The sequence below is a fragment of the Notamacropus eugenii genome, chromosome 5, assembly GCF_028372415.1.
Source record: "Notamacropus eugenii isolate mMacEug1 chromosome 5, mMacEug1.pri_v2, whole genome shotgun sequence".
NCBI lineage: Eukaryota > Metazoa > Chordata > Mammalia > Diprotodontia > Macropodidae > Notamacropus > Notamacropus eugenii.
The window spans coordinates 14,454,212-14,526,300 of record NC_092876.1 but is presented as its reverse complement, the minus strand read 5'-3'; the positions used below and the strand labels follow the sequence as shown (position 1 = coordinate 14,526,300).

The window sequence follows — 72,089 nt, the reverse complement described above, 5'->3', positions numbered from 1 at the left end:
CTTGAATGGACATGTTCACTTTCTGAGTCTGTTGGGGCACCTTGACCATGACAAGCTTCTTGTCCAATAGCTGTGACTCAGTGGGCCAAAGTTTCCCTAGGCAGAACCAGAGTGTGCTGGGGTGAGTGACCTTCCAGAAAGAAGATCAGGTCATTCACAAACTCTGGAATGTAACAGACTAGCTGGCCATCCCTTTCCTTGGTGACTTCCCTCCCTGTGGTCCCATGGGACCCCTGTTTTCCAGGGGCCAGTGGGCCCTGCAGTGGTCCGGGCACTGTGACCTCAATTTATTCTGGGGAGTCCACAGGGCCAGCCCAGCTCCCCAGCTGCTAATATAATGTGCTGCCTGTTGGTCAGTGAGCCTACTGTGGGGCTCAGGCAGGGCCATTTAATATTGCCTCAAGCTCCCTTCAGGCCTTAGCTTCAGGTCCTGGCCCTATCAACCTGAGTCTTTGAGGCAGAAGGACTATGTAGTCCCAGTAGAAGGCTGTCATCTCATACTTGAAGTGGAGGCCACTGGCAAAATGTGGCATTAAGGGGTTATAGGAGAAGTCTGTTTCTGGTGTCTCAGTGAACTAGGATAGAGGTAGGCTGAAGACTCCTTGGAACTGCTTATGCTGTTGCTGCTTCAACAGGGTTAGGGCCCCTAGGATCTCCTGGATGGTTTCTTCCTGCAGAGGAGAAGCACAGAGGTGGTACAGATGAGGGCTGGAAGGGGGATGTGAGACCCCCACAAAGACCAGGGTACCCAGGGCCTGGTCATCTGGAGTGAATTCAAGGACTCAAGCATTCTTGACATTTACTACTCACTGACCAATGACATCTATCCCAGATTTAGAGATGTGTCTACTCCTTTACATTTATCTTGTCTAACAAGATAATTATGGGGGCAGCCTGGTACTCCTTGGTCAGCCTTCAGCATTAATTGACTTAGTAACATTTCAGGCCTAAAACCAAAAGTCCATGCAGCCCTGCCACAAACTCCTCCCCCAACTATTTCCCGATGAACTAAGGGTAAAATACCTGTGCATTGTTCAGTGGGTGGTAAATGTCGTTATGACCCAGTAGACAGTCAGTTCAGCCAGTACACAGCTGGTTCAAACTTATATAATCTAAAGGTGCAGCTGGCTACTGTATCAGGAAGGAAGTAAAGGTTGTTGCTAGGGCACCCTGTGTCCTTGGGTTGGGGAGAAACTGCATGACACAGCATTTTGAGGCTAAGGAGAAATGTGATTTTTAAAGAGAAATGTGGTTTTAGAATTGGGGTCTAAGTGCATGTACCAAAGAACCTCATCACTGCCATGGGGAGTGTCTGAGTCCAGGTCCTCCACCACCAGCACTACTGGCTAATGAGAGCCCTCACCTGGTCCTCCAGCTCAGCAGTCAGGCCAGCTCGCAGGCCTCCCTTTTCCCCTGGTAAAAACTCATACATCTTGTGCAGATTTTGCTTCTCTAACCTATGGTTGCTGACCATGCATAGGTTCTACGTGTGGTTCAGAGCTACCTGAAAAGTCTGTTTCCTCATGATCAGGTCTGGCACATTGATACCAGGCCAATAGCTGCCTCTTTCCATTCCTGCCAAACCCAAGAGGGCATGGGACAAGTGGCAAAGTCTGGCTTCTCAACTTCCAACCCCCACCCCAGGGAAGGTAGGGTCATGCCCCTTCCCTCCCACTCCAAGAGAGGATCAACCCCTCCACCATGGGAGCCTGGACAAGCTTCTCCCACCCCAGGAATTCAGAGTCACACCCCCACACCAAAGGTGTCAGAGTCACCAGCCCCACCTGGGGGGAGATCGGGGTACTTCATACTCCCTTGGGCCTTTTTACCAATTAGGTTAGTGGTTTATTTTTTTGTTTTTTTTTTTTTTAAGGTGTTATTTTCTTCAGTATTTTTTGGTTCTCCTTTAGCAAGTTGTTGACTCACTTTTCATGATTTTCTTGCATCTTTCTCATTTCTCCTTCCAATTTTTCCTCCACCTCTCCTACTTGATTTTCAAAATCCTTTTTGATCTCTTCCATAACCTGAAACCATTGCATATTTATTTTGGAGGCTTTGTATGCAGAAGCCTTGACTTTTATGTCTTCCTCTGATGGTATGCATTCTTTTTCTTCACCTGAAAGGATGGAAGAAAATTCCTGTTCACCAAGAAAGTAGCCTTCTATCACCTCATCCCCTCCCCCCTTTTTATTGGCATTTTCCTAGCCAGTTAATTGATTTTTGAGTCCTTTGTTAAGAGAAGGGTATACTCTGGGGACTTGTAAGTTTTTAGTTCGTCCAAGATGTCACAATCAAGAATAGGAGTTTGCTCCTCTCCTGGCCTTTGCTCTGGTCTGGGAGCAACCACAGGCTTTTGTGCCCAGGATCTATAAGTAGAATTCCTTCTCCATAGCCTCTACCAATTCCACTGTGCCAGTCAGAGTTCCTCTTCACTCCAGGGCTGCCACTCAGGGCTGAGATCCCAATCAACTGCTCAATTCCCCAAGGGTCTTTAGGCTGAAATGGACACTGTGCTACAGCAACTGATGCTCCTGGGATCAGAACAAGTTCCTTTCTCATCCAGGTGAAAGCACTTTCTCACTGACTTTTCAAGTTGTCTTTGGCGTTTTGGGCTTGCGTAATCTGGGAACTGCAGCTGCTGCCAGGGATTTTTTGCCATAAGATCTGCTCCAGTCCTGTGTCTGTCTCACTTTGTGGCAATGTTGGCCTGCGCTCTGCTCCAAGCCTGATGCAATAGACCTTTCCTGCCATGCCAGCCTTCCAGCCTGCCTTGGGCTGGAAATCTCTTTCACTCTGTCATTTTGTGGCTTCTGCTGCTTTAGCATTTGTTTAGGGTCATATTTTGTAGTTATTTTATGGGCTATGGGGGGAGAGCTAGAGTAGGTACATCTTTCTACTCTGCTATCTTGGCTCTGCCCCCAATATCAATACTTATATTTACATCAGATGGCATAGCATCAGAAGGTAAATGAATTATGGGAGGAAATAAATAGTGAAACAGTATTATTGGGGACAACTTTCACCTCTCATCACTAGATACATCCAACAACAAAAAAATAAGTGCAGGAGATGAATAGAATTATTTTTTAAAAGTTAGATATGATAGTTCTCAGAAAAAAATGAATGGGGATTGAAAATAAAACATGGTTCTTAGGGAAAATTTCATATCTTTATATCTCTGAATACTTCATGAATAAAATAGAAAAAGGAGATCAATTACTTGGACATGCAACTGAAAAATCTAGAAAAAAGAACATATTAAAAACCCACAATTAAATGCCAAATTAGAAATATTGAAAACTAAAGGAAAGTTTAATGAAATTAAAAAAAAAAAACTGGAGGTGGAGCGAAGATGGCGGAGTGAGAGCAACAACTCATCTAAGCTCTTGGCCAAACTCCTTCGGATACCTCTGAAAGGAGAATCTGACCAAATTTTGGAGGTGCAGAATCCAGTGGGAGATAGACCGTGATGGATTCAGAGCCCACGTTAGACTGGAAGGTCCAGGGGAAGGATGTGTTCTGTGGGGATGAGCCCTCAGCACACAGGGCAGCACGGCCATGGCAGCACAGCAGAAAGGAACCAAGAAAACTGAGAGCAGCAGGCAGAACTGGCAGAGTGGCACCGAGGGAGGCAGACAAGCCAAACTGAGCCAGTGAGAGCCGCTGAGGGCCAGATATCAGAAGAGCAGCTCCTGACACTTTCAGCCCAAAGACTAAACATCAGTAAGTCACCTACTTGAACTTCGAGGAGCAGGGATGGTGGAGTGATCAGTAAATGCTCTCTCCTACCCCCTTGATGACAGTGAAGGAACCATAAAATATTTATCCAGAAAAATCCTGGATCAGCAGGAACAGCAGAAGGGGCCAATAGTCTCATAACACCTGAGGCTAGGAAAATAGCTAAGAGGGATTCCTTCCACTGTGTTGGAGGCAAACAAGAAAGACAGAGGACTCAGGGCAGAGGAAACTCTCATTAGGACCCAGGCAAGCCTCAGCATCAGGAGAGGAGCCCCAGGAGGGGTGGGAACATGCATTACCATCTAGGCGTGCCTCAGCACTGCAGGGGAAACGGGAAGACAATAGGGAAGCTGGGATCACCATCCCCTGAGCTTGCCTTTGCCACAGTTCAGCTGAGAAGATCTACTGTGACCAGACCACTCCTCCCATACATTTGACAAGCTAACCCCAGGGTTGATCTGGGAAACAAAAAACAAAAACCTACTTTTAGCTTTTTCACATATCAGCTCAACACAAAGTTCTGTAGCTTCTGACTGAAAGAACCAGAAGCCACAACACTCAGTCAACATCGTGAACAAGAAAAAGCAGATGAAGGATGAAAAAACCATAGAATCTTTCCATGGGGATAAGGACCAAAACACAAACACCAAAGAGGTCAGAGCTGAGGCTGTACTTTCATCTGAAACTTCAGAAGGAACTATGAACTTCTTGCAAGCACAAGCAGCTCTCCTGGAACAGTTGAAGAAGGAAATAGAAGAAAAACTGGCAAACCATTTTAAAATTATAAGAAAAGAATTCAATGATGAGAACATTTCTTTGAAAAAGAAAATTGAACAGATGGAAAAGGAAGTTCAAAAATTAACTGGAGAAAATAACACCCTAAAAGGAACAGTTAGTCAACTGGAAAAGGAAACACAAAACCTAACTGGAAAAATTGGTCCAATGGAAAAGAAAGTACAAAAATTAACTGGAGAAAATAGCTCCTTAAAGGGAAAAATTGATCAGATGGAAAAGGAGATGTAAAAGTTAACTGAAGAAAACAATTTGATAAAGATTAGAATTGGGCAAGTAGAAACTAATGACTCAATGAGACAGCAAGAATCAGTCAAACAAAATCTAAAGAATGAAAATATAGAAGAAAATGTAAAATATCTAACTGGAAAAACAACTGACATGGAAAATAGATCCAGGAGAGAAAATTTAAGAATTATTGGCCTGCCAGAAATCCATGATGGAGGAAAGAGTCTGGACAATATCTTCCAGGAAATCATCAAGGAAAACTGCCCAGAAATGCTAGATTCAAAGGGTAAAATAGTCATTGAAAGAATCCACCGTTCCCCTCCCAAAAGGGATCCCAAACTCAAAACCTCAAGAAATATCCTTGCCAAATTCCAGAGCTATCAAGTGAAGGAGAAAATACTACAAGCAGCCAGAAAGAAACAATTCAAATATCAAGGACATACAGTCAGGATCACACAGGAACTTGCAGCTTCTACATTAAAAGATCAAAGAAATTGGAACCCAATATTCTGTAAGGCAAAGGAGTTGGGACTACAACCAAGGATCAACTACCCAGCAAAATTCGGCATAACATTTCAGGCAAGAAGAAAGTAACTTCAACGAAGTAAGGGATTTCCAGAGCTTCCCGACCAAAATTCCAGAACTCAATGGACAATTTGGTCTTCAAATTCCGGTCTCAAGAGAATCATAAAAAGGTAAACAGAGGGGAAGAAATAAAAAAAAAAAAACTTGTTACTCAATTAGGGCAAACTGTTTACCTCCCTATAAGGGAAGATGGCACCTGTTAATCTTGATAATTGTGCAGCTATTATGAAATATAAAAGGGATATACACAGGTAGAAAGTAAATGATGTCATGTTAAAAATATGATTTAAGTATGAGAAGGGACTGTAATGGGAGATGTGAAAAGGAGGAAGCAGAAAATGGCAAATTACATCACAGGAAGAAGTAAAAAGTTATAGTAGAGGGAAAGAGGGGAGGCAGATGAGCATTGTTTGAGAGGTACTCTCATTCGATTTGTTTAAAGGAGGGAACAATAAACTTAAGTAGAAAATCCTAACTAACTCTATAAGCAGTAGGAGGGGAAAGGGGAAGAAAGGGTAAGGAGGCTAAAAGGGAGGGAAAAAGTAATAAGAGTAAAGGGGAGTAAAAGGGAGGAGGGCTAAAAGAAGGAGGGGAAGGCTGCAGGAGGAAGTGGTGAAAAGTGAATACTATTGAGGAGTGGAAGGGAGACAGGAGAGCTAAAAACATAAATTGTGGGAAAGAGGATGGAGGGAAATACACAGATTGTATTCATAACTGTGAACGTGAATGGAATGAATTCTCTCATAAAACGGAGATGGATAGCAGAATGGATTAAAAGCCATAATCCAACAATATGCTGTTTATAAGAAACACATTTGAAACGGGGGGATACACACAGGATAAAGGTCAAAGGCTGGAGCAGAATATATATTGTGCTTCAGCTGATGTAAGAAAGGCAGAAGTAGCCATCCCAATCTCAGACAAAGTAAAAAGTAGAAATATATCTAACCAAAAGGGATAAGGATGGAAACTATATCCTGCTAAAAGGCACCATAGATAATGAAGCAATACCATTACTAAACATGTATGCTCCAAGTGGTATTGCATCCAGATTCTTAGAGGAAAAGTTGGGAGAGTTGAAGGAAGAAATTGACAGCAAAACTATATTAGTGGGGGACCTCAACCTCCCCCTCTCTGAACTCGATAAGTCTAATCTCAATAAACAAGAAAGAGGTTAAGGAGGTAAATAAAACTCTGGATACGGTAGATATGATAGATCTTTGGAGAAAATTGAATGGGAATAGAAAATAATATACCTTTTTCTCAGCAGTACATGGAACATTTACAAAAATTGATCATGTACTAGGACATAAAAATCTCACAGTCCAGTGCAGAAAGGCACAGATAAATAATGCATCCTTCTCAGATCATAATACAATAAAAATTATATGTAATAAAAGGCAATGGAAAGATAAACCAAAAATCAATTAGAAACTAAATAATCTAATTCTAAAGAAGGAGTGGGTAAAAGAAGAAATATAGAAGCAATCAATAACTTCATTCAAGAAAATGACAATAATGAGACAACCTACCAAATCTTATAGTATACTGCAAAAGCAGTACTTAGGGGAAGTTTTATATCTTTGAATGCCTACATAAATAAAATAGAGAAAGAGGAGACCAATGACTTGGGCATGTAGCTGAAAAAGCTATAAAAAGAACGAACTGAAAATCCCCAAGTAAATACCAAATTAGAAATACTGAAAATCAAAGGAGAGATTAATAAAATAGAAATTAAGATAACTATTGAATTAATAAATAAAACCAATAGGTAGTTTTATGAAAAAAAAACTAATAAAATTGATAAACCTTTGATCAATTTGCTTTAAAAAAAAGAAAGAAGAAAATCAAATTTCTAATATTAAAAATGAAAGGGGTGAACTCACCTCCAATGAGGAGGAAATTAAAACAATAATTAGAAATTACTTTGCCCAATTTATGCCCCCAAATTCGATAATCTAAACGAGATGGATGAATATTTTAAAAAAATACAAATTTCCCAGATTAACAGAAGAGGAAGTTGAATACTTAAACAACCCCATCTCAGAAAAAGAAATTGAAAAAGCCATCAATAAACTCCCTAGGAAAAAATCTCCAGGGCCAGATGGATTTAGGTAAAAATATTGATACCATGAATAAACTGGAGGAGCAAGGAATAGTGTGTTTATCAGATTTATGGAGAAGGGAAGAATTTTTTACTAAAGAAGAGATAGAAAGCATTATGAAATGCAAGATGGATAATTTTGATTACATTAAACTGTAAAGGTTTGGCACAACGAAACCCAATGCAACCAAAATTCAGAGGATCTAGTAAATTGGGAATGAATTTTTATGGCTAAGCTCAGGGATAAAGGCCTCATTTCTAGAATATATAGAGAACTGACTCAAATGTATAACTATACAAGTCATTCCCCAGTTGATAAGTGGTCAAAGGATGTGAACAGGCAATTTTCAGAGGAAGAAATTAAAGATATCTATAATCATATGAAAAATGCTCTAAATCACTATTGATTAGAGAGATACAAATCAAAACAACTCTGAGGTACCACATCACACCTATAAGATTGATGAAAGTGACAGAACAAGAAAATGATAAATGCTTGAGAGTATGTCGGAGAGTTGGAACACTAATTCATTGTTGGTGGAGCTGTGAGCTCATCCAACCATTCCGGAGACGGGTTTGGAACTATGCCCAAAGGACTACAAAAATGTGCATACCCTTTGACCCAGCAATATCGCTACTAGGACTATATGCCCAAGAGATCATAAAAATGGGAAAGGGTCCCAAATGTACAAAAATATTTATAGCAGCACTCTTTGTAGTTGCCAAAAACTGGAAGCCAAGGGCATGCCCATCAATTGGGAAATGGCTGAATAAATTATGGTATATGAATGTAATGGAGTACTATTGTGCCATAAGAAATGATGAACAAGAACACTTCAGAGACGCCTGGAAGGACTTACATGATCTGATGCTGAACGAAAGGAGCAGAACCAGGAGAACTTTCTGCACAGCAACGACCGCAATGTGTGAGAGTTTTTTCTGGTAGACTTGGAACTTCGTAATAACGCAAGAACTTATTAAAAAAAAAAATCCCAATGGTGGTTTTCTAAGGCAAAATGCCTTCCACACTCAGAGAAAGAAATGTGGAAGTCATTCGCAGAATGCAGCAGATCATGTTTGTGTGTGTGTGTGTGTGTTTTTGTGTATTATATTTTGAATTGTTATATGATTTCTTCCATTTATTTTACTTCAACTACATAGCATGACTATAGTGAAAACGTACTCAATAGGAAAGTATATGTAGAACCTATACAGAATTGTATGCTGTCATGGGCAGGGAGGAGGCTAGTAGGGAGTAGGTGGTAGGGGGGATAAAATCTTAATTTTATGGTAGTGATTGTAGAACATTAAAAAAATAATGATTAAATTAAATTAAATTTAAAAATCCACCAAAATAATAAAAAAATAAAAAAAAACTATTGAACTAATAACTGAAACAAAGAGTTGGCTTTATGAAAAGCAACTAAACTTTTTATAAAATTGTCATTAATTCGATTTAAAAAAGAAAATCAAATTATCAGTATAAAAATTAAAAAGATGACTTCACCATCAAAGAAGAGTAAGTTAAAACAATAATTAGCAGCTATTTTGCCCAATCGTATGCCCGTATGCTTGACAATCTTAGTGAAATGGATGAATATTTACAAAAATAATAATTGCTCATATTAACAGAAAAGGAAGTAAACTACTTTAATAATCTCATCTCAGACAAAGAAATTAAATAAGCCATCAATGAACTGCCTAGGAAAAAGTCTCCAGTGCCAGCAGGTTTTACAGAGCAAATTCTATCCAACCATTGAAACAACAGCTAAATCCAATGCTATATAAACTATTTGCTGAAAATTTGTGAAGAAGTTTTACCAAATTATTTTTATAATACAATTATGTTACTGATATCTAAAACATGAAGAGCCAAAAAAGGGAAGAAAATTATAGATAAATTTCCCTAATTTATATAGATGTAAAATTTTAAGTAAAATAATAGTAAAAACATTATAGCAACTTATCATGAGAATAGTACACTATGATCAGATAAGACTTATATGAGGAAGAAAGGGTTTCTTCAATATTAGGAAAACTATCAGCATAATGGATCATACAAACAATAAACCTAACAGAAACCATGTGATTATCTCAGCAGATGAAGAAACAATTTTTGACAAAAAACAACACTCATTCCTATGAAAAACTTTAGGGAACATAGGAACAAGTTAAACCTTCCTTAAAATGATTAACAACATCTATCTAAAACCTTAAGCAAGCATTATATGTCATGGGAATAACTTATAATCATTTCTAGTAAGATCAGGAATAAAACAAGTATGTCCATTATCATCACTGTTATTCAGTGTGGTACTTAAAATGATGTTAACTTTAGCATTAACAGAAGAAAAAGAAAGAAAAGGTATTAGAATATACAAAGAAGAAACTAAGTTATCACTCTTTGCAGACAATGTGATGTTATACTTAGAGAATCCTAGAGAATTAAGTAAAGACAAAAACTCGTTGAAATAATAACTTCAGAAAAGTTGCAGGATATAATAAACCCACTTAAAAAGTTGCAAGACAAAATAAACCCAAAATAAATCATCTACATTTCTATATATTACTAGCAAAGACCAATAACAAGATGTAGAAAAAGAAATGTCATGTAAAGATACTGTAGACATTACAAAATACTCGGGAGTCTACCTGTGAAGACAAGTCCCAGGAACTATATGAACATAATTACAAAACACTTTTCACACAAATCTGGAAAAGCATCCATCGTTTCTAGATAGGTGAAGCTAATGAAATGAAAATGATCATTCTACCTAAATTAATTTACTTATTCATTGCTATACAATCAAAGTACCAAAAATATGTTATAGAGCTTGGGAAAAAATAACAAAAATAATTTGGATGAAGAAAAACTTCAGAATATCAAGGGAACTAATGAAAAGAAATGCTTTGAAAGGTCGTCTAACCATAGCAGATCTCAAATTGTATTATAGAGCAGCAATCATCAAAACTACTTCGTAGAAGCTAAGAAATAGAGTAGATCAGCAAAATAGGTTAGATAACAAGAAAGTAGTCAACGATTATAGCAGTCTTCTCTTTGATAAACTCAAAGACCTCAACTTCTGAGATAAGAATTCAATATTTCAAAAAAATACTAGGAAAATTGGAAAAAAGTATGCCATAAATTGGACATAATTCAATATCTGACACAATATACCAAAATAAAATACAAATGGGAACACCATTTAAGTACACAGGCTGATACTACAAAAAAAAAGTAGGGCAGCCAGGAACAGTCTATCTTTCAGATTTATGGAGAATGGAGGGATTTGTGATCAAACAAGAGATCAACATTATGAAATGCAAAAAGGATGATTTTGATTGCATTAAAGTGAAAAGTTTTTTCCACAAACAAAGCCAATGTACCCAAGTTTAAGAGGGAAGTAGAAAACTGTGAAATACATTTTTTAGCCAGTGTCTGATAAGGACCTCATTTCTAAAATACATAAAGAACTGAGTCAATTTTGCAAGAGTACAAGTTAACCCTCAATTGTTAAATGATCAAAGGATAGGAGCACACAGTTTTCAGAGGAATAAATTAAAGTTATTTATAGCCTTATGAAAAAAATGCTCTAAATCAGTATAGATTAGAGAGATGAAAATCAAAACAACTATGAGGTATCACATCACACCTACCGAACTGGCTAACATGACAAAACAGGAAGATGATAAATATTGGAGAATACGTGGTAGAGATGGAACACTAATTTACTATTGGTAGAGCTGTGAGCTGACCCAATCATTCTGGAAAGCAGTTTGGAACTATGCCCAAAGGGCTACCAAAAGGTGCATACCCTTTGACCCAGCAATACTACTTCCAGGCATGTATCCCAGAGAGATCATAAAAATTGAAAAAGGATCTACATGTACAAAAATATTTATAGCAGCTCTGCTTGTAGTGGTCAAAAACTGGAAATTGAAATGTTCATCAATTGGGAAATGGCTAAAAAAGTTGTTGTATATGAATATAATGTCAATACTGTATAAAGTATTTGAGGAAATTTTTTAACAGTCCTACCAAATTGCTTTTATAGCTCAAATATGTTGCTGAAAACTGCATCAGGAAGAGTAAAAACAGAAAAGAAAATATAGAACAATTTCACTAATGAAAATTGTTGCCAATTTTTAAAATATAAAACTAGTAAGGAGACAACAGCAATAAATTATAAGGATCCTTTACAACAACTCGGTGGAATTTAGAGCAAGAATTCAAGGGTGGTTCAATATTAGGAAAATTATCAGCATAATTGACTATATCAATGACAAAATTAACAGAAATCATATGATTATCTTAATCAATGCAGAAAACGCTTTTGACAAAATCCAATATCAATCTCTATTCACAACATGACAGAGAACTGAAATATGTGGAGCTTTTCATATAATTACACGTAATACCAATCTAAAATCATTGACAAGTGATTTCTACCAGTAATAGGGGTGAGTTAGAAGCCTTCCTAGTAAAATTAATTGTGGACCAAGGCTTTCCATTTTCACGACTATTATTCAATATTACACTAGAAATGCTAACTTCTGCAATAAGTGAAGAAAAAGAAATTGAAGGAATTTGATTAAGCAATGGAGAAACAAAGCTATCACTCTTTAGAGATGATAGGATGGCATACCTAGGGAATCCTAAAAAATGAACTAAAAAAACTATTTGAAATTATTAACAGCTTTAGCGAAGTTACAGGACATAAAATAAATCCACTTAAATCATCAGCATGTTTATGTATTTCTAAGAAAGCCCAGCAGCTTGTGACAGAGGGTGAAATTGCATTTAATATTTAGTCTGTATTGAATTGCTTGCCTTCTCAGTGGGGCTGGAGAGGGAAGGGGGAGGGAAAGAAGTTGGAATTCAAAGAATATTGAGAATTTTTATTGCATGTAATCGAGAAGTAAGAAATACAGGGAATGGGGTATAGAAATTTATCTTGCCCTACAAGAAAAGACAGAAGATGGGGATAAGGGAAGGGTGAGGTGTGATAGAAGGGAGGATACGTTGAGGGAAAGAGTAATCAGAATGCAAGGTATTAGGAAGTGGGGGGAGGGGAGTGATGGGGAGAAAAATTGGACATGTTACAAAGTGAGATAAAAGCAATTAGTATTAAAAAAAGTGACTGATTTAATTACTGAGAATAAATCAATGACATCTTTAGTTTGGGGGAAAGAATTTTAGTCTAAATTTCCTAGAGGAAGGTAACCTCGGGTAAAATTTGGCATTCACGGAAAAGTTAAGGTTTTAATGATAAATTTGATATTATGATTGCTATTTAATCAGGAGCTAGAACACGTATAGAAAGGCATGTAAGCCACTTACGACTTGCCTCAAAAGATGTTGCTTAGCCAAAGTGAAATTTTAATCACATTTGAAACCTGGTTATTGGAACTTGTCACTCTTAGATACTATGGGACTTTTAATGACTGTTCTTCTGAGTCTAACTCCAGATATGGATAGCAAGAAAGGCAATCTGAGCCTCCAATCCATGATGCCAGTAAGCTGGTGAGATGCTGGTATGAACTGCAAAAGGTGATTTCATGGGAAGGATGGGAGAGCGGCTTTTCAGACTGGGGTGAGGTAGGATTCCCCTGACTCAGTTTCCCCACTGACACTTGGCAGACTTTAAGCCTGACTGAATGCAAGTGGACAATCTAATCCTGCCTGGAATTGACATGAAGTTGGGGAGATATTGTATCCCTGCAATGTTCCTACTTTTACTGGCAATTTCCTATAGTCAAAAGGTTTGTAAGCTTAATACCAGATCTATTAAATTATAGATTATTGGAAAGGGAACATCCGAGGTTAAGTCCAAAATTAAGCTACTAGGCCTAGGACTTTAGACCAGCAACAATAAGTTAGGATCCTTTAATTCTTAGCAATACTGTGGAGACAATTAGGTCAAGAGCTTGTGAAGTTAGCAACATAAATATTATTTGTGTCTCAGTTGTTTAATGTTTAAAAAAATTTATTTTGTGGTCCATATTGTAAATGTTTTAAAAAGAAGCATCACCTGACCAAAAGTTTGAATTGGTTTATCTGTTATAAACCGTGTTGAAAATGAATAATAAAATTTTAAAAAAAAAGAATGTCAACGGAATTAATGAAAAACGTAATGAAAGAATATGGGTGAATGAGATTGAATATGTTGCAAAACTGTAGAGGTTAGAAGGCACTAGATTACAAAAGGGGTTTAAAAGCCAAAAACTATTTTACATTTGATTCATGAGGCAATAGCAGTCACTGGGGTTTATTTAATTGGAGAATGACAAGATTAGACCTGCACTTTAGATTGTTCATTTCAACAGATAAGTGGAGGATGGGCAGAAGCAGTGGGAAAATTGGGCAGAGAGGATAGAAGTAGGCAGAAGCCTATTACATTAGTCCAGGAATAACATGATAAGGACCTGAACCAGGACAGTCCAGTGTTAGATGAAAGAAGCAGATATTTTTAAATATTCTTTTAGAAAGGAAATGTCCAAAGAACTTGGCAAAAACTTGAATATGGGTGCAGGAGAGACTCCTTGTGTTGTGCAGCATTCTAGTTTTTATTCATTACTAAGAATTCAAGCTCTAGAATTTTTACAGATAATATAGAACTGATCAAGCAAAGGTTTCTTTATTCTTCTACTTTCTATTTTTTTTTGAAATAGAAAATGGAGTTTTTCAAAAGCTTTTTTTCCTGTTTGTTTATAATTAAGTGACTATGTTATCTGTAAGTTTTCTAATATTGAAGGAATATTGAATTCTAGGTATAGCCCTCAACCTGGTCACATGTATAAGTTTTAAAGTATGTGGCTAAAAACTCTTTGCTGATATTTTATCCAGTACTATTCACTGATACTCAATAAAGTCATTGATCTAACAGTTTTCTGTCTTTGAATTAGGTCTCTCAAATTTCAAGATCAAAATGACAATTTATCTCTTCGTAGGAATTGTATACCATACCATATTTCTCTGTTTATGCAAATGATTTATACAAAAAAAATAATTTTTTTTGAAAGGTTTGAGAATTCCAACATAAATCCCTTTGAATCCAGGGAATTTTAGTTAAGGATAACATTTCCGATTTTATTCACTAGTCTTTTCTTGTGTAAATTCTCTATTTTATTTTCTGGTAATCAGGGTATTTAATATATTTGGAAATAATTGCTATTGTACTCATTATCATTTGACTATGAATACAACTATGAAAAGTGTTTCTAATAATTTCATTTATTTTTTTTCAGTTTTTCTAAATTGTCAACTAACTCTTGACTATGCTCATTCTTCATTCTGTTCTCTTCTCTATGTTATTTTTTGCCTTTCATTTTTTCCTAACCTATGTTGTTACCTCCCATTTTCAAAAATCTTGCCATGCACCGCCAACTCCAAGCCTGTCAATTCTTAACATCAATGTGTATAGTAAGTTCTGATGCTTCTTCCTAATCTAATTCAGTTGCATTTTATCTTGCTATTTCAGTCATTTTTTTATTGATTAGATTTTCTACTGTCTTCTCATTAGTCACTTTGGCTCACAATATATTGATTTTATTATTCTTTTCAAAGCCATAAGTTTTTAAAGACTTTAATTGTATTTATCATTTCTATAGATTATTTTGTGTCCAGTTTATCCATTTATTTTCTAATTTTAATGCCTCTTTTATAATTATTTTTTTCTAATTTCTATGAATTCTAATTTCGATGACTATTTAACTAATTTTTCTTCTTTGGTTAACATATGCATGCAAAAATATGTTGTTTCTCATGCAGACTACTTTAACTGGATCCTAGAAAACTGATATTTATTCATCACTATCTTTCATGTAATGATTATTTCTTTGATTTACTCTTTGATCTCTTTATTCTTTAGGATTTCATGGTTAATTATTTACTTGGGCATATTTCCTTTGTCTGTAGTTTCTGAACCTATTGCTGTTGAGTAATTTTTTCAATTGTATCCGAACCTTTGTGACCCCATTTGGAATTTTCTAGGCAAAAATACTGAAGTGGTTTGCTATTTCCACCTCCATCTCATTTTATAGATGAAGAAACTGAAACAAATGAGATTAATTGCCTTGCCTACACGGCTAGGTAGTGCAGAGACCACATTTGAACTCAGGAAAATGTGTCTTCCTGACTCTAAACCAAGCAGTTTAGGTACTTTGCCATCTAGTTTCCCTCCTGAATCAATGACTATTTATCATTGTTATGGTCTGTAATGTATATACTTGATACTTCTATGTTTTATTAATTAATTTTAGCATCCCTGGGAATTAATACATATTCATTTTTTGTAGAAGGTCCATGATATGCATATTCCTCAGAAGTAGAATTTAGTCAATAGAAGTATTTTATCTCTCATTCTTCCAGGATTTTTTTTCATTTCTATATTGTCTCTTTCTTTTAACTTTCTTTGTGACTTATAAAAGACTGAGACAGGATTCTTGAAATCCTTATAATTTTAGCATTACTATATATTACAGTAGATCATTTGGCACTTCCTTTGTGAATTTAGATGCTGAGGCACTTGAATGATATAATTTTGATATCAGTATGGATTTTTTGTCTAAGACTTTATTTCAGCATAATGAATATTCTTTGTTTATTCCTTTTCAGTTTCTTGCGTTGTCTGATAGCAAAACTGCAGTTCTGACTTTGTGGAATTCATCTCTCTCTCTCTCTCTCTCTCTCTCTCTCTCTCTCTCTCTCTCTCTCTCTCTCTCTCTCTCTCTCTCTCTCTCTCTCTCCCCCTCTCCCCCTTTCTCTGTCTCTCTCTCTCAGTATGTGTCTTTTATGTATTCCATATGTGATTCATATACAACAGATAGTGTGTATTGCCATTTTATTCAATTTATCACTTTTCCCTATTATTTTTGGACTGTTAAGTATACTCACGTTAAAAAATGTGAAACCTAAGGTTATATTACTTCATCTTTAATGTTGGCTTTCCAAAAAAATGGATTTTTCCTTTTTCTACTGTAATTTCAAAACTATATCTCTGCTGTTAATTCTGCTTATTCTATTTGAATGAAGTCTTTTTTTTCCCACTTTATACTATTCTTTCACGTTAACATCCACCCCACTGCTATTTCTTACTACTTTTTCTGGTTCTGGAGTTTTCCTTGTCACTTCCTTTGTCTTAATTGTTCTAAACTGGTTATTTAATTCTTCCCATTCTTTTCTCCAAGCGAAGTAATTAAGAAATAATCCCTGTATTTTTTTCTACTTTCTTCTACTTCAACTTCTGTTCTGTTTCTAAAATTTCATTGTCTGTACATTTTTTTCTTAAAAAAATAAGGATAAATTTCCCCCATCTTCTTCATAATTCAATAATCATTTTTCTGTCATTTTGTCTTGGACACATAACCACATAATACCCCAATTTGGATTTTTTTTTTATTTAGTAGTGTGCCTAGAACACTAGTGAATGTTGGCAATAATCAATAGTGGTCAAGGAGACACACTCAAGAAAGACAGCATCAAAGATACCACCAGAAATGATAGGACAGACCTAGAGGGGCCTGCTTGAGTAATCTTTAAAGGGGGAAAATGGTCCTGAAACCAGGACATTTACTCTTTTTGATATATGGGCTCTCTAATCTTGGCCCTAATTTCTACTGGAGTCTGCTTCTCTTTTTCTTTTTTCACATTAAAGTTGTCATTAGTTTTATGAGAAGATGCTCTAGGAAGAAGCACCAAAGGCATACAGAAAAAAGGATAAGGAAGTAAAAGTATATAATGTTAATTAACATTTATTTTAAAAATAATGATACCATTGTTTCCAATCTTTTATTATCCAGGATAAATACAACCAATTTTTTTAACCTATCTTCATATGGCAGACTTCCAGTTTTTAATACTGAATATATCTTAAATTCACTGGAACACACTTTTATCATCTCTAAAATGAGGAATTGAACTAGATCAACACTGAACTTCTTCAATCAGGAGACCTCTGATATATGATGCTAGGATCCAGTCAGATCATCCTACTCTGGATTCTTTCCAGTTTATCCATGATCTTCTGACAGGATCACATTTACTGTTAGACACAATTCTCTGAATGTGGCCTGACTTGGACATTTTACAATAACAGCACAATCACAACCTATGTTCTTAACAACACTTCTCTAAATATAGGTGATGATCTCAGAAGTGTTTGAGGTTGCTGTTTCACCACATTGTTTACATCTGTTTCTTTTCAGGCACTGAAACAAACAGATCATTAAATGAAAAAATTGAGCATGATAATTCCATTATACTGATATACCTGCATATATATGCATATATCTAGATTGAGAGATATAGATAGATAGATATGTGTGCTTGTGCTTGTGCATATATGTGCATGTGTGTATATGTGTAAGCAGATACGTACATATACAATTGCTGGGATTATCTGTTATATCTTTAATATACTCCTCCCCTCTGCTGACCATTGCCTCACAAGTTCTTGGTGTTCTTTTAAGAAACTATTAACACATTACCTTCAACTTAATGTCCTTACTGATTCCATGACTGATAGTGCCTTATCTTTCACAGGAATATGTATCTACCCACATGCATATAGATATATTTTTATTTTGATACTCTATGTATTTATTCTGCATAAACATCCACCTCTGTTCCCACTATCTCACCTGAAGGAAAGGAAACTCCCTGAGAACCATTCTGACTTTGAATCCTCAGTCGTTACCCTAGAGGGTACCCTAATTGTTAACAATTAATAGATGTTTATAATTGGTTGTACATTACCCAGGACCAGTGACCATCTGATTTGACATCGCACTTCTGCTAAACTCAGTTTTCCATCCACAGTAAATGTAATTTACTCAATCTCACTTTTTTTCTCAAGTGAAGGGCTACCTACCAACTACTCAGAGACTCCACTCAGGATTCTGAGCCATGAGCTACCCAAGTAAAAGCTTATGTTTCAGATCACCAGACTCTCTTCTATCAGGCTCATCTATTTCAACTTAGTTCCCTCCTATGTCCCAGCCCACCAGCCTCTGCTCTTCCCTTGTGCCTTCTGGAACTGCTTTTCTATCATTAACAAACTTTCATTCAAGATAGGATTCTGTCTCCCACCCAAAAATCATTATGCATAAACATTTGGTATTGACATATATACTTAAGTATATTCTCATCCTCATCAATAGAGTGTAGCTCCCTGTGGACAGATGCATTTATTTTGTCTTTGCATTCTTGCACCTAGGAAAGGGCAGGACTCACAACAGAAGCATAAGGAATGATCATTGAGTTCAAGCTTGGTCTTTTCTAGGTGGGAGGCTGCCTGCCTGAGGGGGCTCTGTGACAGGAAGTACAGAGTGATGATGAGCAAGCTGTCCAGAACTGGCAGTTGTGGCCATGTTCTGGGCTGGTGGAGTCAGAATTCATGCTCAGGAATGTGGAGAACTCCAGAGATGGGAGAAGCTACCACTATGGGAAGGTGCCCTTGTGGTCAGAACTCAGTGAATCACTGGGTCTGGCGGCAACAGGTGAGGGGATGTCGACCTACAAACATTCTTGGTGGGGAGGAGGCCAGTCAGAGAGATGAGATGGGAGGTTTGACAGACGGGTTAAACCTAGGTCCCAGTTGGTCTAGTGTGGACAAGTACCGTACCTTCTATGAACCTCGGTTTCCTTTTCAGTTGCATGAATTATGGGCTGAATTATCTAATGATGTCATTTAAGCCCAAACCCCTATGGTCCCTGAGGAATGCAAGGATAGTTATTTCTCCAAACCTTTGGAGCTCTCCCATCATTAAACAGGAGCTTCCTGATAGGTGGGTGATGAATGGGACCTAGAAAATCAGGAAAACATTTAATTCCTCACTGAGGTACCCAGAGGGAGCCCTTCTCTGCCAACCTGTGCCCACCCTGGGACACACACAGCTCTGCTAGACCAGCTGTGACTTCACTGAGGGGTGGGGAGTGGGTTGTAAGCCAAGTTCCTGGCACTAAGTGACATTGTAGGGCAGTGGGTAGGGCTCTGGACTTAATCAGGGTGCCTGTCTAATCCCCCACACATAAGGTTTGATTTAGGAAAGGGCTTTGAAAACCTCAGAATTTAAGAGAAAGTTCTGAATTTGTCAGTGAAGATTTATGAGAATCCGGTCTGGGCCCAGTGAGTTCAGCCTGTCAGGGCAGATGTGCTCTCCTTGGAAGAGGTGAGAAGAGAGCAGGTAGGGAGGGTGACCTCCTCTTCCAATAACCCTTTTCCTCCCATCAGTCCATACTCTGAATCTTGCTGGTCCCAGGGAGTGAAGTAATCAAGCCAGGAACACCCCTACAGGATTGGAAAAAGGGGCCTGGCCAGGGACCATGAGCCCACCTTCCCCCTTCTCAGCTTTGTTGCAGGGAATGATTTGAGGGGGTTAAGGGGAGAGATAAGGTTCCTAACTTTATTCCTTCCTCCTTTCAAAGGAACCCTTCCCAAACCTTTCATTACAGCTTCAGATAACTCCAAAATATTCCAGGAGGCAACAGTGACCATCTAATGTGATACATCACCACAGGCACCCCCTTTGAACTACAGTTTTGCCCTCCTGGAGGCAAAGAGTCCATAGCCTTGCAGTGACAGAGAACTGCAGGAAGCTGGGCTATTTTCTCACTTGTCTGTGAGGGCCGATGACCCTGGGAGCTACAGCTTTATTTTCTAGAACACAACCCACCAAAGAGGGTCCCATCCCAGCATAATCCTGGAGCTCACTATGCTTGGTGACTGGAGATGAGAGTCCCCCAAATTCTGATTCCATCTTCCCACATAGGAGCCAAAAGAGCTATGAGGACAGCACAAAATTCAGGGAATTCTGAAGGGATGGTTTGGGCAGAGGCTGGAAGAGACCATGGGATCCCCTCCTGTTCTATGTGAACACAGTTTTGGGCCCCAAGATAATGGGTGTTTTCCCAGTCAAATACAAGAAAGTTAGAAGAGATGAAAGATTACTTTTTCTAATTAATTAATGGGTTAAGGGAGGGGGCCTTGAGTGGTTAATTTAATGCTGACATTTGGTGTCTCTCTTCTCCCTCAGACCACTCCACAGGGTCAGATTTTAGACTGAACCTGGTCTGGTGGTGGCCCCAAGGGAAAGAATCACTTTCTGGTGCTCATGCCTAAGCTGTCTTCCTTTGAAGAGGTGACTCACTGTGTGGAAGGCTCAGATCCAGAATCCCTTATTGCAGCAGGCCTCACCAGTTCTATGGACTGACTTCTTCCTCCCACCTATGAAACCCAAAGATACTGGGAGATACAACTGTACTGGCATGGAGCAAAAAGCATCTACTAGATAATCAGAACCCACTAAGGCCATGGAGCTGTTGTTGACAGGTAAGGAAGGTGTGGACCCCAGAATAACTTTGAGGATGATCTCTCTGCTTTCTTCCCAAACAGGGGCCTCATAGAGAAAAGACCAGATCTGTCCTGGGGCCTGGAAGGACTCAGGAGTCTTAGAAGACATGAGGCATTTCTATTGTGATCTAGAATCTGGGGAAGAAAGGTGATGGTGGGGATTAAGTTGGGGGTAAAGAGAAGAGTCACAGAGACCCAGAGCTGAAAGGGGCCTTGGAAGTTCCTGAAGCTAAATACTCCCACTACCAATGAGCAAAGTGAGGTCCATAGAGAGGGAAGAACTTGTCCATGGTCACACAACAAGTAAGTGCTGAGCCTGGAAATGAACCTACTCCAAGACCATGATCCTCATAAGCCTGATTTTAGCTTGAGCCCTGAGCCTGTCTGTGATAGACCAGATGAAAAGTGAGGGTTGTGATCTTCCCTCCCATGACTAAAATGCAAGAGACTATAGATTGGATGAACTCCCTCAAATGTGAAAGATCCTTAGATTCCTAGGTACTTACAGCTACAATTGTATGAACAAACTTCTAGTCAAACCCTCATTTACAGAGGAGATAACTGAGGCTCAGACAGGGCCAGTGAATAGGTCAAGGTCAAACAGGATTTCAGGGGCAGAGCATGCCTTGATCCAGGTGTCCTGATTTACACCACCTTGTTCTCCCACAGAAGAAGCCTTCCCTCTCAGCCCTCTCAGTCCTTGTGGTGGAGCCTGGGATGCATGTGACGCTTCAGTGCTGACAGTCCCCTCAGGCATTCCTCAGTTCAGTGACCTTCACTCTGCTGAAGGTAGACCCCTTAGCCTTTGCCGAATCAGAACCCAGTTGGGACTAAAGCTGACTTTCCCCTCCTGTCTGGGGCCCAGCATGCTGGCAAATACACCTGTGTCTCCCATGAGAGGATGTCTCCAGACCAGGTGTCTAAACTAACGAGGTCCTAGAGAACTGAGTGACAGGTGAGCTTTTATCTAGGTTCCAGGGAATGAAGTAGAAAATTGAAAGTCAAGATTAAGAGATATCCAAGGAAGTCGGAAAAGGCACATTGGTGGGAGGGGCTTTTTGAAGCATCTTCAGGTAGAGGTTGGGATAAGGGCTGTTTGTACCTATGGAAGGGAAAAGAATAAGTGCAAGAGTGAGTCAGCTTAGATGATAGTTATACTGGCAAATTAAATGGGAAGATCTTTCCTATTCATTATTAGACTCATGTGACCTGCTTAACTCACTTGGAAGCCTAAGGCACATGTGGTGGGAGGAGCATGCTGAACAGGTAGAACAGGAAGGGTGGTACAGAACCAGGAATATTCCTGCCTACCATGTCACCCTGAGACCCCAGAGGGGGAGTGTACATGATCTGGGCAAGAAGAGGGCATAATCCTGGGGCAGGGAGATAGCAGGTAAACGAGATTTCTGGTACTAGAAGCTAGAAGAATGATGAAAGCTTCTGTCCTTCTCAGATACAGCAGTGCCCAAGGAGAGACTAAGGGAACCGTTGATGAGTTAGCCCCATCCTGTCCTTCCCCTGGACAAGCCTGTTTCATCCTTGACCCCAACTTTCCCAATAGACTTTAAACTCAGGGTTAGATCACTTCTTAATCATTTACCTATTCTTTCTCCTGCTCCCTAAGAGAATACATCTGAACTGGACATTCTTGAAATTATTGTTTATTTTTTTAATATTTCAATAACTACTTCCATACGATTTATTTTCTTTTAATCTCAGGGAGTTCATTTCATGTAATTAAAGGAATGATTCTGAGAAGGCATCCATAGCTTTTAACGGACAGGCTGTCAAAGAATTCACAACACACCAATAGATTAAGAACTCCTGCTCCAAAGTCACTCATTTCCTCTTAATCTTGTATTTTCCTTCAGGTTCCCATTCCTGAAGGCCCCTAGGGAGTGATCTATATTCAGCTAAACAAAAGAACCTTGAAGAAGAGGAAAACAAGCTCTAAGAAGACATTCACAGAGCCCACCCTCCATGCCACTGTGACTTTGAACTAATGGCTTGGGCACCTTTCCCACAAGAATTCTCTCCCTTCTCTTCTCCCATCTCCTCTCCTCTCTCACAGTCACATATTCCCTGTGTTCTCATCACTGAGGAGCCATGATGGCTATTAGCAATACCCCCTGGGATCTAGAGGTAGGTAAACCAAGTTCTTCAGTCTACAATGATGAGACACATACACATACATACAAAAGAGAAGGAAAGTCTCAGAGAAGTCAATAGTAGCCATGGGGACCAGGAAGGACTTTCTTTACTAGATGAGATTGGAGCTGAGTTTTAAAGGAAACCAGGAAAACTAGGGAAGGAAGGATTATAAAGTACATATGAGGAGAGTTACCATGGAGGTGTGGAGTTAGTAGATGATTGGGTGCCAGGAAAAAAATCAACTGGAATAGCTGTCTTACAGGGTGAATGGAGGGAAATCAAGTGCAAGAAGAATGGAAAAGGAGGAAGTCACTGGGACTCACCACCTCACTGCCATCTTTCACTGATCCCTCAATGTCACTCCAAGTATCCAGGTTGGTGTCAAGTCCTGTGTTTTCCATCATCATACCATCCTTGTATATGCCTCCTTCTCTCCAACAACACAGTGACTACCCTGGGGCTCACCTCCCACCCGGTCTGTTGCAATGGCCTCCTGTTTGGTCTGCCTGCCACCTTTCTCCCACTCCACTTCATCTTTCACTCAGCCATCAAACTGATGTTTCTATGCAGCAGATCTGACTATTTCACTCCCTAGTTAATAAACTCCTTTTATCCCTATCTGCTGTTGGATTAAAAATAAAATCCTTTCTCATTTGAAGCTCCTCCCTAACCATCTTCATGACTTTTCAAAACTTCTTATACCTTATGTTTTCTCAGATACTCTTGGTGGCCAAGACAACCAATGTACCAAACAAGTTGCTCAAATCCAACCGGGTATTCCCATGATCACCTCTCATCTGTTCAACTCATATTCATATTGTCAGTGTTGACTACCATGGATTATACAGAGTAAGTGCTCAAAAGATTTTTGCAGAATTTCATTGGTGACAATCTTTGTTGTACCATGTCCAGACAGTCCTTGAAAACAGATTTGACATCAGAAGGAACTTGTATTTATCCTCTAGCCTGATCATGACAGGCTTGGGATTAGATCCCAAGATTAGGTCGCTTGGGAGTGCTTTTGGAAATTGAGTTAAATTGAAATGAAAGATTAGAGACTCACAAAAAAGAAGGAGTCTCTTAGAGTAGAGGCTAGATGGAGAAGTCAGGAAGGGACCAAGGAAAGATGGGGCACAGATTGAAAATCTCTCAAGTTTTCCCCTGTTCTTGTAAAAAGGTGGGCAGATTGGTAAGAATCATATCTGCTGCTTAGATGTTTTAATATGATTTTCTACTGGCCACTAGGTAGCTGCCCTTGTGCACAGTTGCTTATATGTGTATACACACACACACACACACACACATATACATATATATGTGTATATAGATATGTATGTATGTATTTACTGTTTTCAAGGTAAGATTCTTTGTATTTTTCTAATTATATTTATTTAAGCATAAACCAAAAACTCCAAGCATTTTCACATGTGAAATGGAACATAAAAGCAGAGACTGAGAATTTCCATCTCTCTCTCTCTCTCACAAACACACACACACACACACACACACACACACACACACACATGCACACATATAGACACATAACTTCCAAGTGTTTTAAAAACCATCCTGCTGCATACTTCCTTTTACATTTTCTTCTCTTCTCTGTATTTTTTAAATATATGTAAATGCTTCCTCTTTTTTGGCATTGCTATTTTCAACACTGCCCAAAGTAAAAAAAAAAAAAAGATTCCCAAATTAAAAAAGAACACAGATACTTACAATAAATAAGCAAAATAAAATTAATCCAGATGTTTCTGTCAAAAATATGTTTCTGTTTTTTGTGTTTATTACTTTCAGTCAAGGGTTGGGCACTATCCTTCACCAGATGTCTTTGAAGGCATGGTTGCTGTTTACATTTTTCACAGTTCTTACATCTTTCAATATTGTTTTTTTTTTCCTTACGGCTTTCAAATTATTGTCCCTTCTATATTATTATTGGGCTTGCATTATGTAGTAGCATATTGTTCCTGGTTATGGTCCCTTAAGTCTTCATCAGTTCATATTACCCAATGGTTTCTGAAATCTTCCCATTTGCAGTTTCACATAATGCAACATCACCCCTTCATTTTCATTTTCTGCTAGTGCAGCTATTTCATAATTATTTAAAGGACAAAAGAGGACACCCAGTTAGATTTTTGGATTATTCCCTCCTTTTCATTTCTTCTTCAAGAGAGATTTACTAATGCATATTCCTTCCTTCCTTTTATCCTCCAGGTTAACACATTCCACCCGATTTCCTACTTGTTTCTTTATTGAGTTTGACATATTTCTGCACCACATTACGTATGTATGTATGTATTTAACTCTTTTCAGCACATTTCATATAAAGGTGAGGTTCAGACGATGCCCACTCCTTCACTACATCCTACTAGTTTCTTCACTCTTCTCCCTTTGACACCAAATGTGAGGAATACCCTCCCTTCCTCACATCTGTAGTAAAGTATTGTTTCTAGCCTTCCTAGTTTTCAGCCTCTTAAAATGATTAAGACAATCTTCATTCAAATCCTGAGATTTCTTATTAAACTCTGTATGTAGCATCTGACGATATTAAACTTCTGAAGGGGAACATCTTTCTTTCCTCTCTGTTCAAACGTCAGCAAAGGCAGACTCAAGATTGCAGAGTGAGTGCTAGCAACTTTGCATCAGCTCCGCCAAAACCTCCACAATGACCAAGAAAATGTGTCAAACCAAATTCTGAGAAGCAAAACCAAGAAAAAGTCACACAGAGTCATTTTTTCCAACACAGGAAGCATGAAATGTTAGTACCTGACCATCATACAACACCTTTAAATTCCTAAAATAAATTTGACCTTCCAGATTTCTCTGGACATTTGCTTTTTTTTTTTTTGCTACTGAATTGTTGCTGCTTTTTTATTGTTATTATTCATTTTAATCTATCAGAAATACTTGCAAGTTCTCTGTCCTTTTAAAACCTCCATTATTTTTCCTTTATTAGCATATACTCAGCTTTGCAGTGTAAATACTGAGTTTTAAAGTCATACCTTTTTTGAATATTTTATTCAAAAATCTATACTTATTTAGTGTAGAAGCTTCTAAGTCTTTTGTGATCCTGACAGATTCCTTGACATTTGAAGATCCCCTTCCAAAGGTTTTCTGCATTGTTTTTCTTCAACATGAGAGATCTGGAGTTTGCTGTATGTAATTCCTCTGACTTTTCCTTTGATGGTCTCTTTCTGAAATGACTGATGTATTCTTGTGATATTCCCTTTGCCCTCTGGTTCTAATAGAAGTGGATCATTTTTATGATTCCTTGAAATACAGTGTACCTGGGGATTTTTTTGGTCATCAATTTCAAGAAGTCCAGATATCCTTAAAGTACCTCTTCTTGACTTTTAGTCTACATATGTTGTTCTACATGTCAGATATTCTATTATCACTCTTTTTATTTCAAATTTCTTGCTACATCATGGAATCTTTGATTCCTATTGCATATATTTTAGCATGATTTTCTTAAGACATCCAAATTTTCCTCTGAGCTTTTGCTTACCATTGCTAAAAACTGATTTTCTTTGGTGATCTCTACTACTGTTACACACACAACACACACATAAATATACATATATGTTTATGGTATGTTTATATATGTAATATGGTATGCATATAGGGTTATGTGGGGGGGGGGGGAGGTGTGTGTAATATTGGTTGGATGTGGGTGGGTAGGTAGCTTTTTTGGTTTGCTATTCTCTGCTGTATGAGTTTCTGACCAAGAGGCCCCCAATCAAGGCCAATCATTGTGTTTTGTTGCACTTGTGGGTGAGGTCAGGTGAGGTGATCAGCCCTGCTTAGTCTCATGCAGGGTCCTTGACATTTCTTCATTAACCTTTATTGCCCAGGATTAAGCTTCCCTGGATATATGAGACTCAGAAAACTGCATAAAAAAGAATCTTTAGGACATCTCTGTTCAGAATTTTAGTGCCATCAGAACACATAGGCTTCTATGGACACTGCCAATACAGTAATATGATCTACATATTCCGAGGGGCTGCAAAATAATCACCCTGAAATTTCTAACACCATTGGGCTTTCTAAGGTGAAGTTTTACACTTGCAGACTGTTCACACTGAGACTTAAAATCTACCAGTGCCTCTGGCTTCAATCTGTTCATGCTATTACTCAATCAGTAATAAACATTTTTTAGTACCTATATACCAGGTCTTCGAACAAACAGAAGCATTATAATTCTTGATTGTGCTAAAAACAAAACAACAAAAGATCCTACTTTGCTTGCCCTTACAATCAAAACCTCCCTTTTCAATCTGAATGGCCATGGATCCTGGAACAAATAAAGACATTATACTTTGTGATCCTAAACCCAGGTGATTTGTATATGAATAGGCATTAACATTTCTTTAGTAAATACAATATAAAAACATCACGAATTTTATATTTGCAGAATACACAACATAGCAACTCATTACTAAGGTGGTCAAATGCCTTTTAAACAAATGCCCATATAAATGCATAACATCATTGTTTGAGGAGGGAGTCAGGAGCTCCTCCTTCCTAAATACCAAATAAAATCCTCTTGTGGATGTGTGCTCCCCACCCTGCCATTACAAGAACTATCAGGTGTAGGATCTAATGAGCCAAGTGTCAGTCTTAATGTTCCACCCCACTTCTTCTGAGTCCTGAGGGTTAGATGGGAAACAAAGCCATCAGTGTGGTGTCCTTGCTAGTTATAGAGTACTTCTCCCTATCCACCATGGGCAACTCTGTGTCTGGAGTCCCAAACTGTCACAGGAGAATACTGAAAAATGGCACACTCAGTGCCCTGTTGCACAGTCCCAATCTTGCCTCAGGGCTAAACACCAAACTTCTGGGTTGCTCTTCTTCCAGTAAGAGGCAACCACTCCCAGCTCCCACCTGGATCTGCACCCTAGCAACCCTGCACTCCCATTCCTCTCACTTCACCAAAGTGAACATATTGGCCATTCTTTATTTCTGCTGGATGGTTTAGCACATAGGTTTCTTGTGGACTTCCAGGGGTTCCAGGGCTCCACTTCAAGCTCCTGCAGCTCTGGTCTGGTTTCTGAATACAATACACTTTCAGGACCTTCACTACTCTAGCAGTCAAGGAGCCTAGCTAATTCAACCAAGCCCAGGCTCTGGCCATCCCTGTTTCTTGTGGCTTCACAGAACAATAGTCACCATAACTGGGAAACAACGGACAATTATTCCAGTCCCACAAAACCCCATATTTTACTTTTAACTCATGCAGATCCTGCTGACTATTCCATAATGTAACAGTAAGCACCCCAACAATCTGCTATCACAGGTTCTCAGATCTGCATACACAAAAGGAAAGAAACTTTCAAGGGGCTAACAATCACTTTCATCAATCACATGAATCATTCCTTTAACCAAGTACATAGATCATTCAGTTAGTTCAGGAATCAGCACCCTGAATTTCAAAGAAAATACAGAGAAAACAAAAAATCAACAGACATGGCTTCCTCTACGTGAATTCAACAGATAAGTGGATCCCAACTTTCTGACCATAGTTACCAGAGAGGGAAGCACAGCATCTGGGTTGTCAAAGCTGGGGAGCACCTTGGTGCCTTTCTAGAGTCATCATCTGGCACTCAAACCTTAGTGCAAAAATTAAGCCCAATGTAAAACCTCAGCTTTCTGTTAATACCGTTTTAGAGCCAGAGGGCATCAAAACGCTTTGACCTCTTGCATTAATAGAAAAAAACAAAAGGTACTTGGAACCCTCCTAAGAAACAAGTCTCCTAATCAAGTTTCCCACAATAAGCAGGCCATCAATGGATGGGTAAGTTCTTTAATCGCATTAAAATAATTAACAATGCAAATACACAGACTGTTTCCAGTTAAAGAAACTTTTATTTCTGTTCTTTACTCCTTGTAAAGACTCTTGATTGATACAGGCAAGATTAAATCAAAGACATTTGATTATACTAAAACAAAAACAGCAAAACATCCTATTTTGATTTCCATCACACAGACTCATAAACCCTTGGTCACACTTTCTAGCAATGTGAATAGTGTCCAAGGAGGAGAATGAACATACAGGAAAAAACTTAGCATGTAGGAATGTAGGTGGTCCCATATATGAACTATAAGTCTCAAAAGTCCTATATGCCTTAGGAAAACTATGACTCTTAGTGATTGGACTTAATGTTTTGAGGAAACAATATAAAGGTTCTAGGAAGATGATGGAGTAAGTCAGAAATGACCAGGCTCCCCAGACTAAAAATCATGACTAAATGAATGTAGAGTGGTGAAAAAAAAAAAAATTGTAGTAAAGCACTTGTCCTCCTGAAACAAGTTAAGAGGATATTAGAAAGACTCCAGAACCTGAGGTTTGGCCTGAGTGAAATGTAGACACCTCCATGCTGACTCCATTAAATCAAAAATAATAGGCCCTAAGGGAGGAAGAGTAGGCCTCAAGAAATTTCACCTGAGGAAATTTCATCTAAAGAACAGCTGACACTGAGAAGGGTGAGTGAAGAATGAAGAACCCCTTTTTGTATCCTGAAGTAGAGGTGTTAAGCCCACATGATTACAAGTTATGGGTGAAAAGGAAAGGTGTCCCTGAGGTTGATTCCCCAGACAGAATTCAGACAATGACATAAGGAAGACCAGGGTTCTAGGGCAACCTAATCCACAACTTGGGTTAAAACTTAATAACAATAATATTAAGGTGTTAAACATGAAATAAGACAAACTAAAAATAAAAATGTATAAGCAACAGAAAAGGAATAGAGCAGCTGATAACTACTTTGGTGTAAAATAAGATCTGGGTTCATTTTCAGAGGAAGATTATGAGTTTAAAAACAAGTCAACCTTACCCTAAAGTGTTATATCAAATGATCACAAGACCCCTCAAAAAACTCTTGCAAGCATTTAAAAAGGAATTCAAAAATCAAATAGGAGAGAATGAGAAAAAATTAGAAAAAGAAATAAAAGCAATTCAAGAAAATCATGAAAAGAAAGTTAACCAATTGGAACAAGAGATACAATGTCATAAGGAAGAAAACGAAAAGAAATTAAAAATCAATAAGAAAGCACAAGGAAAAATTGGAAAAACAAATATAAAAGCTGTCTAAGAAAATTATGAAAAAGAAAGTTAATCAATCACAAAAGTAGATGCAAAACCTTAAGGAAGAAAATAACTACTTGAAAACTAGAATTGGGCAAGTGATATCAAAAGATATTGTAAATTACTAAGATATAATACAACTACAAAAATTAGAGGAGAACCTGAAACATTTCATTAGAAAAATAAGATCTGCAGAGCAGGTCAAGAAGAGAAAATATAAGAATTGTTGGTATACGTTAAAGGTCTGATTAATAAAAGAATCTAGATACAATATTACAAGAAATAGTGAAAGAAAGTTGCCTGACGTTATAGAACAAGATAGTAAGGTAGAAGTAAAATAATCCACAAATCACCACCTGAAAGAGATCTTAGGAAGAAAACTTAAAGAAATGGCCTAGTCAAGTTTCAAAATTGCAACATTAAAGAGAAAATGATGCAAGCAACAACAAAAAAATATTTCAATACTGTGATTTCATAAGATCTGGATTTCATAAGAACTAGCACAGAGGTGGGTAACCTGCAGCCTCAAGGCCACATATGACCCTTTAGGTACTCAAGTGTGACCCTTTGACTGAATCCAAACTTGACAAAGACCCATTAATTTGGAATCAGTCAAAAGCTGCACTTGAAGAACTGAAGGGGCACATGTGACCTTGAGATCACAGGTTGCCCACCCCTGACTAGCAGCTTCTACACTAAAAGACCATTTGTCTTGGAAAATTATATTTTGTGGGGTTGCATCCAAGAATAACTTGTCCTGCAAAGCTGAGTATAATAGTGAATAAGAAAAGAAAATTTATTGAACTGAAACACTTTCAGGTATTGTAACAAAAACATCAGAAGTAAAAGGAAAATTAGATATGAGAAGCAGAAACAATAAAAGGAAATCACTAATGACTAATTATAAGGTAATGAAGAAGGATGAACGCTACTTACAATATATGAAAATGTTATTAAAGCCAGTTATTATTAGTGATAATGTTTAATATAAAATTTTGGAATAATCTCTTTGTTCTCTCTGAAGTAAACTCAGAGAGTGCCTCTTCCTATGTCAGCAAAAGCCAGCCAAGGCCGACTCTACACTCCTTAAGGAGACCTTTAACCTAAGACACTATATCTTGAATAATAAGACTTTCCTTTGATGAATAATGAGACTTTCCTTTGATGAATCTTATTATCTATAGACACATACTATGTTATGACTAATGGGACTTTCCTTTGATCTACAGACATGTACTATGTTGTGGCATATTAATGGTAAAGAAAATATAGACATCTTAGGTCATAATTTCTATTGAACATTGTTTACCCTTTCCTATGTCAATTATCTGTTTAGGGGAGGAAGCCTGCCACTTACTAGTGGTGGGGTTTCTTTCCTTATCACCGAGACATATGCTTACCCAGCCTGAAATCTCAAGGCCTGACTAACATTGCTTTGTTAATTGTCCTGTCTTACTGAATTTATGATTTGTTCAACTAGGAGAGTTCCTTTCTCATGGCAAAATGTATATAAGCCAGAAGATTTCTGCACTGGGTAGCCAGAACATTTCTGGCTCCATAATGCATTATGTAACTGTTTTCTTTATGGGGAATTGATCAATTAATTAATTAAATCATAAAATGTATGCATTAGCCTGTTGTCTTTTCTTAACAAAGTTTTCAGGTCAACATTAGCAATAATAGTAGTCTTAAAACTATTATCATTCCTAAGATAGTTTGAGTAAAAAGTTGGGGCTGAGTTGTGTACAACAAGGTTATTCAAAAAAAAAAAGAGTAGTAAAAGTGTAAAAAGAAGTTATTTCATAAAAGCAGGTAGTGAAAGGAAGAACCAGTACAGAGAAAGGAAGCAGGACTGGAGGGCTGGTAATATTGGAAACTAATTCTCATCTGTGTTGAAGAGGAAACAACATGTACATAGGCAGAGGTTTAGAAGACTTGTGAACTTACAGAGAGAAGGGAAAACTGGAAAACAGACTGAGGGTGGGACTTTTAGAGTGGTATATAAATTAAGATTAGAAGGATGGAATGAATAGATAAAGAAGATATTTTTTATTTATTTTTATTTTTCAACATTCCCTTCGACAAGATTTTGAGTTTCAGATTTTCTCCACGTTTCTCTCATCCCCCACCCCAAGACAGTAAGCATTCTGATCACCACTTCATCCATCTGCCCCCCTTCTGTCACCTCCCCCTTCTCATGAGCTTCCATTCTATTTCCTTGTAATGCAAGATAGATATCTAGCCCCTTTGCCTATATATCTTATTTACTTTTGCATGTAAAAATCATTTTTAATGTTCATTTTTAAAGCTTTGAGGGCCACATTTTCTCCCTTCCCTCTGCTCACCCACCCTCACTGAGAAGGCAAGCAATGTAATATAGGTTATACATGTGTCGTCATGCAAAACACTTCCATATTAGTCATGTCGTGAAAGACTAACTATATTTCACTCTGTTCTGTCCCACCCTCCATTTATTCTTTTCTCTGCTTTGACCTGTCCCTCCACAAAATTGTCGGCTTTTGATGAGGCTTTCCCCCAATCTGTTGTCCCTTTCTCTAAACCCTTTCCTCCCTGCTTTCCTGTAGAGTAGGAGAGATTTCTGTATCCAGTTGAGCTTCTTTGTTACTTCTTGGTTAAGCCAAATCCGATGAGAGTAAGGCTCACTTATTACCTCTTATCTTCCCCCTTTTTCCCTCCATTGTAAAAGTTCTTTCTTGTCTCTTTTATGTGAGATAATTTACCCCATTCTATTCTATCTCTCCCTTTCACTTTCTCTCTGTAAGTTCCTCTCAACACTTAATTTTATTTTTTAGATATCATCCCTTCACATTCAGCTCACCCTATGCTCTCTCTCTCTGTCTATATATATATATATATATATATATATATATATATATATATATATATATATATATATATTTTTTTTTACTCTTTTACTACCCATATATATATATAGACAGAGAGAGATACGAGTATACATGCATATGCATGTATACACACATACATAACATACATATATACATACATGCAGGTGTGTGTATGAATATGTATATGTACATATACATGCATGCATATACATATTCATCTTTGTATTTTTCCAGCTTTTTTTTCATGTCTTTATGTTTCCTGAGATTTCTTGTTTACCTCATTCACTTATAAATCTTCCTGTGCAAAATCTGTCCATTGTGAAGCCTCTAAGTATTTTGATCTGTAACCTCACTTACAATATTCTCCTTATGAGTACATGAAAAACATTATACATTTTGCTTATGGAGAAGTGATCCATAAAGCAGAGGGCCAGTCCCATTATGCCAAGAATGGAAAGAGGGAATTGTGGAATTGAGTAAATCACACCGACTTTATCATATGACTCAATTTAAGATATAGCACACTTCCCACTCTATTTATGGATGTATTCCTCTAGTGAGAAAATCCTGTTCAAATATGGAAATTGTGAGAAAATTTTATTGAACTGTTTGAACCTAGCCCAATGTGTCTGGGGAATGGGACCACTTCTGCATTTTTCTTAGTGACCCTTATACAAAAAGGACTAAATTATGTTGATCAGAAACCACATCAGATATGAAGATTTGATGAGAGGAGTTTTCTCACAATTATGAACTTCAAATAACACATATGTTGAAAACTTAACCTGTACTGGTAAGAGAGTTACTGTTTCTTTGTTCCATCGGTTGAAGAAAGACACTTGTGGAAAGGTAGACATTTCTTTTTTTTCTAAATTCAATGAACTGCAGTTGTTTACTCTCCCTCTCCCTAACTGTCGTATCCCTAATCTTTCCTCCACTTCAAAATTAAAAAAAAAAAATTAGTCATATCTTCATTTATAGCCTAATGATTGTTTTCTTTTAATGCATACAATCTGCCTCCCCTGTAGTCAGGATCCAGTGAGAAACTGAGAAGGACTAGGAACAATTAATTATGCGTGTAACATTCATTGCTTAATAATGTGATATGTTTAGTAGCTCGAATCCTATTTTCTCACTTATTTCAGATTTCATTCATCATTTAACTATAATTTATCTACAAAGATATGGATACCTCTTAACGCAGAAAAATCACTTGGATTTTTCACATCGAAAGTTACCTGTATCCTGGTGACTTCTCTCTCTAATTAGCTAATTATCTTATATTCTTCTGTTTTCTGATTTTTATCAAGAAATATTTTTTAATTATCATTTTTCAAAAATGTTGAGGATGTATTTTCACATCAACAATTTTCCCCAATATCTCACCTCATTTCCCTCCCAGAGAACAATAACTTTTAACAAAGTGTATTCTAATAAGCAAATCAAATAAGAAAATCAAAAATCGTGATGGATGATAAATATACTGAATAAGTCTAAAGATATATACCATGTGCAACAAGCAGATACTTCTCTGAAGGGGAGTGGGAGTGTATTCACAAATCTTTGAAGAGTGGCCATGTCTTCACAAATCTTTTTTACTGTTTCTTGTTGAAATTTTCTCATCTTCCATTGATATGTTTGTCTTTTGTTTTTCTTAAATCTGTACTAGATTGTTATGATTATTACTGCTTTATAATATAGTTTCAGGTCTGGAAGTGCTATTCTCCTTTCTTCCTTTTCACTTTTTATCATTTCTCTTTATATTTTTGATCTGTGTTATTTTTTTCAAAAATAATTTCATTCCATTGTCAAAACCTCTAAAGTGTCTCTTTGCTAATTTGATTGGTCCATCATAAAACTGTATACTAACATTGTAAGGTCGTGTCATTCTTATTATTGGCAAGAATTAATTTTATAGCTATGACCATTGAATATTCCTCCAACTATAAGTTCTTATTTATTATTTTAATTGGTTGTAGACAATTTAATTACTTAGTTTCAATTATTTTAATTTTATTTTATTATTTCAATTTGTAGTTAATCTATACAAGTCTTTTTCATATTTTGGTAGGTCATGCTCAGCTATATTTTTGATTTTGTAGTTATTTAGAAGGAAACTTTCCTTTTCACTCTTATCTCTCACATTGTGTTTTTATTTAGAAATGATATCAGTGCTGACCAGAGTGTGATCCTGGGATCTGACTGTGAGCCAAGAGTAAAAAGCACATTCCTGGTGAGAGTGATACCATAGGGAGCAAGAATATTTTCAGGACCATGTGACTGCAACCCTAATTGTGCATTATTGAATAAGAATAGGAGTTTAAGAGGTTGAGGCCCTCAACTGAAATCAAAAAACAATGTTAAATAGGATCAGAAGTCTTGGACAACATTACACACAATTAGGGAACACAACTTGATTATAAAAAAGTTAATATTTAGCAGCTAAAAATAAAACAAAATATAAAATGAAATGAATAACTAAAAGAAAAAGAACCCTATCAATGACTCTAAGCAAATTCTTGAACAGTAGAATCAAAAAAAAAGGCAAAGTGAACCAAATTTCCAACCCAAGACAACTTAGAAGTTCAGGAAGAAAGACCTGTTGCACCGGGGTGAGACAGGAGTGTGCTCCAATGCAAGCAACATCAGCATAGAACTTACCCCAACAAACTCTGACCAAGCTTCAGGGTAACTCTATCGCTGGCAGAAGTAGTGGTTTCCAGTCCTTTAAGCTCATAGATACCAAAGAAAATTCAGAAGGTCAACAAGAAAGATCAGTCAGGCCTAGGTGAGAGTGGAACACATTCCACTGCTGGCTGCTCCAGGAACTGCTGATCACAGAAAACCAGGAGCAGGCCTTGGGAGTGACTGAATCAGCAGTAGCAGTGGCTGCTTCTGGAGGTCTCAGCCCACAGAGAGTACAGGGATCAAACAATTGATCAGAAGGAGATTACAGGGGTCTTTTTGCTAGCACTGAGACAGGACTCTATTTCTTTGCCCATACTCAAATTCAGGTTACAGTCTTGGGTGACAATCCCAGAGTGAGGAGAAGCATTAGCTGCTAGCACTTGCAGCCAATGTGGAGAGAGACAGACCCTCTTCACAGTTCCAGAACAGAAAAGAGTACTTGTGGTTGCTCACAGAGAAGAGCACAGGCCAGGATACTAGGAAACACCTATCCTTGTTTCATACCACCTTGGAAGAACTGAAAACTTACAGGTGTCTAGAACTATGTCTGAAAGCAGCTGCAAAAAACCTTGAAGTTTGGGGAAATGTGCACTAAAAGCAGAACTAGGAAAAGGTGCAAAAAAAAACAGGAAAAAATATTGACTATGCAAAGTTATTATGATGACAGGGAAGATGAAAACACATGCTCAGAAGACAACAAAGTCAAAGCTCCTACATCCAAAACCTCCAAGAAAAATATGAATTTCTTTCATACCATGAAAAAGTTCAAAAAGCATTTTGAAAATAAGTAAGAAAGGTAGAGGAAAACTGGGAAGAAAAATAAGAATGAGAAAAGAAAATTATGAGAAAAGAGTCATCAACTTGTTGGAGACACAAAAAATTGCTGAGGAAAAAAAACGTAAAAAAGCAGAATAGACCAAATGATAAAAAGAGGTCCAGAAAGTCAGTTAGGTGAAGAATGGCTTAAAAAACAGAAATAGTCAAATGGGAAAAGACTTAAATGCTTATTGAAGAAAATAATTCATTTAAAATTAGAATGGCACAAATTGAAGCTAATGACTTTATGAGAAATCAAGAAACAATCCAGCAAAACCAAAATAATGAAAAAATGAAAGAAAATGTGAACTATCTCATTGGAAAAACAACTGATCTGGAAAATAGTGCAAGAGAGATAAAAATGAGCAGATGGAAACCTAGAATTAAAAAAAAGAGACTAGTCATCATCTTTCAAGAAATTATCAAGGAAAACTGCCCTGATGTTCTAGAACCAGAAGGCGAAATAGATATTGAAAGAATCCACATCTCACCTCCTGAAAAAGATCCCAAAATGAAAACTACCGGGAATATTATAGTGAAATTCCATAGTTCACAGGTAAAGGAGGATATATTGCAAGAAGCCAGAAAGAAACAATTCAAGTGTGGTGGAGCCAGATTAAGCTGCTTCTACATTAAACTACTGAAGGACTTTGAATATGAGATTCTGGAGGGCAAAGAATTAGAATTAGAACCAAGAATCACCTACCCAACAAAGTGAGTAAATTCCTTCAGGGGGAAAAATTGACATTCAGTGAGATAGAAAACTTTAGAACATTCTTGATGAAAAGATCAGAGTTGAAGACAAAATTTGACTTTCAAATAGAATAGTCAAGAGAAGCATGAAAAGATAACCAGAAAAGGTAGAAAGTAAGGAACTTAATAAGGTTAAATTAATTGTATTCCTAATTGGGAAGATGATATTTGTAAGTCATGGGACTTTTCTCATTATTATGGAAGTTAGAAAGACTTGATTGTTTACTGTCCATTCTCAATGAGGACTAAAATTACATCACAATGATAAAATGAAGTTTCAGTGTGTATGACTGTAGCTGATCAGATGAATATGAGCTCTGAATGCTCTACAACAGATTGAGCACAGATAGTCCGCATGAACATTTGGGGTGGTTACTCCAAATTTGTGGATCCCATGTTTCCTTTGTGCCATTTCGATTCTGGTTTGCTCATAGAGCACAGCACCTTTTCTGATGTGGGCATGTCAAGTTGAGCATTTCCGTGCAGTGTGTCCCATGTTGCACAATCCAATACAAAGTTCTTGATAGAGACCTTGAAAGTGTCCTTTAATCACTTTTTCTGGACAACATGAAGATTCTGAAGATCACCTGGCCGGATAAGGTACCAGACACTGAGGTCGTCCTTGCTCTAACTGAACTCCCATGTATTCAAACTATCCTTCAGAGAGTGCAACTCCAATGAGCTGGCCATGTTGTCCAAATGTAAAATGTACCTTTGCCAAAAAGACTGTAAGTGTAGTTAGAAGGAGTATACATAGACAGAAGGTACAGGTGTGAGTTGAATATAAAGGGATGATAACTAAAAATAAAGTTAAGATACAGGAAAAGAATGTGCTTAGAGAAAGAGAAAGGGAAAGACAGAACGGATAAATTATTACACATGAAAGTGGTGAGGAAAAGCTTTTACAGTGGAGAAGAAAAAGGAGGAGGTGATGAAAAGTAAATGAACCTTACTCTCATCAGAATTGGCTCATAACAGGAATAACATACGCACTCAATTGGGTATAGGTATCTCTCTTACCCTGAAGGAATGTAGGAAGAGAAAGGGATGATAGAAGAGGGGGTGGTGGTGATAGAAGGAAGGGCAGATTGGGGGAAGGGGTAGTCAGAAACAAAACACTTTTGAGGGGGTACAAGGTGAAAGGAAAGATGTGGGGGATATGGCAGGGTGAAAAATATTTTGAAGCAAATTTCTCTTGCACAACCATAAGTCCTTGCCTAAGCACCACTTAATGGCTGTTTTTCAGTCCTCCTGGCTCAGAGTGAGTATAAATATTAACCATTCCTCTACACTAAAATACTCTTCTCCTTCCATTGATTTATTATGATGATGTGTTATTATTATTATTGATGTTGTTCTTGATGTTGTTGCTGTTGCTGCTGCTAAAGGGGCCTTGACTCACTTCTTAAAGATGCCTTTTCACTGAATGGGTGTTATGTCAGTTAAAGTGAAAACGTGAAAAAACATAGATTAGTGGGACCACGTTCTCAGCTTGTATCATTGGCCATCTCTAGTCATCCTGATGAATATCTGGCCACTAAATCCAGATGACTCTGGAGGAGAATGTGAGGCTGTTGATTTTGCACAGCCCTCCTTCACTCAAACAGAAGTCAACTGCAAGTAATCTCATCAACTCCCTCATGACATGGTCCTCTTCGAGAAAGAGAAGCATAACAACGTTTCTGAAACATATAGAGAGCTGTGTCAAACTTATAAAAATAGGAGCTGTTCCTCAGTTGATAAATGATCAAAGGACATGATTGATTTTTAGATAAAGTAATCAAAGCTACACACACACACACACACACACACACACATACACACACACAAACATATTTGAAAAAAATTATTAATAGGAAAAATTAAAACAGTTCTGAGATACTCCCTCAAACCTATTAGATTAGCTAAGAGGACAGAAAACATAAATGCAAATGGTGAAGGAGATGTGGACAAAGCAAGACATTAATGCACTGTTGGTGAAATTGTGAACTGATTCAATCATTCTGTAGTGCAATTTGAAGACATATGATTATTGATAGCTTTAATTTTTTCCTCTGAAAATTCCCTGTTCATGTCCCTTGACCATTTATCAATTGGGGAATGACTTGTATTCTTGTACATTTGACTGAATTCTCTATATATGTTAGAAATGAGACCTTTATCAAAGACACTAGTTGCAAATTATTTCCCCAGTTTCCTGGTTCCTTCCTAATCCTGGTTGCATTGGGTTTGTTTGTGGAAAAACATTTCATTTTAATGTAATTAAAATTATCCATTTCCACTTCATAATATTCTCTGTCTCTTGTAAGGTCATAAATTACTCCATTCTCCACAAATCTGACAAATACACTATTCTTTGCTCCCCTAAGTTGTTTATAGTATCAATCTTTATATATAGATCATGTATCCATTTGGACTTTATTCTTGTGTATGGTGTCAGGCGTTGGTCTATGCCCAGTTTCCACAACACTGTTATCCAGTTTGACCCAGCAATTTTTGTCAAAAAGTGTGTTTATCCCAGAAGCTGGGGTGCTTAGGTTTATCAAACATTAGATTGCTATATTCATTAACTACTGTATCTTGAGTACCTATCCTATTCCGCTAGTCTACCCTTCTGTTTCTTAGCCAGTCCCAAGTGGTTTTGATGATTGCTACTTTATAATACAATTTGACATATGATAGAGCTAGGCCACCTTCCCTAGCATTTCTTGATATTGTGTACCTTTTGTTCTTCCAGATTAATTTTGATATTATTTTACCTACCTCTAGAAAGTAATTATCTGGTAGGTTGATTGGTATGGCACTGAATAAGTAAATTAATGTAGGTAGAATTGTCATTTTTTTTATATTAGCTTGGCCTACCCATGAAGAACTGATGTTTTTCCACTTACTTAGATCTTACTTTATTTGTGTGAAAATGTTTTGTAATTGTGCTCACGTAGTCCCTGGATTTGTTTTGGCAGGTAGACTTCCTGATATTTTATAGGGTCTACCATAGCTTTAAATGGGGTTTCTCTTTCTATCTCTTGCTGCTAGACTTTGTTAGCAATATATAGAAATTCAATGATTTGTGTGGGTTTGTTTTGTAACCTGCAACTTTGCCAAAGTTGTTTCTTATTTCAAGTACTTTTTTTACATGTGTCTCTGGGATTCTCTAAGCATATCATCATGTCATCTGCAAACAGTGATTAGTTAGTTTCTTCTTTGCCTATTCTAATTCCTTCAATTTATTTTTCTTCTTTTATTGGTACATTAAGAATTTCTAATACCATATTGAATAACAGTGTTGATAATGGACATCCTTATTTCAACCCAAGATCTTATTGGAAATGCATCTAGCTTGTCCCCATTGCATGTAATGCTTGCTGATGGTTTTAGATAGGTACTACTTATTGTTTTATGAAAAGATCTATTTATTTCTATGCTTTTCCAGTGCTTTCGATAGGAATGGGTATTGTATTTTTTCAAAAGCTTTTTCTGCATCTATTGAGAAAATCAATGAAAAACTTCATTCAAAAAATGACAATACTGAGGCAACCATAAAATCTTTTTGGATACTGCAAAAGGAGTTCTTAGGGGAAGTGTTATATCTTTGAATGCCTATATGAGTCAAATAGAGAAAGAGGATATCAATGAATTGACCATGCAGCTAAAAAAGTTCAAAAAAGAACAAATTGAAAATCCCTAAGTAAATACTAAATAAGAAATATTCAAAACTAAAAGTGAGATTAATAAATTTGAAATTAAGTAAACTATTGAATTAATAAATAAAATGAAGAGGTTTTATTGTGAAAAAAACAATGAAATTGATAAAACTTTGGTCAATTTGATTAAAAAAAGAAAGAAGACAACCAAAGTACCAATATCGAAAACGAAAAGGACGAACTAAACTGAAGCGAGAAAGAAATTTAAACAATAATTAGAAATTGCTTTACCCAACTGCGTGCCCATAAATTTGGCAATCTAAACGAAATGGATGATTATTTTAAAAAATATTAATTGTCCAGAATAACAGAAGAGAAAGTTGAGTACTTAAATAACCCCATCTCAGAAAAAGAAATTGAACGAGTGATCAATGAACTCTGTAGGAAAAGAACTCCGAGGCTGGATGGATTTACAATTGAATTCTACCAAGCATTTAAAGAACAGTTAATTACAATACTATATAGACTCTCTGGGAAAATGGGGGAACGAGGAGTTTTTCCAAGTTCTTTATATGATAGAAATATGTTTCTCATACCTAAACTAGGAACATCCAAAACAAAGAAAGAAAATGACAGATCAAATTCTCAAATGAATATAGATGCAAAAATTTTAAATAAGATATTGGCAAAAAGAATACAGTAACTTATCACAGGAATAATACATTATGATCAGGTAGGATTTATACCAAGCATACAGGGCTGGTTCAGTATTAGAAAAGCTTTTAGCATTATTGATCATATCAACTACATTTTTCATTTTCTTGGACATTCCTTCCCACGTAATATAACTGAGAGACAGTGAAATATCCTATCATTATTTTGTTATCAGTTATACATTCTTTTTGCCCAATTAGTATTTTGTTTATTAATTTAGATGCTAAGTCCTTTATAAAATGTAATTTTAATATTGTTTATTATTAATTAATATTTTTAAATATTTAATTGAGTTAATATTTTTTGTATTTTATTTACTTAATAATTTAATATTGTCCATCAATTTTTCTCAATGTAGTGTAGTTCCCTTATTTTTCCCTTTTTATGATTTAAATGTTTGTTCTTGATATGTCTCATGTCCTGAGAGCACCTCTTACCTTTTTGGACTCTGTTGATAGTGATTTTTTCATCTTCTCATTTTTATTCTGTTCATTTTTTCTTTTTAATGATTTTCTTCTCATCAACAAATTGCGGGTATGTGTTTACAGATCCAATCTCTCATTGTTTCTTCATTCTCTTAAAACATCACTTCATTTTCCCTTAAATTCTGATGTTCAGGTTTATATTTTACTCCATGTCTCTTTACTATTTTCTCCAAATAGAATTTTAATATCTTCAAAAATATAGGATTATGTATCTTCAGTTACTTCAACTTAATCTATTTGAATGTACTCTACTGTTTATGAGTTCCTTTCCCCTCAGGTTCAACATCTACCACACTACCATGAATGGTAATATAATTGCATGATTTTAGAGTTTTGATTATTATTTCCCCTTCTTCTTTGCTTTTGCTGATTATTTGATTTTCCCCTCTATTTTACCCTCAGCTACATAATTGAAGTGTACAGTATTCTTCCACTGACTTTATTTTTGGGGGGTTTTATGTGATTTCAGATTTTTAATTAATTAATTTTTAGCTAACATTAACTTCCTTAAGTTTTGAATTTTCTTAACCTCCCTAATCCCTCTCCCCAATATAACTTGTAATTTATTACAGCCTCTACATATACATTTATACATTCCTGTTAAACACATTTTTACATTAGTTGTGTGGCATAGAAGAATTACAACAAATGGGAGAAATCATGGGAAAGAAAACAAAACAAATAAGAAAATATTTGACATCACTCTGAATTCTAACTCCAACCTTCTTTTGCTGGATGTGGATGGAATTTTCCATCACGAATCCTTTGGAATTGTTTAAGGTCCTCACATTGGTGACAAGGCCTCAGTCTCTCAAAATCAGTCATCACAGCTGCTGCTGTGTAAAATGTACTCCTAGTTCACCATCAGTTCATATAAGTCTTTCCAGGTTTTTCTGAAGTCTGACTGTTCATCATTTATTATATCACCGTAGTATTCCATTACATCCACATATCACTCTTCTATTAGTTAATCAGAGTTAAGTGATTTAACCAGGGTCACACAGTCAGTAAGTGTCTCATGCTGTATTTGAACTCAGTTCCCTCCATACTCAAGGGCCCATACTCCATCCACGATATCTTTTTGAAAGGGATGATAAACAATAAAGTACTATCAGCACTAAATATGTATGCATCAAATGGTGCAGTATCTAAACTTTTGAAGGAGAAATTGAATGAGTGACAGGAAGAAATAGATAATTAAAGTACACTAGTGGGTGACAACATCTTTACCCCCTCAGAACTAGATAAATCTGACCAAAATATAACCAAGAAGGAAGGTAAGGAGGTTAAAGAAATCCTGGAAAAAATTAAATATGACACACTTCTGGAGAATAATGAAAGGGAAGAGAAAAAACATACTTTTTTCTTAGCTGTACATGACACCCACACAAAAACTGATCAGGTATTAGGACGTAATAACTTGACAACAAAATGCTCAAAAGCAGATATAGTAACCACATCCTTTCTATATCATAATGCAGTAAAATTATATTCAATAAAGACCATGGGAAGAGAGATTAAAATTGATTGGAAATTAAATAATCTAATCCTAAAAACTAAGTGAGTCAAAGTGCAAATCAAAGCAAGAATCAATAATTTCATTAAGTAAAGTAACAATGAGAAAGCATACCAAAATTTATGGGATGCAGGAACATTTAGGGGAGAATTTATATCACTAATTTCTTACATCAATAAAACTGAAAAAAAATATGATCAGTGAAATAGATATGCAACTACAAAACCTAGAGAAAGAAGAAACTAAAAATCTCAAATTAAACATCAAATTAGAAATCCTTAAAATATAACAGGAGATTAATAAAAATTGAAAGTAAGAAAATTTTGAACTAGTAAATAATACCAGTATCTGGCTTTATAAAAAAAAATAATAAACTGTTTGTTAAGTTGTTTTAAAAAAGAAGAAAACCAAATTACTTGTTGTAAAATTGAAAGGGTTGAACTCACCAAAAATAAAAAGGAAATTAAGACATTTGGTAGGAGCTATTTTGTCCAATTATATGTAAATAAAGATGACCTCGAAGTATAATGGATAAACATCTACAAAAATGTAGATTATTCAGATTAATAGGAGAAGAAAAAATACTTAAATATTCCCATCTTTGGAAAAGAAAATGAACAAGCCATCAAGGTACTTTCTGGGGAAAAATCCTCAGGATCAAATGGGTTCACAAGTGAATTCTATCAAATATTTACAGAATAATTAATTCCGTTACTATATGAACTAGTTTGAAAATAATGAGTGAAGGAGTCCTACCAAATTCCTTGTTTGACACAAATATACCCAAACCAGGAAAAGTCAGAAGAGCAAGACAATTATAGAACAATTTCTCTAAATAATATTGCTAAAAATAAATAAAATATTATCAAAGATATTACAGTAATACATAAAAAGGATCATATACTATCACCAGCTGAATATTATACTCAATGTTCAGGGCCAGCTAAGTATTAGGAAACTTTAATGAAAATTGACCATATCAATTAAAATAAAAGAAGAATCAATGATTCTCAGTAGGTGCTGAAGCCTTTGACAAAACATATCACCCATTCCTATATTCATCTAAAACCACTAGCAAGCAATTATATGTGATAGAATTGAGGTAGAATCCTTCCCAGTATAATCAAGAGTGAAGAAGGAATGTCCATTATCACCACTGTTATTCAATACTGTAATCTAAATGTCAGCTATAGCAACGAGAGAAAAAAAATAAATCTAAAGAATTACAATAGGCAAGAAGGAAACATTTTGTTATTCTTTGCAAATAACATACTATTATAATAAGAAAATCCTAGGGAAACAAGAAACTCCTTGAATACATTAATGGCTTTAGCAAAATTGCAGGATACAAAATAACCTGACATAAAGTATCACCATTTCTATATTTTATCAACAAAGACCAGGAACAAGAAATAGGAAGAGAATTTCAATTTAAAATAACTCTAGACAATATTAAATAGTTGGAGTCTACCTCTTAAATCAAGTCCAGAAACTATGTGAACACAAGTATAAAATACTTGTGAAGCAAAAGTGAAACTTATCAAAACAATCTGGTCCTGGCCAAGAAAAAGAGTGATGGATTAGTGAAACACATTACGTGCAAATTACATTATAGTAAATAACCATATTAATATAGCATATGATAAACCCAAAGAACCTAGCTTTTGCAAAAATAACCCTCAATAATTGACAAAAATCTGTAGGCAAAAATGAACAACAATATGGCAGAAACTAAGCATGGATGCACAAATTTACACTGTCCTCCAAGGTCAAAATGAGTACATGATTTACGTACAAGGGGTACACAATGAGCAAATTAAGAAATCATAGAATAGGTTATCTGTCAGATATATGCATAAGGGAAAAATTACTATGGAAGGTACAGATTCTCTTCCAAAATTTAAAATATAAACTTCAATTGTAATAAGCAAAAAATTTTGGCACAAACAAAACCAATGCAGTGATAATCATGAGAAAGACAGAAAACTGGGAATTTCTAAATTAATTAATTTATTTGTAGTTTACAACATTCACTTCCACAAGATTTTGAATTCCAAATTTTCTCTCCATCTCTCCCCTCTGCCCACGCCAAGATATCATGCATTCCCACTGCCCCTTCCCCAATATGCCCTGCCTTCTGTCACACCTCTCCCTTCTCTCAACTCCTTCCTGTATATTCTTGGAGGATAAGATAGATTTTTATATACCACGGCCAGTGTGTCTTATTTCCCAGTTGCATGTGAAAACATTTTTAAACTTTCATCTTTAAAACTTTGAATTCCCACTTCTTTCCCTTCCTCCCTCCCCACCCAATCACACTGAGAAGGAAAGCAATTTGATATAGGTTATCCATGTGTCCTCATGCAAAAAACTTCCCTTAATACTCATGATATGAGAGAATAACTATTTCTCTCCATCCTCTCCTGCTCTCCATTTATTCTACTCTCTCTTTTGATCCTGTCCTTCCTCAAAAATATTTACTTCTAATTACCCCTTCTTCCCATTTTTCCTGCCTTCTGTACTTCCCCACTATTGCTTGTACCCTTTCCACCCACTTTCCTGTAGGTTAAGATATATTTTCATATGAAATTCATTCTCATAGTCACTTTAACTATTCTATCATTTTTACAAAACTGTATGTGTTCATCACCTAAATTTTGGAATGTCATAAGAATTTCTTCTTGATAATTAGACTCTGTCACTCCAGCCAATACATTTATTCCTCGAGCTGCTAAACCTGATTTAGGCAATATCCGTCCAAAATGATTCTTAGAGATTCTCGTGTGTATTCTAGTAGAAATCATTCTTATTTCTTTCCTATGCAACCAAAAGCTCCTTAAACAGTGTATATCACGTTCTACTGAACCAGGTGTCCCTGGATAAGGTGCTGGTACATCTGGCCTCATAGTTCAATACTCAACATTTGGGATCTTATGTGTTTGTTGTTTTCTAATTTGCAGATTTGTGGTCAGCAATCTGACTAGAGATGTACTTCCTCAGAATGGTCTGTTTTCAAATTATATAAAACATGAATGAATTACCTTTCCAAAATTGATAAGAATTATTAGAATTTGGCTTCCTCAACTATTCTTCTTTCAATCATACATTCATTCTTTCACTTAACCCAGACGCTTGTGGATAATATGGAATATGAAATATCCATTCTGTGTTGTTTAATACAGTGTCTCTTCATTTCATTACCTGTGAAATGTGTCCCATTTTCACTTTGAATCTGCATTGAGGTTCCATAATAGAGACTTATGACATCTAGAGTTTTACAGGTGTTTTCTGGGTCACATTCTTATAGGGACATACCACTAGCATAACGGAATAGGTATCAACACATGTACATATAAATTTGTATCCTTACCTCACATTCAATCTTGTCTTTGTCACAAGGCTTTGGATTCTATCTGACCTGCTTGTCAATTCAGGCATCAGAAAACCTCAGATTTCCTAAGAGTTTGACTAATGCTGATATTTATGAAGAGTCTGGCCAATGTGACAATTTTCTGATAAACTTATTTTTTCTTTAGCTGAAAGAAGATTTAAGTCAAATTCATTCAGGTAGGATCCAGTGTGTTGCTGTTTCAGAGTCCCAGTTCCTCTAAAACTCACCAGCTTGAAATATTAGATTACTTCTAGGTGATCCTCAAGAAATTGTTAAGATTTACTCTGAAGTTCATCTCAGTTCTAGATCTACTATCTTAATGGTTCCTGTGGAACTGACAGAAATCCAACCAGTGCTGCCTCCTGACCAGAAGCCCCGTGCTCCCACCCCTGGAGCTGATCCACTGCCCACTCAAGGCCAAGTGCCTTAACTGCCTCTGAGAATGTGCCCAAGGATGCAACAGCTGTTCCAGATAAAACAAGTACCCAGCTCTGAGCAGGCTTTCATTTGCCAGCCTTAGTTCATTCAGCTGCTGTTTGGAATATGATACATGCTAAGTTTTCTACCAGCAGGAGCTGTTCATCTTTCAGGTCCAGATTTTACATCGTCCAGAAGTGGGTGCACATTCTATGTAATGAAGCCTAATCTTCCGTAGGAACCCTGAAGTGGGAAATGGTACTCCTTACTGGGACAATTGCTTCAAGCATGAAACTTCATTAATCTTATCCAGTGTTTTAAACTCTCTGGCTTAAAATTTTTATACTTCTTTCCTAGCTGGCTGCATTTTAAATCTTTCAAGGTAACAAAATCTACAAACAAGGTAAGCATAACACAAGACAAAAATTTCCCCTTGTCTTACAAAGAAAAAGACAATGGTAAGACAGACATATAGACAAGATAATTCTATCTAAACTTTTCCTAAAAGAATCCAAGTTACTTGATAATTTTGAGGAATTGTTTAGTAGGAAGCCTAAAAAGCTGAATTGCTTTGAAAACAATGTGCAGGATTTTGTGAAAGATTTTTTTGTTTTATATTGAATCCTCTTTTATACTTTACTGGGTACATGGAAATGTTCTTTTATTTTCTTTTCTTGTTTTGTTTATAAGTTAACGTAAATAAATAATTTAAAGAATAGAAGAAGCTGCACAAAGGCAAATAAGGGATGTAGATTGAGATCACTGGTAACTTTGGAGAAAGCAGTTTTGGTTGAATGATAAAATTGCAAGCAATTATAAAGAGTTGAGAAAAGAGTGAGAGTAGAGAAAGTTTAGGCATCTATTGTAGAACGTTTTCTTAAAGAGTTTAGACACAAGGAAAGAGAGATATGAGGTGGCAGCTGGATGGAACAAGTGAGGGTTTTTTTGGTTGTTTTTTGGGGGGTTTTGAGAATAAGGGAGATATGGGCATATTTTCAGGCAGCAGGGCTTTAGCCAGCACACAGGGAGAGACTGATGATAAATGTGAAACAACCAACAGAATATTTTTGACCACTGCCTCCCTCAGTCTTTCCTCCTTTCTTTTACCTTTCCCTCCCTTTTCTTTCCCACTTCCCCTCCTAATGCCTATAGAGCTGGTTGCATTTCTATACCTAACTGAGTTGTATCTGCCTTGAATGCAATCAGATGAGAGTACCTCTCAAACAATGCTCATCTCCCTCCCCTCTTTTCCTCTACTGTAATATATTTTTGTGCCCCTTTCTGTGATGGAACTTATTTTTTCTACCTCCTCCTTTTCACATCTCCCATTATAATCCCTTCACACCCTTAAATCACATTTGTTATCATTACATCATTTAATTTGTACCCACTCCTCCCTCTATCTCTGCTGCGGCCAGCACATTAAGACAGGTCCGGGGTGGTTACGTGGCTCACAGATGCAGGATGAAAAGAAAGGGGGGGGGGGAAGGGGGGGAGGACACAGCAGTCTGAACAAGCTCAGCTTATTCTAGTTATACTGAGCCAACAAATCAGGGGGTCCAGGTGTTCAAATAGTAAAAAACCATAGGGGTAGCGATTGAGGCATGAGAATAGAACAGATCCTGATAAGTAGAAAGGGAGGCCTTAAGGCCTCTTATGGGAATGTTATCCTGTATAGCAGGGACCCTGATTCCTGGAACTTCAACACCCGAATTCAAGGACTTGCACCTGAGAACAATATATCACTTAACTTCTCAAGTCAGCTATTATCCTCCCTTGGAGGAGGGGAACTCTTGATCAGGGGCTCTTTCAAACCCCTCAAGGTTCTCTATATATCTATGTATATTCCTTTTATATTTCGTAATAAGTATACAATTCTGAAGGTTACCAAATATCCCATCAACTCCTTGAAATAGTTGTAGGAAGGAATCATTTAAGTTGCTTGATTGCTCCACGGTGAGAGCAGTGAAGATCTTCGTATGGGAACCACAAAAACCTAGAAAAGTAGTGACATGGGATGACTCCTCGTAGTCTCCCCCCCCCCCCCATAAGATCCTTCCTCTTAAAAGACAGGGGTAAACCTAGGACTTAGGAATTCTTCATTAATTGCTGGGCCAGCAGGTTAATTCTCTCTTTTGGGTCTCTAGAGTCACTGCCTGCTCTAGGTGTGACCAAATATAGGTTACATAAAATATACAAAATAAATGCCTGGTGATTTTTTTTTAAAGAAGCACTGACAATTAGGGGTATTAGGAAAAGTTTGAAGGAGGAGGTATTAGTTGGATAGAACTTTGAAGAAAATTAAGGATTCAAAGAGACAGAGTTGAAAAGAGTGTATTCTAGACATTGGGTACAGCTTGTGCAAAACTATGGATGGAGAAAAGAGATGGAAGGTCAGTTTATCTGGACCCTACAGTGCTGCAAGGATGATTTAAGAAAGATGAAACCAAGATTAGGAAGAAAGCAGAAAACGGAGAAAGAATTTTTGCAACTAGTGTCTAAGATAAAGGCCTCATTTCTAAAATATATAGAGAATTGAGTCAAATGTACAAGTCATTCTGCAATTGATAAATGGATGTGAACAGACAGTCAAAGAATATGAACAGACAGTTTTCACAGGAAGAAATTAAAGCTATCTATAGTCAAATGAAAAAATGCTATTAAATTACTATTGATTAGAGAAATGCAAAACAAAGGAACTCTGAGATGCCACATCATACCTATCAGATTGGTTAACATGACAAAACAGGAAGACAATAAATGTTGGAGAAGCCATGAGAGAGTTGGAACACTACTTCATTGTTGGTGGAGCTGTGAGCTGATACAGCCATTCTGGGGAGCAGTTTGGAACTGTGCCCAAAGGACTACAAATGTTTGCATACCCTTTGACCCAGCAATATTTCTCCTAGGACTGTATCCCAAAGCGATCATAAAAATGGGAAAGGGTCCTATATGTACAAAAAGTATTTATAGCAGCTATCTTTGCTGTGATCCAAAAAATGGAAATAGAGGTGATACCCAGCAATTGGGGAATGACTGACCTTGTGCTAGAAGAAATGATGAACAGGATAACTTTAGAGAGGCCTCAAAGGATTTATACGAACTGATGCTGAGTGAAAGGAGCAGAACCAGGAGGACTTTGTACACAGTAACAATCACAGTGTAAGAGGAATTTTTGTGGTAGACTTAGCACTTCACAGCAATGCAGGGACATAAAACATGCCCAAGGAGGCAAAATTCCTTCTACATCCAGAGATAGAACTATGGAATTGGATTGTGGAAAAAAGCAGAATATTTTCTCTAGTGTTATGTTTTGTTTTGGTTTTTCTCATGGTTCCCTGCATTCATTTTATTTCTTCTATGCAACATGACTAAGGTGAAAATTTATTTAATAAGAATGTATGTGCATAACTCATATAAGATTGTACACCCTCTCAGGGAGGGAGGGTGAGGAGAGGGGGAGAAAATCTAAAGACTTATGGAAGTGATTACAGAAAACTGAAAACAAAGAAATAATTTATTTTAAAAAATTTGCAATGGTAGGTCACATGAGTCTATTAATGAATGAGAAAGATCTTTCCATTTAAATTGATATTACCTCAGTTATGCTTTTCAAGGCTATCTTCTCTTTACTGATTTTTTTAAATTTCTTTTGTCATTTGGGTTAGTCTATTTTTAAGGTGCTACTTTCTTCATCATTTTTGTGTCCCCTTTAGTAAGCACTTGACTTGTTTTTCATGATGTTCTTGTTTCACTCTCATTTCTGTTCCTGTTGTTTTCTGATACTTCTCTTACTTGATTTTCACATTGTTTTTGAGCTCTTCCATGGTCTGAGACCAATTGATTTTTTCTTGGAGGCTTTGAATGTTTTATTTTCTTCTTTGTTTTCTTCTTCTGTTTGTATATTATCCTCTAACTTGTCACCAGAGGAAGATTCTAGTCTAATTCTTTTTCTGGTTTTTGCTAATTTGACTTTTTGAGATCTCTGTAGTTCTCTGCTTCCAGTGTGGGTATGGTATAAATGGTCAGTCACCCAATCCCCCCACGATCTGTGGACATAGAGTTCAAGAAACAGCAGCAGCTTCTGTACCTACTTCTGCTGTGGATGCAGCAGGATTCTCCACCCCTTCCAATGCCCTAGTGCTGGAGCCAGACCACTCTGCTCTCTCACACAGGTCCCACAGTTTTTTTCCATTTACCTTCCAATTTCGCCTCAGCATTTTGGGATTTTGAAGTGTGGAAACTGCCACAGGTGGCATAGATGTAGTCCCCCCTAATCCTGCTCAGATCCTGTCTGTACTGGCCCAGTCAATGCTGGACTGTGCTCTGTTCCCAGCATGGCATGATAGATGCTTTCTGTGGACACTCCAGGCTGTCTTGGGTTGGAAATTTGCTTCACTCCATCTTTCTGTGGGTTCCACAGTTCTAGAATTGTTTAGTCATTTTTACAGGTATTTGGCTGGTCTTGGGGGGAGGTCTCTAGCAGTTCTCTGCTTCTACTTCATCATCTCAGCTCTGGCAAAACTGGAATAAATTTTAAAACAAGTATTGCTGATAAAGGCCTCATTTGTGAAATATATAGATAACTGAGTCAAATTTATAAAAAATACAAGTCATTCCCAATTGAAAAATTGGGAAAGAATATAAAGAAGCACTTTTCAGACAAACAAATCAAAGCTCTTCATGAAAAAAAATGATGAAAATCATTCTTGGAAAGAGAAATGGAAATCAAAACAACTCTACAGTACAAGCAATGACTGAGCCATTTAACTAGCTGCAGGTCAGAGGCAACAAATTCGTACAGCATTTAGTGTCAGAATCAGGAGTTTACCCTCATCTGAGGTCATGAAAACTGAATTTAGAACCCGCCTTAGACACATTAGCTATAGGAATCTGAGCAAGTAACTCAGCCTCTGCCTACATCAGTTTTCTTATATTGAAAATGGTGATAACATAGAATCTGCTCCTATACTGTGGAGAGTTTCAAATGAAAAAAAATATGTGTAAAATATTTTGGAAAGCTTAAACTGCTATATAAATTATAGCTGTTCTTGTTAATACTGTTGACCCCAAAGAAAGCAGAAAATGAGGTGGACCCAAAAGTCACAAGATACATGAAGCATGTGCCCTCTAATGAACGAGGCCAACAGTTTGAGGCTAAGTCTTCTGGGGCCATTGAATCAGGCCATTCTACCCAGTCTTGATCCATTCAGACTAAGGCTTTTTATGGGGGGCCAGTCATTGTCAGACAAGTCTCAATAATTTTGTCTCTGGTTCCATTCAGTGGTCTTCAAAACTAAATGTATCAGAGCTTTTGGTCTTTGCCTTAATTAACCTTAATACCCACTGATCCCCTCAGACCTACATCTTGAAGGACCATAGTTTCACATAGATAGTAATAAAATAAAAGTAGGGATTTTAATCTTCCCCCTCAGCATTCAATAAATTTAAGCAAAAAGTAAATAAAAAGAATTCAAGTGAACGAATAGAATTTGAGATAACTAGATATGTCAGATGTGTAAAGAGAATTGAATAAAAACAGAAAAGAAGAAATATATTTCTTAGCAGTAAAGGTACCTTTACAAAGATTGACCATGAATTAGGACATACAAATTTTACAGTTAAAAGCAGAAAAGGAGAAATACTAAAGCATCCTTTATAGATCACAAGGCAATAAAATATATTTAATATCAGACCACCGGAATATAGATTATAAACTAATTGATTATTAAACAACTTAACCTTAAAGAATTAGTGGGTTAAAGAGCAAATTATAGAAACAGTAAGAACTTTCTAAAAATAGAATGACAATAGTGAGACAATATATCAAAATTTATGAAATACTGAAAAAATGATGATCTGAGGAAAAATTATATCTCTAAATATTTACATCAATAAAAAAGAAGAAGAGCATAATATTGAATTGGTATGCAAATAAAAAAACTAGAAAAATAGCAAGCTAAAAATCTTGAATTAAACACTAAATTGAGATCCAAAAAATTACAGGTGAAATTACTAAAAATTGAGCATAAAAACCACTGAAAAAATAAATAAAAATAGCAGCATGGGTTTTATGAGAAGAAATCAATAAAATAGATAAACCATTTTAAAATTTTATTTTTAAAATGAGAGAAAGAAGCAAGATAAATTGCTAGAATCATAAATAAAAGGGTGAATTTAGTACTAACAAACACGAAATTAAAGCAAATATTGGGAATTATTTTGCCCAATTATATGCCAATTAATTTAATGATTAAAGTGAAATGAAAGAATATTTACTATTTACTATATATATGTGTGTGTGTGTGTGTGTGTGTATATATATATATATATATATATATATATATATATATATATATACACACACACATATATGTTAGATCAGCAGAAATATAATATCTACATAGATCTATTTTAGGAAAAGAAATAGAATAGTTCGTGGATTAGTTTCCAGAAAAGTACCAGGAACAGATGGATTTACAAGTGAATTCTATCAAATATTTAAGTTTTAACTAATTTAAATATTAGAAAAAATATTTGGAATAATAGGCAAAGAAGCGATCCTGCCACAATACTTTTAGGAAATAAACAGTATACTTATACTTTAACTAGTAAGATTAAAAACAGAGAAGGAATATTATAGGTCGATTTTGCCAGGCCTAGAGGCCTGTGTGGGCTACCCGAGTCTTCTTACCTCACCTCCGAGGTCTTCGGTTGGCCAAAACCGGATGCTCATATGAGAGAAAGGATGTTCCAGAGTTGAACTAGGGTTGAGCTTTATTTCAGGGTCTCGGTTACAAGTGCAGGGAATGTCTTCCTTAGGAGGAAGAGGGGGAGATTTCCTAAGGAGGCTAAGATCTTAAGGGATTGGAAGTAGAAGTACAAGCGGGGAGAGAGGAAAGAAGAAAAGCGGAGCCTACTGTCCTCTTGGCTCCTCACGTGCTAAGAGAGCTTTCAGGCTTCCTCAATCCTACTTAACCTTCAGCCACATAGTTTGCATCTGAATACCGTGCTGTTAGATAACAATAGTGTGCCCAGATCCGGGACAATCTCGAGGGCGGGGAGATCTCTCTCCCATCACGTTTCTCACGGGAAGAGGCGGAATTACTCGAGATAGCTCGGTTCACCTCGATTCCCAGCCGTTTCCTGGGGGGGTCTCGTGAGAGCTCTAAGATTTAGAAGCTCCCACCTTTACCCACCCGAGACTGTCCACACGGAATTGAGCTTCCAATCCCAACACGATTTCATTAGCAAAGTGAAAGTATAAGTCGCATGGAGCCTGTGGAGGGAGGAGCTTGCTGAACAGCTGGAAAAGGAAGGTAGAAAAGTAGGAGGAAGAGGCACAATTGGGCTAAAGGAAGTTAGTTATGAGAGCAATCAGAACTAGAAAGGAAGCAGGCAAGCAGGCAGCTAGTTAACATGAGTGAGAGAGTTTGTTTGTAATTTTGTTTAAGGGAATTCTGTTTGTGATTTGTTTGATGGACCTGGATTGTGGGAAGCCTAGCAGGTGAAGCCTTGGGGATGGTGTTTTTGTCTGCATTGTTACTGTATATAGATTTTTGTTACTATGATGGAATTGGCATTCTGGTGTCTGATTTTGGAAGAATAGCTGACATTCCACCTACAGAACTACATAAAATGTGTCAAGGAAAGAGTCTTGATTTTCGACTGAGCAGGGAGACGAGAACTGCCCCCTGCAAAACCTCCTGAAACATTGTATCCAAGTTCATCAGACTTGTTGGGAGAATGGGAGTTTGACCAGGCCCCAGTTCTGATTACAGAAAGCATACCTCTGATCAGAATGATGATCCCCAAACTGCAAGTTAGAAAACAGTAAATAACAGTGAATGAGGCCATATTAGTCAGTTTATGAACTCCATAAGCATCAATGAACCTATATCTCTCCTGCTTCTGGTTATTGTTCCTTTGTTACTTTTTAACTTTTTGTCTGTTCCCCTTGCTTGTCAATTTTGTTTTCTTCAGACTTAGTACGCTCTTCCTGAAGATACCTGGTTGCTAAAACCAGGTGTTACCCCTTGTCCACACCTGTGATATGTAACCCCTGGACCTGGTGTCGATCAGGCTCTGGATGCAAGCTAGGACCTTTTGGGCTAGGGACAGCTTTATGTACAATCTCAGCAGGATGTAACTATTGAAGAAGAGACCTTCACCCCTTACTCCAAGATTTTGGGCCCCATTCCTTTGAGGGGGGAGTGATGGGGTGTTTGTGCTCAAGCCCCACCCTAAGATATTGTTTAAAGTGCTTTTTTTGTGTGAGCCCTGTCATACTGTAAAGTTCTGTTGACACCAGTTGCCTAACATATTATTTTATATTCTTATTTTTCTGTTATCCGTGGTAAATTCTGCTGATACTAGTTGCCTCACCAGCCGGACCTATGTTATAAATATGAAACATCTTGGCATCTCATATAATAGTAATTTAAATGGGATATCTTTCCCTTTCATTAACAGCCCCATGTGGCCTGCCTGGGTCATGAGGAAGTCTGAGTCACATGGAGCCTGTGTTAGGAAGATCTTGCTGAACAGGTGGAACAGGAAGGGTGGAACAGGAAGAGGCAGAGTTAGAGCAGAGCAGAGAGGAAGTTAGTCATGAGAGTAGTCAGAGGTAGAAAAGATGCAGACAAACAGGCAGCTGGCTAGTGTGAATGAAAGATCTTGTTTGTGATTGGTTTAATGGAACTGATTTGTGGGAAGCCTAACAGGGAGAAGGCTTGGGAATGGTGTTGTCTGCGTTGCTATTGCAGATAGATTTTTTGTGAGTATGATGGATTTGGCTTTCTGGTGTCTGAATAAATGTTTCAGTTCTGTCTTTCATGCGGAGAGTCTGTTGTATTTCACAATTCAGAATAGCACTGGGGTATTGGTGGCCACCACAGGCACTGTGAATATCACATTGGCACTATAATATCACAAATAAAATACTGCAAGTAGAAACAGTATATCTCATTTACATTATATTTATTTATATTATATCATAACCCACTTAAAATAACCCTAGACAGTATAAAATGCCTTGGAAATTAAAAACAAACATGGGAACTATATAAACAAAATTATACACAAACAAAACTTTTCACATACATAAAATCAGATGTGACTATTTGGATATACATTCATTGTTCCTGTGTATGCAGGGACAATATAATAAAAATGACAATTTTATGTAAACAAATTTATATATTCAATGACATCCAAATTTAATTGCCAAAAATATTTTACTGAATTAGAAAAAAATAACAAAATTAATTTGAAAGAACATAAGTCAAGAATGTCAGAGAAACTAATGAAAAAAAATGTAGAGGAAGGACATGTAACAGTATCAGACCTTAATTTATATTACAAAGCTATACTTATCAAAACATTCTGACACTGGATAGGAAACAAAAAGGTAGATCAATAGAACAGAGTAGACATACAAATAACAGAAACAAATAAATATATTAATCTTGTTTTTGACAAGTGTAAAGAATTAAAATTTTGAGATAAAATTCATTATTTGGTGAAAATTTTTGGAAAAGATTGAAGGCAGTGTGGTAGAAACTAGCAAAGACCAATGTCTGACCAGTGTTGCAGAATTTGCAACCTCAAGGCCACATGGAGCCTTCTAAATCCTTAAGTGAGACCTTTTGATCGAATCCAAGTTTTGCAAAACAAATCCTGTAAAATTTGGATTTATTCTAAAGGCCCTACTTACTGATTTAAAAGGTTACATGTAGCCTTAAGTTTACAGGTTCTCAATCTTGTCTTACTTCACTTACTAAGGGAAGATAAGATCAAAATGACATAGCTATAAAGATAAATATTATGAGTAGAGGAAGAACATGGAAAATATTGCTTATCAGATGTATGAATATGCAAGCAATATATGAATAAACATGAGAGAGTAAAAAGTTACTAATGAAATGGATAATTCTGATATTTTATTTAAAAATTTTGTACAAATAAATCAAATGAAGTCAAGATCAGAAGGAAAACAGTAAATTGGAGGGGGAGGATTTTAGATTGATTCTCAGATAAAAATCTCATATCACAAACAGATAAAGAACATTATCAGATCTACAAAAATGCATGTCATTTCCCAATTGATAAATAGTTGAAGGCTATGAACAGGTAGTTTTCTGATAAAAAAAATGAAAATAATTTATAATTATGTATAAAAATGCTCAAAATTATTATCGCTTAGAGAAATGCAATTTGTAACAACCTTGAGTTATTTTATACCTATCAAATTGGCTAAAATGACTGAAGGGGAATGTTACAAAAGTTGGAGGACATGTGGGAAAATTCGGATATTAATTCACTGTTGAGGGAACAGTGAACTAACTCAAACAATTTGGAGAGCAATTTGGAATCATGTCTAAAGAATTATTAAAGTGACTATACCTTTTGACCAAACTAACACTACTAGATCTATTTGGAAAACTGATTAGGCAAATAGGAAAAGAATCTGTGTGTTGGAAGCAACAAAGAAAGAGAAATTGAAAGGATGCTTATCAGTTGGGGAATGGATGAACTATTGTGGTACAGGATTGAGATGGAAAACTACTGTGCTATAAGAAACGATGAGCTTGATGATCTTAGAAAAACATGAATGCACTTACATGAAGTAATGAGCAAAACAAGGAAATGTTGTATACAGTAATGGCACTATTCTTTTAAGAAAAACTTTGAGGAAATAAGTCATTTTGACTATTATAATACCCAAATTAACTGCAAAGGAAGGAAGATGTTATCTGCATTGAGACATAAATAGAAGGTGGTTGACTGTTTTCCATCCTCAAAGAGGATTAAAATGACATCAACATGCTGGAGTCATATTTCAGGGTATCTGACTACATCTGATCAGACCAATACAAACTTGGATGCTCTACCATAGGTTAGACACAAATATTATGTGTGAACTTTTGGGGCGGATTCCCTAAATTTGTGTATCCTGCATTTCCTTTGAGCTGTTTCAATTCTTCTTCACTCATAGAGCACAGCACCTAGTCTGATGTGGGCATGCCATGATGAGCAGTTCGGTGCCAGTGTCTCCCTTGTCATGAAATCAATTCCAAAATTCTTAAGCAAGACTTTGAGAGTTTCTTCGTCCTCTTCTCATCACATGTGAATGCTTGCTTTCTGTGAGTTCTGTGTAAAATAGTCTTTTTTGCAAGTATACATTTTGCATTCGAACAATGTGGTCAGCCCATTGTTGCTTCCCACTCTGAAGCAGAGATTAAATGCTTGACAGTTTAGTTTGAGAAAGGACTAGTGTCTATTACCTTATCCTGGCAGGGGATCTTAACATTTTCCCAAGACAATTCAAATGAAAGTGATTCAGTTTCCTGGTATGGTGCCAGTAGAGTGTCCAGGTTTCACAGTCATACTACAGTGGGGTCAGCACAAGTACTATGTAGATCTTCAGTTTGGTAGGCAGGCTAATAGATCTTCTCTCCCATATTTTCCTTCAGAGTCTCATAAACACTGAGGGAGCTCTGACAACGGTCATGTAAACCACACTATCATATATTTTCAGACTTATTTGATGTAGCAATCATATTTAATCTTTTTCCTCTTCTTTTTATGGCTTTAAAATATTATTAGTTTTATGAGAATATGCTTTGTGGGGAACAATTACACTCCATATACTTCAAGAAATTCTAAGCATGTAAAATCTTAATCTTATTAATAAAAATCTGTATTAAAGTAAATATGCCAAAGATGTTTCCACCAATCTTTTATTGTCTAGAATAAATATGCAAGTGTATGGGTGTGCATATGTGTATTTATGTATGTGTTTATATATGTGTGTATGTATATGTATATATGTCTTACGTATATATGCATGCATGCATGTATTTTCATGTATGGATCAATTCTCTACAGCTTGTGCTAATTTTGACCTAATAATTAACACCAAGGAAACACAGGTGCTCCAGTAGAAACCACCACACCATCCATATGTGGGACGATCAGTTACAACAAATGCAGAAATTTTGTAAGCTGTGGATTAAGTTCACTTACCTTGGTAGGGTATTTTATGGGGGTGTACACTGACAATGATAGTTCAGTGTTTGGTACACTGCAAAGATAAGTATGGGAAAGAACTAGTATTAAACTGACTACCAAATTGAAGGTCTGCAGAACTGTTGTGCTGACGTCATTGTTGTATACCTGTAAAACATGGACAGTCTATGAGTGCCATGCCAGGAAATTGAATCTCTTCCATTTCAACTGTCTCAAGAACATTCTGAAAATCACCTAGCAGGAGAAGGTACCAGAGACCGAGGTACTTGCTCAAACTAAACTGCCAAACATTCATACTATGCTTCAGTTAGCACAGCTCCAATGGACAAGTCATGTTGTTTGAATGCAAAATGTACACTTGGCAAAAAGATTGCGTTATGGAGAACTTGCATGGGGCAGGTGATCACATGGTGATCAGAAGAAGTGATAAAAGGACACTCTCAAGGTCTTTTCCAAGAACTTTGGATTTTTTTGTGTGACATGGGAGACACTGGCACAGGACTGATCAGCATGACTTGCCCACATCAGAAAGGGGGTTGTGCTTTATGAGCAAAGCAGAATTGAGACAGCACAAAGCAAACATAGGATGTGCAAATTTGGAATATCCACACAAAATATTCACACTATATGCAATGAAGACTGGAAAAGGAATGAGATGGATGAAATTCTGAAATTCTCCAAAGACCAGAGTACAGGGCCATCTCCCCTTGAATGAATTTGTGGACTCATGGATTCTTGAGGTCAAGGCAAAGATTTATTATGCTTCACAGCGGACAGGTGTTCTTAGGGTACCTGTGATTTGAATTGGGTACAGGTAAAGTTTATATAGGATATTCTACAGTACAACATATGCCAAATATGCTAACTAGATGATTCAGGGAGGAATTAGGGAGTGAATAAGAAGTGATTAGTCCTTAAGGGAACATGTACTTTTAGTACCTGCTATGTATTTATTTTACCCAGAGTTCATGGAGAAATAGTCTGGGGGCAAGGGTGCTACATTAAGGTGTGGTTTTTCTCACTAAGTCAACATATGGTCAGGACTGACCAGGGAATGCCAGACTACTCTCACCAGTGTTTTGTTAGTCAAGATAAGTGTAAGGGAGTATACGTACATCTAAATCTAGGATACATATGATTGGTCAGTGAGTAAATGTCATTATGACCCAGTACACAGCCAGTTCAGCCAGTACACAGCTGATTCAAACTAAGAAGTTCTATAGGTGCAGCAGGTTGTTGTATCAGGAAGGGATATGATGGTTTTTGCTGGGACAGACTGTGACCTTGGGTTGGGGATAAACTGTCTGGAATAATGTTTTGAGGTTAGGGAGAGATGTGATTTTTAAAGAGAAATGTGATTTTAGAATTGGAGTCCAAGCACAGGCACCCAATATGCACATTACCTATAAATATATAAACATATATGCATATATATGTATGTAATGCATCATAAGTAAATATGAAAATATGTGTGTATGTACACATATACATTATATATAAATGTATATGTATATAAACACATATGAATGTGCATATATGTACATATGCCTATATACACATAATCTACATTTACATACATATATATGTCTATATCTATCTATCAATCTATTTATCTATATTTATATCTATATCTATATCTATATATCAGTTGTGGGAGCTGGGGACGGGTTAGCATGAGCTAGAGGGGAGGCATCTCTAACTTGAGCTTCTCTTACAGTTTCTCCTGAGTCTGGAATAGACAATGAGAGAACAGACAGGTGACGTCTGCACTCTCACCTCACAATGCCATATTCTGCTTCCTTTTCCCTGATCAGTTCAGATGTCCATTCCCAGGTTAATCAATTAGGGAAACACGGGACTTTGGGGTGAAAAGAAGGGTGATTCGGGAAGATAATCTCAATCTAGAGCTGAAAGTAACACTAGATCAAGAGGAATCCATGGAATTCTAGACTCTTTTTCTTCTCATACCCCTTCCCAGGCCCTCCTCTGGGCTGTCTCGAGTCCTTTGATCCCCAGAGAAGCTGATGTGACCCTTGGATCCAGAGTCATGTGGGGACTGACCGATTCCAAGTCTAGAGGGATGGAGAGCTCAGAGAGGAGAGAAATGCTTCATGGCAGCAGGCAGAGTTCATGCTCAGGAAGGTGGATGATTTCAGAGATGTGCAAAGCTCCAGCTCTTGTTCTGGGTAAGGGTCCTTGTGGGCACAATTCAGTGAGCCCCTGGTCCAGATAATGACAGGTGAGGGAGTGATCGCCTACAACCATCCTTGATGGGAAGGATGCCAATCCTGTGAAAGGAGCCCCAGAACCCTCTCTGGTGAGTCACCTACAAGTGGGACAAACCCTGAAGCTTGACTACCTGTCTCCCCTAAGTACCCTCAACTGCAGTCCTAGGAACTGCTGGCTCCCCCATTCAAATTTAAGAGTATAAATAAGGTTCCCAATTCTTTCCCCTCAATAACTTGCAATTGGGAGAGCTTATGTACCTTGATTTCACTTTGAGAGATGGGGAAACTGAGGTCTGAAGGGGAGGTAATGTCAGGCACAAAAAGTAAGGTTGATAAGGTCAATATATCATTAATGTCAGAATCTGGATTGGAACCCATGTCTCCCAACCTCAAAGTCAGGGACCTGTGCCCATCGGGTCAGTGTCCCCTGGTGACTCAGTCGTGAGTGCTAGACTGCTACTCCTTCAGAGGATACACAGAAGCCTTTGTGAGAAGGAACACACAGCTTTACCAGAGTGAAATTTTCCTGTATTCTTAATAATTCAAAGTGGAAACCAATCCAAGTGTCTCTCCTTGTTCTTGGCTGCCCTCATTACATTCCCTTCAGCCTGGACACATGACACCATCACCTCTCATCAAGTCACACCATTTTGCTTTTGCTCCTACACTTCCTCCTACTTGGGATGCCCTTCCTACCTTCATCCATTACTTTGCTACACATCCTTAAAGCCCAGATCAGATACTGATGCTCCAGATAGCTGTCTCTGATTGTATCAATTTATAATTTTTTTAACCATAACCAGCCCAGCACAGTGCCTATCACTTTCCCATGTAAGTACGCCAGCACTGGTTCCCTTCCCCCCATCCCAGGCTGCTATCCATCTGGCCTCAGTTATTAGGCAGTCTGCTGAAGGCAGAAGGACCCTAAGATTGGGAGACTGTGGCAGTGGCATCAAACACCTGCATCACCCACCGGCTCATACCTAGGTGACTACAGGCAAGTCCCTGACTTTGTGGACCTTGGTTTCTCCCTCCATGTCATGAAGCTCATAGGTTAAATTGTCTAATGGGGTCATCTGAGCTCAAACTCCTGTGATCCATGGAACAGTGAGCTTCCTGAGGGCAGTAGGGGTGGAGTCTTCTCTAAATTTGGGGGGCTCCCCTATCATTGAAAAGGAAATGCCTGATAAGTTGGTGATGAGTGAAGGTTGGAAAACCACAGAAAATCTAATCCATTGTAGAACAGTCCAGTGGGAGGCCCCATGCTGCTTTGCCAGCCTCTGCCCACCCAGGTCACACACAGCACTTCTATCTGTGTTCTGAATTCACTGAGGGGTTGGCATGGGTTGGCAGGACAAGGACTTGGCAACATACAGCAGTAGAGGCAGTGGGTTATGTCCCTGATTGGGAGTCTGGGTTTTTGGTCTACCCCCCAGTCATGGGCTTTGCAAACCTCAGAACTTAAGAGAAAGGTCTGAATTTGCCAGTGAGGCTGCATCAACACCCTGCCTTCATCCCATCAGCCCAGTTTGTAGGGCCAGAGCTGGGTCCTTTGGAGGAGGTGAGAAGAGGGGAAGGAGGGGGAGTGAGACTTCCTCTGCCCATGTTCTCTGTTCTCTCACCATTCTCTGCTCTCAGAGTCCTCTGGGTCCCAGAGCATCTGGTAACAGGAAGCCCAGTTACCTAGTCATGAAAAGACAGCAAGACCGAGCAAAGAGGCATGGCCAGGCGCTCACTCCACCCTCCCCTTTCTCAGTTCAGTTGCAAAGAATGATTTGAGGCAATTAGGTTGAGAGTTCAGATCCTTTTCTTTCTTCCTTTTTTCCTTTCACAGATAACCTCCCTGCATCTTCCATTTCAGCCTCACAAGGCTCCACCATATGGCCAGGGACCACAGAAAATACTAGGAATTCTATTTGCCAATACAAACTCAGGAGCTAAATGAACAAATTCTCAATGCTTCTTGCAAATAAAGTCAGATCTAAACAATTGGAAAAGAAATATATTACTCATGGATCAACTGAGCCAGTATAGTAAAAATAATTATTCTACCTAATTAGTTTACTTATTCAGTGCCATACTAAACAAATTGCCAAAGATTTGTTATTACAAGGCTATAGAAAATGATGAAAAAAACTCCAACTGAAGAGTAATAGCTGAAGAATATCTAGGAAATTAATGAAAAGAAAAAAGAAATAATATCGGTGAATTAGATATAATAAGATTGTCAAGATTAGAAGTCACTAGATTAAAAAAAGTGGTTTAAAAACCAAACAGTAGATTTTATATTTGATTCCTGAGGTAACAGCACTCATTTGGATTTATTTAATAGGAGAATGACATGATCAGACCTGCACTTTATAATGATCATTTTGACAGAGAAGTGGAGGACAAACTGGAAGGATAGGAAAGGTGAGGCAGAGAGGATGACCAGAAGCCTACTGCACCAGTCTAGGAATAAGATGATAAGGACACTGTGGTCCAGTGTCAGATGAGAGAAGCGGACACTTATGAATATTGCAAAAGAAATATCCAAAGAAGTTGGCAAGAATTTGGGAGTGGTGAGAGATTGTTCTTATTATATAGGCTTCTGATTTTTCTTCATTACTAAGAACTCAAGTTCTAGAATTTTTATAGATAATGTTAACCTGATTGGGCAAACGTTCCTTTATTTTTGTACCTTCGTTTGTTTTTAAAATATAAAATGTAGTTTTTCAAAAGTTTTTTTTCTGTTTATTTATAATTAAACACTTGTATTATTATCTTCTAATATTTTTTTCTATTATTGAATGAAAATTGAATTTCAGGGACAGCACTCAACCTGGTCACATGTGTAAATTTTAAGTATATGGCTAAATTCTCTTTGCTCATATTTTGTCCAGTATTGCTCACTGACATTCACCGAAGTCATTCATGTGCTTTCTTTCTCTGACTTAGCACTCTCATGTTTCATGATCAAAATGACCATTTATCTCTTCATAGTAATTACAAAATGTACCACATTTTTCTACTTCTGCAAATGATTGATGCAAAAAAGGACAACTTTTTTGAACATTTCATAGAATTCCCATGTAAATCTCTTGTAATCTGGGATATTTTAGTTAAGGATTGGTTTCTGACTTTATCCACTACTTTTTCATACTTAAATTCTTTATTTTATTGTCAGATAATCTGAGTATTTAATATATTCGGAAGTAATCACCCTCTATATTTATTACCAATTAGCTGGCAGAAAACAAGAAAAATATTTTCATATATTTTCATTTATTCCTTTCATTTTTCTAAGTCATCAAAATGCTCTTGACTGTACTTATTTGTGGTCTTCGTTCTGTTCTCCAGACTGGTTTTTGTTCTTTCGATTCGTTTTTTTTCCTATCCTACTCTAATCACCTCACATTTTCCCAAAGCTCTCCCTGGCACCACAAGCTCTTTTGCCTATCATTTCTAGTAGCTTATGCTTTTGAAGTTGTTGCTATATTTCTTGTTGGGCTCAGTTTTTTTTTTTTTAACATAAACTTGTACAAAAGGTCCAGATGATTCTTTCTATTCTAGTTCAGTATGATTTTATCTGGCTATTTAGGTCACTTTTTATTGATTATGTTTTCTACCTTCTTTTCTCAGCAAATTTTGCTAATAATTTACCAATTTTATTATAGTTTTAAAAGACTTTAGTATTCAAAGATTTAAATTTTATTTGTCATTTCTATAGTTTTTTTTGTTTCCAATTAATTTATTTTCTAATCTTACTGCATCATATGTGGTTATCTTATAGCTCTTTGGTGACTTTCTAATTTCAATAAATATTCAGCTAATTAGTCTTTCTCTTTCTTATTTTGTTAATATATCTATGTAAGGATATCTGGTTTCTCATACAAACTACTTTAGCTGTAAACAAGAGAGTTGTCATTTTGCATCATTATTGTCTCTCATATAATGATTATTTTTCTGATTTTCTCTTTGACCCCTTCATTATTTAGAATTTTATTGATAATTTTTTACTTGAGCTCAGGTTTCTTTGTTTGTGGCTCTGAACCACTTGTTTCTGAGTAATTTGTTCAATTGTATGTAACTCTGTGTGACCTCATTTGGTATTTCCTAAGCAAAGGTATTGTCGTGGTTTGCCATTTCTATAACCAGTTTATTGTATAGATGAAGAAACCACGGCAAATGAGGTTCAGTGACTTGCCCATACAAATAATTAGTGTTGGAGGTCAGATTTGAACTTGAAAGATAGGTCTATACTTAGCTGAGTGTTGTTCCCTTCTTGAACTCAATCAGATGAGAGTACCTCTCAAACCATGCTGATCTGTCTCCCCTCTTTCCCCCTACTGTAATATATTTTTGCCTCTCTCCATGTGATGTAATGTATTTTCTTCTGATTCCTCCTTTTCACATCTCCCATTACAATCCCTTCGCACCCTTAAATCACATGTGTTACCATCACATCATTTCATTAATACCCACTTCCTCTATCTATGTATATGACTTTTATATACCATAATATATATGCAATTCTCAAAACTAACAAGTGTTATTTTCCCTTACTGGGATGTAAATAGTATGTCCATATTGAGTTACAAGTTATTGTTTTTTCTCCGTGTGCCTTTTTATGCCCTTCTTGATACCTGCTTTTGAAGATCCAATTTTCTATTGAGACCTGCCTTTTCATCGGGAAGGTCTGGAAATCCTTTATTTTATTGAATGTTCATCTCCTTGCCTGAAATATTATGCTCAACTGTGTTGGATAATTAATCTTTGGTTGTAGTCCCAGCTCCTTTGTTTTATGGAATATTGTATTCCAATTCCTTCAATCTTTTACAGTAAAAGCCACAATGTCCTCCGTGATTCTCTTGTAGCTTCGTGATATTTGAATTGTTTCCTTCTGACTGCCTGCAGTATTTTCTCCTTCACTTGATAGTTAATTTGACAACTATATTCCTTGGTGTTGTTAGTTTCGGATCCCATTCACGAGGTGAACGGTGGATTCTTTTGATGACTATTTTGCCTCTGAACCTAGGACTTCTGCACAATTTTCCTTCATAATTTCTTGGATGTATTGTCCAGGCTCTATTTTTCATCACGGCTTTGTGGTAGATCAATAATCCTTAAATTTTCTCTCCTGGATCTATTTTCCAGGTCAGTTGTTCTTCCAATCAGATATTTTACATTTTCTTCTGTCTTCTCATTCTTTAGATTCTGTTTGACTGATTCTTGATGTCCATAAATTCATTAGCTTCTACTTGCCTGGTTCTAATTTTTTATCAAATTGTTTTCTTCAGTTAACTTTTGCACCTACTTTACTATCTGTCCAATTGTTCCTTTTAAGTAGTTATTTTCTCCGGTTAGATTTTGTACTTCCTTTTATATTTGTCCAATTGTCCTTTTAAGTTCTTCTGTGATTTTTTTTCATATTTTTAAGGTCATTGGTCAGTTTTTCTTCTATTTCTATAATTTACCTGTTAAAATCTTTCTGAATGCTTCCAAGATGACTCTTTGTGTTTCAGACCAGTTCAAATTTCCTTCTGAAGTTTCAGATGGGAGTACAGTCTCAATGCTGACCTCCTTATTATTATTGTTTTATTCCTTGTCCCCATAGAAAGATTCTATGGTCATTTATTTTCTGCTTTGCTTCTTACTTTTGATAATCACCCTTTTCCTGGCTTTTAATTAATTTTTATTGACATGTTTATTGTTTTTTTGGAAGTTTCTTGATATGCATATACTTTAGAAACAGCCTTTAGAATTTAGCACATCTGGTTCTTCCCCTATTTTTTTTCCATTTCTATATTTTCTCCTTGGTCTGACTCTCTTTATGACTTCGGAATGACTGAGAAAGGGACAGTTAAATCCTCTATAATTTTTGAATTCCTAGATATTCCTGAAACTCATTTACTATCTCCTTGATGAATTTAGATTCTGAGACATCTGAGGTATAATTTTGGTATCTGTATGAATTTGTTTTTTAAGATTTTCTTTCAGCAAAATGGATGTTCCTTGTTTATTCCTTTTTAGTTTCTTTCTTTGTCTGATAGCAAGACTGTAGTCCCTGCTTTCAAGAGTTCATTTAATGCACAGCAATTTGTTCATCCCCTTATTATTCCCTCTCTCTGTGTATATTTTTGTGTGTTTCATTTGTGATTCATGTAAGCAACTTATTGCTGAGTATTGTTACTTTATTCAATTTATCACTTTTTCCTCTTTTTTGACTGTCAAGTAAACTCACATTATAAAAATATCAGATCTAGGTGTACATTTTACTTCACTTTTAATGTTTGTTTTCCCAAAACATGGATTTTTCTCTTTTCCACCATAAATCCAAAACTAGGACTCTGATGTAAATTCTGCTTAGTCTATTTGTATGGATTACCTTATTCCACTGGCTCTATTCTTTTCACGTTATTCACCCCATTGTTATTTGTTGCTCCTTTCTCTGGTTGTGGAGTTTTTCATATCACTTCCTCTTTTTCTTTATTGCTTTAATCTAATTATTTAATTCTTTCCATCTTTTTCTCTCAGCTAAGCAATTAATATGTAATCACTGTATTTCTTCTGTTTCAACTTCTGCTCCTACTTTTTAAAATCTCATTTTCTGTATATTTTTTTCTTTTCTTCTTTTTGTATTAAGTTATTTCATTTGTTATCAGTATTCTATAATCACTTCCATATTTCTTAGATTTTTTCTCTTCCCTCACCCTTCTACCCCCCTCCTTCCCCACTCCCTCCCTGAGACAGTGTACAATCTTATATAGGTTCCACACATATATTACTCTTAAATACATTTTGACCTTAGTCATGTTGCATAGAAGAATTAAAATGAGTGACAGAAACCATAAAACAAAACAAAACAAAAAATAATACAAAAGAAAACAATCTGCTTCAATCTACAATCCAGTTTCATTGCTGTTTCTCTGGTTGTGGAAGGCATTTTGTCTCAAGTGCCACTGAGAATTTTTTAAATCCTCGCATTACAATGAAGTACTAAGTCTACTAGAAAAAATTCTCTCATATTGTAGTTGTTGCTGTGTACAAAGTTCTCCTTTTTCTTCTCTTTTCACTGAGCAACAGTTCGTATAAGTTTGTTCCAGGCCTCTGTGAAGCCTTTCTGTTTATTATTTCTTATAGTACAATAGAATTCCATTACGTTCATAGCCATTCCCCAATTTAAGGGCATTCACTTGATTTCCAGTTTTTGGCCACCACAAAGAGAGTTGCTATAAATATTTTTGTACATGTGAGACCCTTTTTCATTTTTTTGAGCTCTTTGGGATAGAGTCCCAAAAGCCATATTGCTGGATCAAAGGGTATGTAAGGCGCCTACACCACCTGCTTCTCTTAAAATATGCTTTGGAATTAGTTGATTGCACTTCCCCTGTTGTAACTCAGCCATTTAGTTTCATCTTTGTTTTATTTGATGCCTCCCTTTGTCAGTTGTGCTAGCTGCAGATTTCTGTGTGAATGAAGTCTTGTTGTAGGGTACTCATAGGCTAAAGGCCTTCCTTAATCCACTCAGCCTCCAGCCACTGTTTGCTCTAGAGCCAGGTGCGCTCCGCACATAACAAAGAAGGGGATATGTTGGGACTGGAAGCTCAATTCTGTGTGGACGGTCTCGGGCGGGTAAAAGTGGGACTTCTAAATCTTAGAGTCTTACGAGGCCCTCCATGAACAGCGGGGGTTCGAGAAGGTCAGACTGAGCTAGCTCGGCTAGCTCGGGTATTTCCGCCTCTCCCCCGGAGATACCTGATGGGTGGAGTCTCCCTGCCCTCGAGGTCGTCCCGGATTGGAGCACACCTAGTTACCTAACAGCATGGTATTGAGATGCAAACTGTGTGGCTGAAGATTAAGTAGGATTGAGGAAGCCAGAAAGCTCTCTTAGCACGTGTGGAGCCAAAGAGAAAAGTAGGGCTCCGCTTCTTTTCTGTTCTCTCTCCCCTCCCCCTCTCTCCCCGCTTGTACTTCTACTTCCAATCCCTTAAGCTTAGCCTCCTTAGGAAATCTCCCCCTCTTCCTCCTAAGGAAGATCTCCCTGCACTTGTAACCGAAACCCTGTAATAAAGCTCAACCCCTGTTTGACTCTGGAACGTCCTTTCTCTCATATGTGCATCCGGTGTGGCCAGCCGAAGACCTGGGACAGGTAGGAAAGACTCGGGTAGCCCAATACAGGCCTCTAGGCTTGGCAGGTATGCATATTTTTGTTGCCTTTTGGGCATAGTTCCAAATTACTCTCCAGAATGATTGGATCAGCTCACAGCTCCATTAACTATGAATTAGTGTTCCAATCCTCCCACATCTTCTTCAACATTTATGGTCCTCCTGTTTTGTCATGTTAGCCAGTCTGATAGGTGTGATGTGGTATCTTAGAGTTTTTTTGACTTGCATCTCTCCAATCAATAGTGATTCACAGTATTTTTTCATATGACTACAGGCAGACTTAATTTCTTCCTCTGAAAACTCCCTGTTCATAACCTTTGACTATTTGCCAATTGGGGAATGACTTGTGTTCTTCTACATTTGACTCAGTTCTCTATACATTTTAGAAATGAGGCCTGTATCACCAATACTAGTTGCAAAAATTCTTTCCCAGTTTTCTCCTTTCTTGCTAATAGTGGTTGCACTGGGTTTGTCTGTGCAAAAACTTTTCAATTTAATGTAATCCAAATTATCCATTTTGCTCTTCATAATCTTCTCAATCTCTATTTTGTTCAAAAATTTCTCCATTCTCCTTCAATCTGACAAACACACTATTCCTTGTTCCCCTAGTTCGTTTAAAGTATCAATCTTTATAGTTAAAGTATGTCTCCATTTGGGCTTTATTTTTGTCTATCTTGTCAGACATTGGTCAGTGCCCAGTTTCTGCCACACTCTTATTCAGTTTTCCCAGCAAATTTTGTCAAACAGTGAGTTCTTATCCTAGAAACTGGGGTCCTTGGATTTATCAGATAGCAGATTTTTATATTCGTTGGCTATGATGTCTTGAGTACCTAACATATTCCACTGGACTACCTCTCTGTTACTTAGCCAGTATCAGGTGGTTTTGATAATTGTTGTTTTATACTGCAATTTGAGATCTGGTAGGGCCAGGTCACCTTTCCTAGCATTTCTTTTCTTTAGTTCCCTTGATGTTCTGTACCTTTTGTTCTTCCAGATGAATTTTTATATTATACTCACCTTTTTTCACTCATACACATGACTTTATTTGTGTGAAAAGTGTTTTGCAATTGTGTTCATATAATCCCTGGGTTTGTTTTGGCAGGTAGACTCCCAGATATTTTATAGTGTCTACCATAGCCTTAAATGGGATTTCTCTTTCTATATCTTTCTCTTGGGCTTTGTTAATAACATATAGAATCGCAGATGATTTATGTGGGTTTATTATGTAATCTGCAACTTTGACAAATTTGTCGCACATTTTTTCTCAAAAAAGAAAAGGACATGTTTCCCCTATCTTCTTCATGATTCCTGTATTTTTCTGTCCCTTTGGATTTGTTTTCATTTAATCATGTCCCTAGAATCTTAGTGAATTTTGCAATAATCAGGAGTAGCCAAGTAGAAACACACAAGAAAAGTAGCATCAGGAATGCCAATAGAAAAGATACACCACACGTAATGTGGCTTTGCTGAATAATCTTCAAAAGGGAAAAAAGGTGTCCTACAGCACCTGGTGTCAGGTTCAGTATTTCAAGTGATTTGGAGTCAGGAAAACCTTAGTTTTGTTTTTGTCTTTCTTTTTTTCCGAAGTGCCTTAGACACTTATTAGCTGTGAAAGCCTAAGCAAGTAATTTAATTTCTGTCTACCTCTGCTTTTGCATCTATAAAATGGGAATAATATAGAATGTACCTACCATGTTGATTTGAGGAAAAAGGAAGGGAAAATGTAAAATACTATGCAAGTCTCAAAGTGCTAGATAAATGACAACCATTGTTGTTGATGATGATAATGATGATCTTATCACAGCAGAAGTTGAGGCTGACCCAGAAGTTTAACCAGACATGGACTATGTGCTCATTAACCAGGTGAGACAATGGTCTGAGGCACAGTCTTCTAGGCCCATTTCCTTAGACTTTTTGCCCAACCTTGACCTTTTCAGGATAAGGTTCCTATGGGGTGTCCCAGGCTTTTCCAGGAAGCCTCAATATTTTTAGCCCTGATCTCATTCAGTGGCCATAAATACTAGATACTCATCGAAGACCTTGATCCTTGCCTTAACTAAACTTAGGACATACTGTTCCACTGAGGGCTTAACCTTGAAGCACCATGGTCCCTCATTTATCAGTATAAGAGCAGAAATTGTGGGGCCTGGGTTTAAGGATGTAATTCAACAGAGCTGGTCTCCACATCCTGGACCAGACTCTAGTCTGCCTACCTTTCCTGCTCTGCAGAGTTGAGGTTGGTCTGTACAGGACATAGCTGTAGATCCAGCATGGGCTCCACAGTCACTGTCCTAATCTCCATTGGTGAGTGTCTGGGGTCAGGATTGTGAGAGAGGGACATTCTAGCAATGTTAT

At 37.0% G+C, this 72,089-nt stretch overlaps 1 long non-coding RNA gene and 1 pseudogene across 2 annotated transcripts; one reads left to right on the top strand and one right to left on the bottom strand.

Moving 5' to 3' along the window:
• LOC140507344 (interferon regulatory factor 3-like) overlaps positions 1-2,751 on the bottom strand; it is a 2,876-nt pseudogene extending 125 nt beyond the window's left edge.
• Positions 2,752-20,501: 17,750 nt separating this feature from the next.
• Positions 20,502-25,762, top strand: LOC140503500 (uncharacterized). Of its 2 annotated transcripts, XR_011966810.1 has the most exons (5): positions 20,502-20,778; positions 21,469-21,754; positions 22,671-22,941; positions 23,213-23,324; positions 25,556-25,762. It is a non-coding gene; the product is annotated as an uncharacterized lncRNA (long non-coding RNA). The 2 variants fall into 2 exon arrangements; XR_011966809.1 differs by having other exon boundaries at positions 20,502-21,754.
• The last annotated feature ends 46,327 nt before the right edge of the window (positions 25,763-72,089 follow it).